This window comes from Mytilus trossulus, chromosome 4 (genome assembly GCF_036588685.1).
Source record: "Mytilus trossulus isolate FHL-02 chromosome 4, PNRI_Mtr1.1.1.hap1, whole genome shotgun sequence".
In the NCBI taxonomy this organism is placed as follows: domain Eukaryota; kingdom Metazoa; phylum Mollusca; class Bivalvia; order Mytilida; family Mytilidae; genus Mytilus; species Mytilus trossulus.
The window spans coordinates 63,739,977-63,812,065 of NC_086376.1; the positions used below are offsets into that span (position 1 = coordinate 63,739,977).

Below are 72,089 nucleotides of genomic sequence, written 5' to 3' on the forward strand. Positions count from 1 at the left end.
AATTAAAAATTGCTTGCCGGTCTCTCTCTCTGTCATTACCATTAGATAACGCTGGTTCATTTCCCTATCAATCATCAAGCAAAGATATTTAATTCGATTTACATTCATAGTATTTTTCAAAAATGATGAACGGTTCTTTATATTGGTATGTAATCGTTTTAAACGTTTCAAATTTATGAAATTATATTCGTACATAAATGTTTTTGATACACCAATAACAAAAACTGAAATATATTGAATTTATACACTTTGTAATTATTCAAAATCATATCAGAAACGTAAACTTAATTATAAAATAATGAACCTGTTAAGTGGAGAGAATACTCGCATAACTTTTTCGAATTGACACATAATACAACGAAATGTCACTCTTGCATACGAATGGCATATCAATAGAATATTTTAACTGCGCAATCGTCCGCCACCTTCAAATTCAATGATGATTCTAAATTATAAATATAACAAAAAGTTGTTAATCTATAGATAGTGAAGACAAATGAAAGCTAACCCACTGTAAAAAAAAATTTAAAACTTCCTCAGAAAAAAGCTCGAGCCACTTGACCTTCAAAGCTCAAAATTAACGATTTTACACAATATTTGAATAAATTAGTTAAAGATTATTCGCTTCTCAAAGTGTAAGACGCAATAAAAATCGTAGGCTTGCACCTTCCTACCGAAATTAAATTAAGTCCTGAACATTTCGACATTTCTTCGTATATTTATAACAAAACCGGTTTTAACCAAATCACAAGTACGTGTTAAGATCCGACTAAATACCTATTTCCCGATATGGTCAGGTAAAATTGCTACTTATGTTGTACTGTTGTACCACTGTCCCAGGTTAGGGGGAGGGTTTGGATCCCGCTAACATGTTTAACCCCGCCATGCCTATTTATGTGCATGTCCCAAGTCAGGAGCCTGTAATACAGTGGTTGTCGTTTGTTTATGTGTTACATATTTGTTTTTCGTTCATTTTTTTTTACTTAAATAAGGCCGTTAGTTTTCTCATTTGAATTGTTTTACATTGTCTTATCGGGGCCTTTTATAGCCGACAATGCGGTATGGGCTTTGCTCATTGTTGAAGGCCGTACGGTGACCTATAGTTGTTAATGTTTGTGTCATTTAGGTCTTTTGTGGATAGTTCTCTCATTGGCAATCATACCACATCTTCTTTTTTATATTATCCCAGAAAGTTTTTACCCTCACGTTGTGGTATTATTCAATAATTATTCGTTAGAACAGTTTTTAAAGTCCCTACCCATAACCCACTGCAGAGGCAATTGCAGACCACAATGCGTATTTTATCGAATTTTGGTTGATTTTCATGTTTCAGAGGACCTTTTCGACCTTGAAGAATGCTTACCGCAGACATTCTTTACCCTGCCGTTGTAATACTATCCAATAGATATTTGTTAGGACAGCATCTATAATACCTAGCTATTCGTTAGGACAGCTTCTACAATCCCTAGCTAGCAAGAATTTACAAGGCAATGGGTTGGAAAGTGGGTTGACCCCCCAATGCGTATTTTATCGAATTTTGGTTGATTTTCATGTTTCGGACGACATTTTCGACCTTGAAGAATGCTTACCGCAGACATTCTTTACCCTGCCGTTGTAATACTATCCAATAGATATTTGTTAGGACAGCATCTATAACACCTAGCTCTACGTTAGGACATCTTCTAAAATCCCTAGCTAGCAAGAACTTACAAGGCAATGGGTTGACCACCAATGCGTACTTTATCGAAATTTGGTTGATTTCCATGTTTCGGACGACAATTTTCGGCTTGAAGAATGCTTTCTTCAGAAATTCTTTTTCCTCCCGCTTGGTTACGAACTTAGTTTTCGGGCTTTAAGAATGCTTACCACATAAAATATTTACCCTCAAGTTGGGATACTATCTAATAGGTATTCGTATTGACAGTTTTTATAATCCCATAGTCACTAAGAACTGCCGAGGCAATGGGTTGGAAAGTGGGTGACCCCTATGCGTATTTTTTCGAAACAGGCTTAATTTACATGTATGGACGACATTTTCGGCCTTACAGAATGCTTTTCGTAGAATGTTTAACCCACAACTGTACAACTACCTAGTAGCTATTTATTTGAGCAGATTATGGAATATCTAGCCGTAGAGAACTGCCATGGCAATGTGTTGGAAAGTTGGTGATCCCAAAGCGTATTTTATCAATTTGACTTTTTGTCCATGTTACGGACGACATTTTCGCACTTTAAGAATGCTTACCACACAAAATTTTAACGTTTCGTACTATCCAATAGCTATTTGTTAGGTCAGCGTCTAAAATCTCTAGCTATCAAGAACTACCAAGACAATGGGTCGGAAAGTGTGCGTCACCAATGCGTATTTTATCGAATTTGGGTTGATTTCCGTGTTTTTGACGACATTTTGACCTTTAGGAATGCTTACCTAAGAACTTACTCCCGCTGAAGAACTATCCAATAGATATTCGTTTAGCAGCGTCTATAATCCATAGCCATAGGCTTGTGAAGATGGTGACACCAATACGTATTTTATCAAATTTCACTTTTTTCCATTTTTACGGATGGTGTTTTTTCTTAGCCTAACCCCAATTTTTTCCCCCTCCCGTTGTAGTAGTATCCAATATCTATTCGTTAGGGCAACTTCTATAATTCCTAGCCATACAGAACTACCAGGACAATATGTCGGAAAGTGAGTGTCCCCAGTGCGTATTTTATCGAATTTAGGTTGATTCCAATGTTTCGGACGACTTTTCGGCATTAAGAAATTGATGCTTACCCCAGAACTTCTTTAAGCTTTCGCTGTAGTACTATTCAATAGTTATTTATTGCCTAAATTGACTTTTTATGATTTTAAAAATATCGTGAATGTCAAGTTGAAATATCATTATCCCCCTGCAATTGACGTCTGTCTCCGGTTGTAGGGGCTGAAGTAATGCAGATAAAGCTCAATGTATGTTGATAATGATCCTACATATATTATAATAGTTTCATTTATTTACATTGTACACATCGTCACATGTACCTTAAAATCCCTTTTCGCTGCTATAAACTGAATCAATCAATTGAAATCACTTACTTGTCACAAAGCCTGGAAAAAGCAATAATAATTCAGAGGCGGATTTAGAGGGTTTTCCAATGGCCTCTACCCCCTCCCGCTTTTTGTGGGAAAATTTTAGTTGATTATTTAGGAACTCACTGGAGCATGGCTGCAGCACCCCCTTTTACACAGCCAACCCGGCCCCCCGTCCCTTAATCCGCCACTGTCATATTTGCCACTGAGTACAATCCACTGAACAGTAATCTAACAATGAATCTACACTTTAACCAAAAATTCCAATCGTGAAATATACTTAATAACCATTCTATGTACTTCTTGTGAAAGACAACTATCATTTACTATGTTGATATAAAATTTTATTGCTCACGATATGTATATATATATTTACCATAATAATAAAAAAAAATTGTATAAAAAAGAGTATTTCAGATCTCTTCAAACTTCTTGAGAACGAAATGGTATTATGTAGAATCAGTTATATTTGACTCATACAAGTATAAGTTTGTCGATTTCCATAAACTATACCATATGAATACAAATTATGTCAAAATTGTAAAATCATTTCTAAAAGAAATAAATAGCCATAATGGAGACAGCTAACACAATTAACATATTGATAACATAGACAACTAGTAAAATCATATCAGCTTTCTGTAAAATTGAATTCTCTTTCTTCTCTTGTGATTCTAAAAAAAATAAAATCAAATCAGTTAAAAAGTGGAAATGCATTTGTTTTTATTCATGATTTGTATTTTGTTTGAAAAAAAGTATGTTTCACAATTCTATTTAAGCCAATGGAAGGTCTGTTTATTTTCAGGATTGGATTATGTTTTGATTATGTTTTTATATTGGATAACTATGAAATGTTTAAAACTAGATATGGCAATGTTTGAAGCCTTCCTTTTGAACTACCGGAACCGATCACAAACACGATCTTAAAATTGTTTATCAACTCAATACCTTCCTTGCATCATAAAAAAGCCAGATAATTTTTTTTTACAATTTTATAAATTTAGGAATTTTGCGAAAAAAGATTTCAACGATAGCTAAATATTAACTAAATGTTATTCATCAGCATTACAAAACAATTTCAACAAGTACAATTTTCTTCAAAATCCATGAAAAAAAAAATCTTAAAAAAAAATTGTCCAGAATTATTGTGAATTACCTCTTCTTCGTCTTCTTAACTCATAAAACAGCTCCCATAGAACCTGACAAACCACCCATATACTTGCGATGACTACTCCAAAAGTACTCTGTGTCTTTGGTATCAACTTTATGGTAAAAGCCAGAAATATTGATACAGCTACAAAGGTATCAAAGACTCGTTATATAGAGAAATAAGATATAATTACGCTATCAATTTTTGTAGTTCGTGGTAGCGAAAAAACAAAGCATATAAGATTGACATAGAAGAGAAGAAATTTCAAAAGAGTACAAAGCTTAAATCGTGTTTAAGTGCGGTTCGTTTTGTGCAGTCGTCAATTTTCTATGTTTAATGTTGTGTTTTGTAAAAATCACTAGAATAAAGTAATCATCCTTTGTTTTGATGTTAAACCAAGTAAACCCCTTCCCCCCAAAAAACCCAACTGTAATAGAGTAATATTTAGTCTAAAAAAACTAGTGCTCTGTCATTATATATCTCAATTTCAGAATGCTTGGCCTATTAAAAGTTCAAAATTCGTTTATATATTATCATTTATTACAAAAGATATATATTCAATCTTTTCGAGCACCTTCCAAATTAGTGAGTTGATGCTGTTTATGCTATGTTCTGTTCTGTCTTTTTTTTTTAATTGTTTACAGGTGAGCATGTCTTTCTATATGAGTATACATGACCCTTTTTTTTAGTTGGTTGGCCACATGTTAGTAAAAATAGTCTTATTGATTCAAAACATCCGTTGAACTGCTTACAAACCTGCTAAAATGTGAGCAGTTTTCCCCATTAACCAATGACCCCAGTTAAATAGCGGTCGTATCTTTGAATCTGGCCCTGGTCTTAAAAGCCCACCAAAAACTTGGAGAGTAGTAACCGCCATCAAAACAATACCAACATAGGCATGAGCTTCTGCGACCTAAATGATAAAAATAACTTTTATTTTTTTTCATTTATAAACAAACAACATATAGATCTATGTATATGTATTGCACACAACAGCACGTATTAGTAATACCTTTAAAACAATCACTTTAAATGTTTCAGAAATCATTGAAACAAAAAGTATTTATAAATACCCTATCGAATATTCCGTGTATCTTTAAATTATAAAGTCAGATATAAATATAAAACTCGGTGACTATCCTTGGTTTAAAGTTATTCTTTGTTTCATGAGAAAATTAACAATCCAACCGTTTTATGAGTAGTTTTCATGGATTTCAGATCGGATCAGCAAAATTAAGTTTTGAAATGAATTTTGCAGAACTATGTTGCATTACATTTTTTGTTAAATTCATACTAAATTTTTAATTTTTCAATCTTACTAAAAGTGAACTTATCATATTTTGGTAATTAAATGTGAACATCATTCTGACGTTAGTAACTCAAAGGTGGATGTTATTTTAAAAATTGCAAATAATCATCTTTCTTGTTGGTTAAATAAGACAACATTCATGTCGAAGTTTCAAGATGAAGAACAAATTTCGTCACATTCATTCCCAGTCGCAAAATGTTGATAATAACTCAGATTGGAATTTAATCAATTATAATTAAAACATCATATTTACCTCTGTAAAGCCGTCAACTTTGACGAAAATAATAATAAACGAAATAGCTGTAATAATTGCCGCTATAACGGCTGCTGCTCTGTGCGTCTAGACAAAATATAAAGTAAATGATTACGATATAGTAATGAAATAAGTCATTTAGAATAGGTTAGAGTATTGACATTGCTAGCTGAATAGTTACAATTAATCTTATTTAAGACTATAAAATCTGTAAAATGTGGGGGAAAATGAAGAAGCAAAATAAAACTAGATATGTCAAAGCCACACGAATGGCCCCGTCCCAAAAAGTTGAAAAATCTGCAATTTCAATGTAAGCACATGTAGACACAAACATGATGGTAGTCTCACATATAAAAAAAAACCAACTCAAAATCTGAAGACGTATAGAAAAAAATCCGTATAACTGTGTCCAAAGCCCGTAATTTCAGCATAAATTAGCGGAGCAGAACGAAACTTAAACTTGATCTGTAACTCATCATGGTTAACTCACATAACAAAAATCAGCCCAATATCTGAAGGCGTTTATAAAAAAAAAGTCCGTATAACTGTGATTTTCAATAATTTATCAAAGTCCAAAGCCCGTAAGTTCAGCAAAAATTATCGGAGAGGAACGAAACTTAAACTTGATCTGTAACTCATCATGTTTAACTCACATACCAAAAATCAGCCAAATATCTGTCGCCGTTTATAAAAAAAAGTCTGTATAACTGTGATTTTCAACAATTTCTCAAAGTCCAAAGCCCGTAATATCGACAAAAATTAGTGAAGCGGAACGAAACTTAAAATTGACCTGTAACTCATCATTGTTAACTCACACACCAAAAAATCAGCCCAATATCTGAAGGCGTTTAGAAAAAAACTCCGTATAAAGGTTTGTTGCGGAATAACGGAATGACGGAATGACGGAATGGCGGAATGGCGGAATTATGGAATTACGGAATTTCGGAAGGACGGACAAGGGTAAAACTATACGGCACCGACAACTTTGTTGCGGGGCCATAAAACTTAAAGAAAATGCTATGTTATATTCATTATTTAAAACATGTTTTCTCCTTAAATATGTAAAATATTTCCTATCCCAAACATGTCTATCAAACGCAAGAATACACACAAACTCTCTCTATCCTTCTCCGGTGAGCTGTTTTTAATTTCTTACCTGGAACCATATTTTTGCTCCAAATGCCATCTTTTCGCCAAAGCTAGATTTGAAATATCTGGCTATAATAGTGGCCAATCCAGTAAATAATATCCAAGCTACTATCATCAGTAACGCTTAAAGAGAATACACAATAATCTTTATTTATCATCAGCAGGCGCCTGGAGCATGTACTAGTACCCCTTTGTTTTTTCTTGCCGTTTTTTTTTTATATATATTTGAATAATTTTCTTTGATATTTCAACGTAGTTCCCCTGATTTAATGTTTCCTTTCTTTTATTCGTACGATCTTACAATCACTAATTAGTAGTTATACTACTTCTATATAAAATCTAAAGTATGTTAACACTGAAGAAAAAGAAAAAAGGCAGTCCATTCCACAAACGCCTAAGAATTTATATAACTAAATGACTGGAGATAGATCAAAACATTTTGTTCTACGCGAATTTACTTTTAACTCTTACAAAAGTAAGCAGATGTTGATCAAATTGCGAGGAGACATTTGTTTTTATGCCCCATTTATGGACATTATGTTTTCTGGTCTGCGACCGTTCGTTCGGCTGTTCGTTGTACCGTTCGTTCGTCCGTCTGTGCGTCCGTTCGTCTGTTCTGCTTCAGGTTAAAGTTTTTGGTCGATGTAATTTTTGATGGAGTGGAAGTCTAATCAACTTGAAATTTAGTACACATGTTCCCTATGATATGATCTTTCTAATTTGAATGCCAAATTAGTGATTCCCCCCCCCAACCCCCCCCCCCCCCCCCCCCGTTTTCACGGTCCACTGAACACAGAAAATGATAGTGCGGATGGGAAATTCGGACACATTCTTGCCGGTGTTTATTACTACATTACTTTTTGAAACCTTTTGTTTGGTATATACGAAGTATTATAGTAAATAGTTCATGGTACATTTGAAAGAATATAGCCCTTTCTCGATTCTTTTTAAAGGAGTTTGTTTATAAACCTCACCGTGGAAAGTGTCGTTTTGTCTGTATATAATATTTGGTTGGATACATCTTTGCTATATAACCAAAGGTTACATTCCAGTCCACGATTAGAGGGACCTGAATCGTGACTCTTGGCTAACAAATATGGGTCTTTTTTTAAAAATCCTTCTGTATGATCTAATTGAACATCTGCACATGACTGTATGATTGATGTATTATGTTACTTTAGTTATAAATTTGATACATATATTGTCTACAGGTTTATTAAGTAAAAAAAATTGAAGCCCTAAATATTTGTAAAAACAACAAAACACTAATTCTAATTCAAATTTATCCAATTATATATGTGTTTAACATGTATGTTAGACTAAGCAAAGAACTCTCAAATGCATGCAAGTTATGAAGATATATTAACATATATACCATGAGTTTGGGTTAAACCTGGTAATGCAGATCCTCTGTAAATAATGGTGGATTTAAAGTTGACTTTAGATGCTGTTGTCACGGGTAATTCAACATGATGAGTAACAGCTGCTGATCCTTCAAACAGAACATATAGATCCCAATGACACATAAGAATAAATATGATAAACATCACCCAAAGTAGTACAACATCAAAGGCTAATGAAGGTTGACACCAAGAGGCAAACAAAATAAGTCCAACACTGTATGACAAGCTCTGTAAATCGCTTACAGTTTTAACAGTCTATAAATAAATTCAACAGAGCTTTCACAAAGTTTTTATGACAAACTCTGTAAATTGCTTACAGTTTAAACAGTCTATAAATAAATGCTACAAAGATGTCACAAAGTTTGACCCCGACAGCAAACTCTTAACGGATATAACACAAATATAGTTTCACAGGACTAAAAACATCGAAACAAAAATTAAATAAATACTCAATGGCTCTATCAAAGGTTCAAATGAAACAAACTCCCAATCGTAGGGATGTCAAAGATTGTTTATAGCTTATTTGCCTCTAAGTCCTATTTTGGTGTTTACTTCCGAATTATCTATAATTCTGCTTGAAAATCACTACCATTCAAGCGCCATTCCATGTCACGCTACTGCGATGGTGATAATTTCGATGTATGTATCCCTGTGAAAATCCACTAAAAAAGGCTTAAGTTATAGTTTGGCACTACATACATGTGCTTCGTTACAAGACACATCTGTTCAGATTCAGTGAAGCTCTCTTAATAAACAATGGCCGCGTGGATATCGTCGGGACGATTCATCAAAAGTAATCCCGATCTAAGTACCATCAATAGTTCCCGTCGAAGTTGCAATCAACTTAAGTTATTGATGAATTGAAAATGAGTAAACTAGTAAACTTGATCGTTTTGATCAAACGAAATCTAAAGCACAAGATGATAACAGTGGATACCCATGGGTACTGATAGTCAACCTTTGCTACAGCGATATACGAATTTCATTGTCGAGATTGTTCCTAGTTTGTCCAAAATATTGACAGCATTCACAGTAATATCAACGTACGTTGTTGTCCATTCGTTTGATGATCTTTGATGTGTTTAATCATTTGATTCGGGACTTTCCGTTTTGAATATTCTACGGAGTTCAGTTTTTTATATTTTTCTTTTTTTTTTAGATGATTATTTAGACGTGCATCAGCGGAGACAATGTCTACCGACATTCCAATATCAACGTTATCGATTCAATGTACTATCAAAGCAAAACTATAACGTCAGTGCGACAACTTTTTGTGCTAATATATACTGTACCTCTATGTAAATATTCCCAATGAGACAATTTTTTTGAGCTAATAGATACTATACCTCTATGCACATATCCCCAAGCTATCATGACATAGTAGTCGTTGTTGAGATCAAACCCTAGTCGTTCAGCTGGGTTCATCATATTCACCACACTCATATATTTCGGTCGTGTAAATTCACAATAAAGTTTCCCATCCTGAACGGACACTGTCATATCGTCAATTTCATCTTTCTGAAATATTTATGTATACATGTTCTAAACGACGAATTTGAAGGGGTAATAAAGAATCGTACTTTTAAATGATATATTCACATTATTATGTCGTCGAGATCATGACAAAAATCGATGCTCATATCGAAAATGTATGATCATGAAAAAATATTTAACATACAAATTATGTAAAATTTTCTAACAATATGTTAGTATGTTTTGTTTTGACAAGAAGGGAAATTCCACAAGAATTCATATCATTTACTCCCTTTTTCTATTTTGTTTGTCTCTATTAATATCAATAATATTATAAATAAGTTCCATACCTTATACTGCCTATAGTTGAAATATAATGGATTGTAGCCATGTTGTACAGTGTAGTGGTCATCCTTATATGTGCAGGATATCGTATGGTCATCTCCCTAAAAGGTCAACAAATACAATAGAATAAAAAGACATCACGTGTCAGTTTTGTATCTTCTTAGTTTTCTCAAATTTTATTATTGATGAAACTGTTCATTATTATTTTTTTGTAACATAGACGATTGTTCCTCATTTTTGTTCATATTTCCCTGAAGTTTTATCTTGGATGTAACAATATGACCATCGTTCTCTTTATCACGACATCGTCCTGAACAAGCTTGAAATATTTGCCACTAGAAGTTAAGCAAACATCAATGAATCTCAATTGGGATTATTATGCTTACCTTTCCGGAACACCTGAGATCACCCCTAGTTTTGGGTGGGGTTCGTGTTGTTTATTCTTTAGTTTTCTATGTTGTGTCATGTGTACTATTGTTTGTCTGTTTGTCTTTTTCACTTTTTAGCCATGGCGTTGTCAGTTTATTTTAGATTTATGAGTTTGACTCTCCCTTTGGTATCTTTCGTCCCTCTTTTATGGAGACTAGATGTTTATGTTGTTTCCAAAAAAAATCCTATTACTTATTTAGATTTGAATTATGTGTACTTTAGTCTTGAATCGGATATGCATGCACATTTTTTTAATTTTTTTTCAGGCAAGATATAAATTATCAATCAATGCAAATGCAATGTTTTGAGCCTGCTAAAGGTTGACATCTAGATGTTCAAATTCGGTTTCATCTCATCGTTTCATCTTTTTAACATTCATTAGATATTTCCTTTTACAATAACATAAAATCAAAAATATTATGTTTTACCATTAGTCGATCGTCCGAAAATCCTAATGATATATAGCCTTCATTAATTCCTACAAAGGTTTTGAACCTTGTACGGTTGCCTTCATCTTCAAATGTCGCGCCTGCGTAACAGTTATCTCCCGTGCAGTAGGAAGGATACAGAATACAACCTAAACTTTTACCACATTCTTCGAAGTCCACATTAATGTTCTCGAGTTTACTAATCTGAAATGAAAATGGGATAAAACAGATTGGAGGACAAGCATAAAAGGCTTTGAAATATTAAAAATAAATAATTTTTGAACTGTTCACAAGATATTCAGAATGGTGATTTTCCTTTAGAGAATTGAGCATGTATATGTATACATATACAATAGTACGCCTGAGCCAGTGACAACTATACAACAGATTAATCCATCGGATCACCAGCGGTGACACATGGCCTGTGTACAATGTGTATATACAACTCGTCTTAACATCAACCCGACAATATTAGATCTGTAAATTTGCTTTTGCAAATTTTTTGTTCTTCCCTCGCCGGGATTCGACCATGCTACTGAGATATCGTGACACCAAATCGCTTGCACTGTAGCCGTCCTGCTAGATCACACGACCACATGGGCTTCAAAATGAAGCTTTTGGTGGCCGGGTGTTACCTTTCCACGTCATTGTTACCACATGAACACAATTGAAAATTCTTTTCTAAAAGGTGCAACGTATAACAAACGTATTATAACCGAATAATGGACGAATAAGTAACAGGGTACTAACCGAGCGCTAGAACGGGTACATACGCGATAATAGGGTTTTTTCATCTCTTAGAACACATAGTTACCACCTTAGACACGAACATTTCTTTATAAAAAGTGCAACGTTTAACACACGAATAAGCGAATAAGTAACGAATAAGTAGCAGGGTATCAGTCGAGCGCTGAAACAGATACATACGCGCTAAAAGGGTTATTTCACCTCTAAGAACCCATAATTACCACTAGAGACAATGACAAAACTGAAAATCTGTTTTTAAAGGGTGCAACGTATAACAAACGTCTAATAAACGAATAAGTAACGAATAAGTAACAGGGTATCAATCGAGCGCTGAAGCGGGTACATGCAAGCTAATAGTGTTATTTCAGCTCTTAGAACAAAGCACTACAACCAGAGAGAAGAAAAAAACTTTGAAAATCTTTGTTTTTAAGTTGCAACGTATAACACGCGTATTATAAACGAATAAGGAACGGATAAGTAACAGGAGAACAGACGAGTGCTGAAAAAGGGTACACACGCGCTAATAAGGTTAGTTTACCTCTAAGAACCCATAGTTCCCACTAGAGACACGACAAAAATTGAAAATCTTTTTTTTAAAGTTACAAAGGATAACACACGTATTATAAGCGAATAAGGAACGAATTAAAAACAAGGTATTAATCTAGCTCCGAAACGGTGTACAAACGCTAATAGGGTTATTTTACCTCTTCGAACCAAGAATTAACTCCAGACATACGAATATAAAGCAGTTAACCCATTTCTTTTACGTCAGTCTATTGTTTTAACGGTGGATTATTTTTCAGGAATCCACTGACCATCATGTTAACTTAAGATAACTTATATTATAACTTTTAACTGACGATATATTTTATCCTCTTAAAAACGTGTGACTGATATAGGTTCGAACTCGCGCGTATTTTCGACAGTTAAGTCTGTATTCTATGCATGATACCACTAGACCACGAGTGCTGTTATTGTTATCTAAATATCACTCTTATAGAGTCAATATCTGTCAATGCATGTCAATAAACTGTATTTCTGTCTTTTTGTTATCTAATGAAATATATAAACACTATAAAATCAAGGAATTGTAGATATTACTTACTATTACAATTCCTTGATAAAATAAACATCCATGTACACATTACACTTATAACTTTTAAGGTACAAGGCCTTTTCCTTTTCGTCATCTTTTGGTTTTATGATTATAATGATATCATACTATGATCACTTAGTTAATCTTTGTTTGATTATAAATGGTCCATTACTACATTTAACCGACTCTGATGTGAATAAAGTGTAATTAATATCACAGTTTTTTTCTTTCGGTGCCAACGACTAAACAATCACGGCTATATACTGTAACAGCTGACATGACAAATTGCAAAATTGACATAATTATATATTGTACATTTGAAGCAAAAGCAATTCTGCTTGGGTTTTTGGATGCGTACCAAAAATAATACTAGTTCATTAACTGTTTGACGATGGATGACAAACGCAATAACCGTTATTATTGTATAGCATTATAATATTTCCCACAAAACGTAACCAAAAGTTAGCGTGAAACAAATTATAATATTGCACTAGTGCAATAAATGTTCGAAATTTATGACGTCATCAACGTTTAAATCTTAGTTTAAACCAATTTTTACTTTCAAATATTATTTTGCTATACAATAAAAAGGGTTATTGCATGAATATTGGGAAATATTGTCCCTCGTAGAACATATATTGTACTCGTAAGCTCGTGCAATATAAAATTCTACTCGGGACAATATTCCCCAATATTCATGCAATAACCCTATATTATAATCCTGGTACCTTTGATAACTATATAACGTTAAAAAATTCACAACAACACGAAAGGGAACCAGTTTAAACAAAATATATATATATTATTTCAATTATGACCAATCATAGTATCTATTTTATAGACAACTGGTGTCTAGTGAAGTGGTGTTATTGTGACTTTTACACTTCATTTAGTTTTTAAATTATTTATAGTAACTGTGAATGTGTTTTGTAATTTGACTCACACGGGCCATTTTTATATATATATGAAAGTGTAAAACGACTTTGACTGGCTTCTTACCTGCCGCACGGTCTGTTTGAGTATTTTATTGCTAAATACTATATATATGTAAATATCAAAGGTTTCTAAATGTTGGTAATTAATTAACTTTCCAAGAATTATTTTAAAAAAATCCATAAAAAATTATGTAAGTTAAATGTCTTTTTTAATGAATTATAAATACTAAAATCTAATCAATAGAAATTATTTTTAATGATTCAACATTAAATGAAATAATCATTTACAAATACAAAATCTGGTAAATAAAAAGGGAAGATAACTACACATTTGAGTTAAATTGAACATATATTGAGTTAAATATCAATGTGAACCGTGTGGATCTAGTCAGTTCCACCTATTAGACAATAAAAAAGACAAAATACGAAATTATTTACATAACATTTAGTTGATTCATTGTCAGATCATGAAACAGATTTACTAGTAATGGGTTAAGCTAGAGAATCGATAAAAAGTAGTGGATTCGAAAACGATAATCAACTTGCGACTAAAGTCGCTCGATGATTATCGTTTACGAATCCACTACTTCTTATCAATTCTCTACTACTTAAAAGGTAAAACGTTTTTGAATCGAATAAGGAACAAATAAGTATCGAATATAAAGTAACAGGTTCGGTTAATCATAAACACGGATACTTATGTGTTAAAAGCATAATTCTACCAAAACATATTAAGAACTATTAGCAGAGATAAGTATCAGTCTATGGAAGGTGCGATACGATAAAAACTTTTCTTATATCAATGAGCGATATTGTCTTATTGATATTTTAAAAGTATCGCATTGCTTTTTTATGTATATAAGAAAAACACAGCACTTTAAATTTTACACGGACATAAACTTTAGCTTCTACCTAATTTCTGAATGTATATTTAGACTCAATTGTTGTTTATATTTGAACAATAATTTTAAAAGTTAGTATTTTATTAATTTTTCGTTGCCAAAAACAACATTTTCCGCATGAAATGTCTGCATGTTTACAATTGATATTAGACCATATCGCTCATTGATATAAGAAAAGTTTTTATCGTATCGCACCTTCCATAGACTGAGTATATAAAGAATTAAAAAGCGAGAAAAATGTTACAAATCGAATAAATAACGAATAAGGAATAAGGAATAAGTAACGAATAGGTAACACATAAGAAATAGGGAAGAAGTAACGAATAGGTAACGAATAAGGAATAAGCAACAAATAAGGAATAAGTAACCAACTTGACGTCCATAGTTTTAATCTAGCGTCGTACTACAGTACATGATATACCCGGCCACCGAAAGCTTCAATTTGAAGCCCAGGTGGTCGTGTGCTCAAGCGAGACGGCTACAGTGTAGGCGATTTGGTGTCACGATATCTCAGTAGCATGGGTTCGAATCCCGGCGAGGGAAGAACAAAAAAATTGCGAAAGCAAAGTTACAGATCTAACATTGTTGGGTTGATGTTTAGACGAGTTGTATATATATATAATATAAATTAATATAGTTTTGTAGAAACTGATATTTTGCAAATTCGTTTACAACAGGAATGCAAACCAAATCTACAATGTCATTGAGTTCTCCTTTGTTTGTTGTCCTGAAAAATATAGATAAGAAAATTTCAACGACGTGTTATTTTAGCATGAATATATAAAGGTTTTCTCTTCCAGTAATACTTTTAAAAATGCTTACCTGCTTTACAGGAACAACAGGAATATCAACTTGTGATGGCAATGGTTTCAGGATATTTTGCCAGAAGTTGTCAAAATTCTCCACAATGGAAAAACTTAAATAATATGAAAAGAATGTATAGAATGGTACTATATGTATACGTTTTCTGATTTGACGTGAAATAAGAATAAGAATAAGCATTAGACTTGTCTTATATATTAATTATTTTATTCGCAACCACATACATTCGAAAGCCGTGTTTAAGCCTGTACCATGCGGGTACCATGAGTCAGGAGTTCTATGAAATATATCTACACATGCATGGGCCACCAAAAATGAATAACGTGGAAGTAGTACAACAAATATTGATAATGAGTTGCATGTAAAAACTGATATATTTGATGCTTTGAAGTTCAGATAAACTCATCATAGATACCAGGACTAAAATTTGTATATACGCCAGACGCACGTTTCGTCTACAAAAGACTAATCAATGACGCTCGAATCCCAAAAAGTGAAAAAGGCCAAAAAAAGTACGAAGTTGAAGAGCTTTGAGGACCAAAATTCCTAAAAGTGTTGCCAAATACAGCTAAGGTAATATATGCCTGAGGTAGAAAAGCCTTAGTATTTCAAAAAATTCTAAATTTTGTAAACAGTAAATTTATAACTATAACCATATCAATGACAATCAAGGAGACTACTGGATAAATTATTCATTTTTCCCCATTAAACATCTGTGAAAATTGTATCGTATCATTGAAGATATTTTTAAAACGGTTTTATGGCTAAAATCCGTTTAATTTAGAGTACTTAAGGTAGCACAGATATTTTTTTACTTCGAATCACTAACCTGTGAAATACTGTAACTTTCTTATGAATGCATAGAAAATAATAAAAGAGGTATATATAGATAGATAAAAGATTTATCTTTTAAATGAATGCAATATTTTTATTATTCAATCATTGTGTAATCAATTATTATGTAATTAGTGGCAAAATCTGGGTAAGTTCATTTGAATGAATTTAGCTCTATCATCTCTTTAACTATACAGAAAAATTTAACGAAATCTTAATCGAAACATCATGGGCTTCAAAAGGGTGTCTCAGATTGTCTCTATGGTATTCCTTTCTCTCATAAATCTATAATTAGTGTAAACATCCTAACCACATAAAACAAGATAATGTTTAATTAGGTGTAAAATTTGTTCTATACATTCTATCCGAAATCAGAGACAGACTTTTGTAGATAATTGCCATAGGAACAACATATAATAAAATCAACCCTCTAGGGATACCTATGCAGAAGCTAATTTCATTTAAAAGTGGAAATTTGGTGAAAAATCTTTTAGACACAGTTAACATTATAATTAGTTATATAATTGTTGCATAAAACTAACATTGCATTAATTTGAAAGAGTAATCTGTTAGTTATCCAAAACTACCACTTTTATAAATTTTCAAGCATTTTTAAGGAAGTTACAGCATTTTAAAACTTGGGAGTTGGAGTTATAAAATCTTTGTATTGTGTTACCTTAAAGTGCATATATAAGATTTAAACAAAAATGAATAACGTGAGAGTAGTACAAAAAATATTGATAATGAGTTGCATGTAAAAACTGATATATTTGATGCTTTGAAGTTCAGAAGGAGACTCTTTATACTGGATAAATTATTAATTTTTCCCCATTAAATAAAAAATTATTTATATAAAATCTGTGACAATTGTATCGTATCATTGACGATATTGTTGAACGGTTTTATGGCTAAAATCCGTTTAATTTTGAGTACTTAATGTGCATATATAAGATATAAAACACAAGTCGCACATTTTCTGCATTATACCTGTAACGTTCTACTCAACTTTAAATGAAAAATGCCCGTACATACGATTTGGCTTCACAAATTAGTTTAATTTAAAACAGGATGCAAATTACATACCGACTGAAATTTTTATACTGGCAATTACATGCGACACAAAATTTAACTTTAAAATTTGTTTCTCGGTGTTTTTGTATTGTATTGGTTTTTTTTTTATTCTTAGCGTGTATTTTTTATTAGTATGTTTTATCAAACTCTGAACGTGTAGGTTTTAATGCTTATTCTATGTGTTAAGTTTTTCAAACTCTTTCGCGTGTTATACAATTTTCGGAAGCAACTTTTCATACACTCTTCACTTACTGAATCGTTAGATTTCCCTGATTTACAGATGGCGCTTTCCATGTAATATTGGCTTCTTTAACAATCTCTTTGTTCTTATGACCAATCATGTTCTGAAAATTAGAAGAAATTCAGTATCAAAAATGGTGTCTGTGTGTGAACAGGGGGTCCACTGACTGACCTAAGGGGGTGGGCGGCCCGCTCCCGGCATGCTTCAGTAATTCTTTATATATATATATATATATATACAACTCGTCTAAACATCAACCCAACAATGTTAGATCTGTAAATTTGCTTTCTCAAATTTTTGGTTCTTCCCTCGCCGGGATTCGAACCCATGCTACTGTGATATCGTGACACCAAATCGCCTGCACTGCAGCCATCCCGCTAGACCACACGACCACCTGGGCTCTCAAAAAAGAGCTTTCGGTGGCCATATGTTACCTTTCCTCGTCAGTTTTAATCTAGCGGCGTACTACAGTACATGATATATAAGGCATGAAGATGTTATTGTTACAGATCAGCTAAATTATCTATAGTAAAGGATCCTACAAATTAATGTAAGATACAGTCACAGAAAATAATTATATTCATAAGTACGTCTGAGTCAGTGACAACCCTTCAACAGATGTATCCATCGGATCGCCATCAATGATGGTGATACATGGCTGTGTACATAATGTATATACAACTCGTCTAAACATCAACCCAACAATGTTAGATCTGTAAATTTGCTTTCGCAAATTTTTGGTTCTTCCCTCGCCGGGATTCGAACCCATGCTACTGTGATATCGTGACACCAAATCGCCTGCACTGCAGCCGTCCCGCTAGACCACACGACCACCTGGGCTCTCAAAAAAGAGCTTTCGGTGGCCATATGTTACCTTTCCTCGTCAGTTTTAATCTAGCGGCGTACTACAGTACATGATATATAAGGCATGAAGAAGTTATTGTTACAGATCAGCTGAATTATCTATAGTAAAGGATCCTACAAATTAATGTAAGATACAGTCACAGAAAATAGTTATATTCATAAGTACGTCTGAGTCAGTGACAACCCTACAACAGATGTATCCATCGGATCGCCATCAATGATGGTGATACATGGCTGTGTACATAATGTATATACAACTCGTCTAAACATCAACCCAACAATGTTAGATCTGTAAATTTGCTTTCGCAAATTTTTGGTTCTTCCCTCGCCGGGATTCGAACCCATGCTACTGTGATATCGTGACACCAAATCGCCTGCACTGCAGCCGTCCCGCTAGACCACACGACCACCTGGGCTCTCAAAAAAGAGCTTTCGGTGGCCACTATATATATATATATATCTAACATTGTTGGGTTGATGTTTAGACGAGTTGTATATACATTATGTACACAGCCATGTATCACCATCATTGATGGCGATCCGATGGATACATCTGTTGTAGGGTTGTCACTGACTCAGACGTACTTATGAATATAATTATTTTCTGTGACTGTATCTTACATTAATTTGTAGGATCCTTTACTATAGATAATTTAGCTGATCTGTAACAATAACATCTTCATGCCTTATATATCATGTACTGTAGTACGCCGCTAGATTAAAACTGACGTGGAAAGGTAACATATGGCCACCGAAAGCTCTTTTAATGAGAGCCCAGGTGGTCGTGTGGTCTAGCGGGACGGCTGCAGTGCAGGCGATTTGGTGTCACGATATCACAGAAGCATGGGTTCGAATCCCGGCGAGGGAAGAACCAAAAATTTGCGAAAGCAAATTTACAGATCTAACATTGTTGGGTTGATGTTTAGACGAGTTATATATATATATATATATATATATGTAATCAAGTTGAATTAACCAAGGGCGCAAGTTCCATATCAGAAAAGTCGCCTCCCAAAACATCAATTTAATAATAATAACCAAATGTTCCCCATCGAAGGAGAGATATTGATGCCCAAGGATCCGCCTATGGGAGTGAACGTTGAAAGTCTTGGTATATGTGTAGCTATATTAAATATGCATATAAAAAAACTAAGCTGGAGTAAAAGTAAAAATAGGAAAGTTCACTTTGATTGACAATGATATGTCTATACAGAGACCATACAGTGTAGACTTTATTAACTATAACTTGTATGTATTTACTATACAGCCTTCAACAATGAGCAAAACCCAAACCGTATATCAAAGTATTCCTCAATACAACCTTTCCGTGAGTGAGAAATCAGTCATCGCCGTTCCATATGAAAGTAACCAGAATACTATTATATCGGACTATTAGGTACTGGTTGTATATTACTCGACCAAGTAAGAGCAAGTGAAGGAAGTTTAATGCAATTTCGGGGGGGGGGGGGGATCAAATAACGATTATTTGCAGTAATCAAACTTTTTTTAAGAAATTTGATCATTATTCTGTATTAATAGATTTTATTATAAATTTTCAAATACCTTTTTGCCATCTATGCAGTTAATTGCTTTCAGTTTGTCTGATGGAAAACTGGTAAATTCTCCCATAAGTTCCTCCGTGTCTCCTTTGTCACGATGAACGGCTATTTGCAAACCCATAAACTTTCTTTCATGCTTCCCTCGAACGGATACTAAATAAAAAGTTAAAAGTACAAGTATTGGAATGCAAACTTTTAATGGAAATATAATAAACTCGTCATAGCTACCAAGGTTACAAAAACTCATTAGTGAAGCTCGAATCAAAAAAGTATAAAAGGTCAATAAAGTACTAAGTTGGAGAGCAAAGAAGACCCAAAATTCCAAATATGTTGGCGGGTTTTTTTTCAAATTCATGCAGCTATAACATTCTTTGAACAGGAAATCATAGCTATATCCTGCCAAAGCCAATATACAGAGAAGAGATTGACAAAGTCACATGTGATGTCCTTCAACATCAACCATTACCAAAATGACAGACAATTTCGCTCAAGCATTTGGCTGTTTTAAACTCTTTAGACGTATTGACTAAATTCACTGTTTTCATAACCTATGTACTTGAACCCTTCATCTTCATTTTTTCAGGAAAGTAAATTCCTTTGCCATATTTTTGCACAATCCTTCCTACTGCTATGTACCTATTTTTGTGTTTAAAAGATATCAATATATACAATGTATATATATATACGATTGGTCTGGAAGAAAACACCCACACTAACAAGATATCTATTTATAAAAAATAAATCTAGTTGCTGATAACAATATTTTCCCTTAGCGTGTCCAGATGATGTGAAGAATTTTTTTAGTCTCGTGTTATCTTGTTCAAAACTAAAGACGACCTGTAATTTCAATCATATTATAACATTAAACAATACTGTAAGAGTTTATCTTTGAGGTTTCACATGTTTCGTTTTATTCAGAAATGTTGCATTATCTTGTAAACACCTGTAATAGTTTAATGCTTCTCTCTGCAGTTTCATTCAGGATGGAGAAGCGTTCACATAGGCCTGTTGCAGTTTTGCAGCATGCGTTAATCACGATTTAAAAAATATTTTTTTCATTAAAACTATAACAAATGAAAGATTAACATCTTTAAATTGAATATAAGTGCTTAAACAAGAACATTACGAATAAATAAAACTCTTTGCTTGGTTTGGTTTTAATATTCCTACGCACTGTTGAAACTTTGTCATGTACTATATGCAGGCAAGAATCATGGTTGCGTTTTGTCAGCGAAAAACATGCAAGCGACTATTTCATATTTAAGTACTACCAAGGAGAAAAAAACGACAACCAATTTGATATAATAAATAAACTTCAAACCACCTCATTATTGTTTTCTGTCAATCAGAATGATGGAATCCTCACAAAACATCGGTGCAATGTAATAGTTTTAAATTGATGAATTACATGAATAAGTGGTAAGGTCTTATATACTTCAAAATGACACTAAAGCATGTTTTCTATTTTTTTGGTGATTGAAGATCCTGTTATAACTACTATATTTGTTATTTTAACATTTGACAGTTTACCTTGATAATTCATGCAAAACATTATGTGATAATTGACAATGGTAATTAAACAATTCGTCAACTATGTACATGATGTACGAATATTTACTTTGAACGCATATTTCAATACCAATGCTAAATTCACAATCTTTCTTAAATGCTGTAACAATCATATCCCACTTGCCCAAATGCGAATGTTTTATTGGTTTATATTCCAAATTACACCACGATTGCTACCTACATGGACATCTTCCTGCATGGTAAGTTTGGTTGTGTCTATTTTTCCAGGAAAAACAAGTGTAAACCGGTATACTTACTGTGAATATCTTGTCCAGGAATGTATTCAGTTTCCTGTATATGTATTGTATATGGCGGTTCTGTTGTTTGTGCTTCTAGTCCGGTATACTTACTGTGAATATCTTGTCCAGGAATGTATTCAGTTTCCTGTATATGTATTGTATATGGTGGTTCTGTTGTTTGTGCTTCTAGTCCGTTATGTTTTGGGAAGAGGGTCAGACATGTTGAAAATGGTGGTCCTGCTGCAAACCCTGAAACTGTCAAACCAAATAATTGTTTTAAAAGAAAAAAAAAATGACAGTGATTACAATATAATGACAAAACCCGCAACAGTATAGAGGTAGTCAATGGTCAATGTTGGGGTCAGAACACTTAAAGCTGTGTAATGAAAATCAATACATTGTAGAACCTTATCTGATTCAAAATTGACAGCTTTAGGTTTCCAAAAGATTGCAATACTTAACATAGAAATTGGTGATAACACTTTGAAACTCACATTGAAAAGCTTGAAAATTTTATATAATTAAAAAAAAAGAATACGCACATTAGATATTGAATGAATGAATGAATGAATGAATGAATGAATGAATGAATATATGTTGTTGCAGAAGCAAACATAATCATACAGCAAAATAACATAATATACAATTACAATAATGACAGTAAACAAACAGAGAACAACACAATATGGTCATAATAAGCACAGAACCACAACTGTTATGCAATGATTATTTTTTATATTAACTTCCATGCCGCATTAAGAAATTTACACAATTGTTTAGTTAGACTCTTTGAGATAGCCTGTAAGAGAAACACCAGCTTTCTATTAGTAGGCCATGAACTATTATATTTTGGTAAAAACTGTAGTCTCAATGATCTAAAGGCAGGACATACAAGAACAAAATGGTACTCGTTTTCAATGCAATTCATATGACAGCATATACATATACGATTTTCTCTTACAATATTGTCAAACGACCAACTTCAATATTTAGTTTTAATGTTCCACTACGCAGTCTAGTCAGTATATTACTATTAAAATCATATTTTAAGTAATCTTCTAAACAAAACTCATTTTTCAATTTTCAATATTAACACAATTTTTCACAACCGTTCAAAGTAGCAAACATGAGTTCTGGTAGTATTGATCATTTATACGACATTATATATACTAGTCAACAAAAGAAACGATACACGACTTTGAAATAAAATTGATCAAAAACGGTATTTAATGTTAAACAAAATGAGATACACTATTTTAAAGCGCTTTCATTTACAATGTATGCACATGTGATTATGAAAATCAAAACTTGTCGGAAAGTATCTAAATTCCGTGTAAATGATCAAAGGGTGCAAATTAGTTTTGCGGAAAGTTGAAAAAAAATCGACACATAATTTTCTAAGCACTAAATTAAATTTCAAATTTGTTTAAAAATATTCAATATGATAATCAAGTTATGTTGATGATGTAACTAGTGGGTTAGAATATATATTGATTTTTCAAATTTTTGGGAAAAAAGTGCTTTTTGAAATCTCAAAAAATGCAAATGTTTTTTTTTTTAATTTCGTCTCAAATCAATGCTTAAGATATGAAAACAACACACAGTAAATTTGGAATCTTTCGGATTAGTTTTAAGATTGCTACCGCTTTTTGAATATCACTTTACACATACTGTCTTTGGTAAATCAGTTGATAAATTATGTATACATTTTAACGATTTCTCGTGGGATAGAACTTTTCTTAACATTTAAACGAAGAAACTGTATGATTGTTAAAACAAATTGATGGCAAACACTGTCTTTACCTATAAATAAGAGGTTGGCATCATAAGTTGGAACTTCTGTTCTTAAAATTGTCGTTTTATGTAAATTTTGTAAAAAAAATAAAAAATCGCGAAAAAACGTTACAAAAGCAAAAAAAAAAAATTTTTTTTCAACGGATTTATATTTTCGTAATGATTTAGTATTACTACCTTATATATTGGTCCAATGAACGGAAAACTTTATCTTTAATTTGAAAAATGTATTGTTTCGTTTCTTTTGTTGACTAGTATTATATATTCAAATGCAAAACTAGTGTTATCTTGATCATTCCATACACAATTCATACCTAGACTAAATAATAAATCACGAACATGTGAAACACAGTTTCTCTTCCCATTTGAGGCGTCAATGCTTAGGAGGTTGTAAATATCATTAACCATATTAGGTTTATCATATATTATATGCAACCAAAACTTTATAATTCTATGTTTACTTAAAATGAACATAGGTAGATGACGAAGTTCACCACACAAAAAGGCGATTGGTACATTTTTATCAAGCTAGATTATGAACGAGTTCAATTTCATTGGATCGATAAAATCCCCAAATTTCAGACGCATAGTTAAGTATAGAGGACACCATACTGGTACAAAAATCAACCCAAAAATTGATTCGGCCCCAGATGACTTTTAAAATGTTTATATCATCGGAAAAGCTCCAAATTATTTCCCTTTGGTGCAAAAATGCCATTTTTGGCATTAAATTTGAAATATCTTTTTTTAACTCATCGGTGACCTATATTTTTATTATTGTTATCAAATAAGCTGTACATGAACTTAATAATTGTAAAATTTAAGCGATGTCTGTAATTAGGTTATTTTTTATTTCGATATTACCTCTTTTTCTCCTATTAGTTCAACAGAAAGTCTTTAAGAAAGGACATTAACAAAAATGTATGCCTCTTCCAGAGGCATTTGTGAGCTGAAATGAACCGTGACCCAATTTTTTTTTCATTTTTCTTTTAAGTATATAATAAGGTTCATTTATATAAAAAAAAATAAAGCGAAATCCTATATTAGAAAAAAAAAAGATTTATACCCAGGAGCTCGACAACATTTCGGTGATAATAGAATCATTCCCAGCAGACTTAAGATTTCAGTTTATTTATAGCACGCTTAATGTCATCTTCCAAGATTTCGTTATCTAAAGAGTCTATTGTAATAGTGTCCAAAAACGAGCTATTTTCAATTAGACCAATAACTTCTTCACATATATCTGGAGGGTCTTCCCCCAGCAATTGGTCAAAGTAACGCAACAAAAATCACTATCAGCTAAACATTTTGTCATGATTTTTTTCGCGGCTTTACTGTTGACCAAAATTTCCGTGGGTTTGTTTTGGCTATTTTGCAAAGTTCAAGTTCTTAGGCACGTTTGAAACTGGCTCAAGCTACATGTTTAGTCTTATTGTAACTATTCCTGGCTAAGATATATAAATGTCGATTTGTGTCTGTAGAATGACGTTGGTTCAAATTACGAGATGAATAAAATTTTCGACGTTCAAGGACACAGTTTGCATTAAATCATTCATTATTATGTCTGTTCGCATTTGTCGAAATGTTTACGAATATGGTTTTCCCAAATACTTTAAATGCATTGTCATACAAAACACAACTTATCTGCCTTACAGCATCGTTCACATCGTCTTCGCTGTAAAAGTTATTTACGAGCGTCAAAAGTGATTCACTGTGTTCTAAAAGAATTAAGTTGATCATATTCGTTACTCGTGTCCCACTTTATAATGGTATGTATATTTGGAAAATTACTTGTTTACAAACGGGGGGGATAGACGAAGATCATAAGAAATCGGTGAATGGTCGGAAAATGCATTAAATTGCAAAACGTTGAAGTCCGCTATACTATTGTTATTTTCTGGAAACACTAGAACATAGTCATAAACACTTTGACCTTTAGACAAAAATAACGTAAATTTGCCGTCGCAATCGTCACCTAGTCGACCATTCGCAATCGTGAAGCCCGTATTGTAACACATCTGTAGCAATGACATGAACGGTACCAATTTTCCTGCACCAGATGCGCATTCCGACAATACGGTTTATTCCTTGAATGCCAACATCCTTTGATCTACTGACAATTTACCTGTAAAATTATGTTGGCGTTCATGGAATAGGTGCAAGTAGTTATTACAAATAAATAAAATAATATTGTCTACAACAAAAGTGAATACTTATCAAAACAATCATACTAATTAAACAGATAGGTAAATACAGGTAGCTTAAACAAGTTCATGTTTTTCAAGTTTTTGAAAATCATTTGTTGCTGTTACTGCATTTGTACTTAAATAAATATGGATTTGTTATCTTAAAATGAAACAAAGTCAACATGTGCATATTGTCATGAAATCCAGTTTGCTCAAATTCTCTTTGTTCTTCAAAGTTTAGTTTTCAACATTATAGTTGCCAGTGTGTGTGCTGTAATATTCTCCTATATTACTTGATGGAATTTCTTGAAATTTTGTATCTCATGTTAGTTTACTATGTTTTATTTTCTTTAGTTTTTTTCAGATATTTTTCTTGTTTTTGATATTTCTTCCTTTTTGCCGAGCCTCCAACTTTTGTAAAAAAAAAAAAAGCGATACATAGCCATCCTACATTCCGTCGTAGTTGGCAGCGGCCTCCACAAATATTCATTCTGTGGTAAAAGGTTTTAAAATGATAATAATTTTCTCAAACTGTCATTGATTTCTGCCAAACTTGGATAGAACCTTGTTTATGATCACAAGCTAGTATCTAGTTCCGTAGAAACTTTTAGAATTTTCTATAGTAGGGTTTCATAGAATAACATTGTGAAGGTGATTTGTTATGGTCACAAATCATCAGAATTCTTGTTACCCTATTTTATGGATTTTGTTTAAACCTTGTAACGTTTCCAGCTTGGAAGTTATCAAATTAACTTATAGATTTTAAAAATAGTTCTGATGATTTTTAAAGTTAACCAAATTGTTCAATTGAAATCTTCGTATAGTTTATATTAACTAATGGATTTGAATAAATCTTTAATATTCTTCTTTTTTTTTTTTTTTTTTAAATATCTGCATTCAACTAAAATTTCTTTGATATATCTAATTAGTCTTATGTAAATAAACACTTCCATTCCCAAATTATCTTTTTTTAATAGAAAGCAAGGAATTCATTTATTAAAAAAATCATAATATATGTAATAATTTTAACCTTTAAATCTACCATTTTTCTTACCAAAAAGTAATAAAATGTTGCAATTTTATCAAGTTCATTAAATATTTTATACTTTTAAAAACATTTGGATAGTTCTCAAAACACCTATTGTTATTATATAAACATCCATTGAAATATTTTTGTTGGCATTAAAGGAATAGGTCACATATAAAATGTTGGCATTCAAGGAAGAAACCGACAATACATGTCTCTTCAGTGATGCTCGTGGCCAAAATATTTGAAATCCAAAGTTTATATAAAAGATGAGAAACATCTTCGCTAGCCAAGGGTTACAATCCGCTCTAGCGGGAGTGGATCGTAATCCTTGGCTAGCGAAGATGTTATCTAAAAGGTCCGAAAAGTATAGCCAAATCTGTAAAAGGAATCAGAGCTTTGCATGAGGGAGATAAATTTCTTAATTTATAATAATTTCTAACATTTTGTAACAACAATTTTTAATAACAAAAAATCCGTATTTTCATGCCAGTACCGGAGTACTGTCTACTGGGCTGGTGATCAATACCATCGGGGACTAATAGTCCACCAGCAGAGGCATCGACCTAGTGGTAGTAATAAAATTAACGGTATATCAATTTTTCTGCATCAGATGCGCATTTCGTATTTAGCAACTTTCGTCCAAAATAAAAAAAAGAAGAAGAAGCTGTGGTATGAGTGCCAAATGGCCAATGAGACAACTATCCATAAAAGACCAAAATGACACAAACATTAACAACTATAGGTCACCGTACGGCCTTCAACAATGACCAAAGCCCATACCGCATAGTCAGCTATTAAAGGCCCCGATAAGACAATTTAAAACAATCCAAACGAGAAAACTTACGGCCTTATTTATGTAAAAAAAATGAAATACATTTGTAACTTTGTCTATAGAGCGCCATTTAGAAATATACTTGGGATATCATCTGACTCAACGACATATATTATTAACCGGTCTAAATCATCAGTTTCTAATATATCATATAATTCGCTTGTACGTCTATTAAGATCACCACATAAAATAACTGAACCTTTACTTTTACATTCAAGAACAATATTTTCAATAATTTCATGGAAATCATGTTAACAAATTTGGTAAAAAAAAAATGATTTCTCATGTGGAATATAAGCGAAACAATTAAAAGTATCATCAAATGAATTGAAACATAATTTATCAAGTTTAATAATAACTAAACCATATTCAAACTTTTTTTCTACAAATATACCATTAGCTTATATATAATTTTTACCAAAAAAACGATATACTTCCTTATATAATTATATAATTTACAAACACTGTAATTTGTTAACGTATGTTTTTTATTACGACTGCATTTATTTTCACTTACATTTGTGCACTCAAAAGGGTTGCAGTTAAAAAATGCAAACATGCATTGATTTCTTACCAGTATTCAAAACTTAGATATGTATATAGGTATTTATCAACTAATATGAAGGTGGAATTTGCGGGATTTAATTCGGCTAAACCTAGTATATATAGTTTTTTTTGTCATTCTAGAGGAGTTTCTGTGAATTATCTATTTCTTTAAAGGAAACGAAATATATCTTATTTATTACAAATAATGCAATTTTCAATTTTATGATTTTTAACAATATAGAATCATATTCAAAACAGTGTGGTCCTGGCCATTGATTGACGACCTAAATTATCCCATTGACTAGGACAGATTAGGTGAACGTTTGTCGGTAACAATCACTGCTCACTATGTACTTGTTAAAGACACTGAATATGTGGGGTCACCAAAGGTTCTCAACACCTAAATAAAGCAATTCGAAAAACGAATCCGGAATAATACGATGTGTTGATTTATATTAATAATATAAATCAAAACATAAAGGTTATTCCTGAATAATTTTTCGAATTATTTTATTATTAAAGGCGTTAAGAACCTTTGGTGACCCCACTGTTTAAATTCTATAATAAGTAAGAAGTGAACAGTGGTCGTTACAGACAAACGTTCACCTAATCTGTCCCAGTCAATGTGATAATTTAGGTCGTCAATCAATGGCTAGGACCACACTGTTTTGAATATGATTCTATGACAGTTAAAATTCAAATTTTAAAACTGAGCCTGTAAAGCTTTTGCTTTAATGGAGTGGAACAATTCCTGATACTTCGCTGTTACTGAAATAATTCTCAATAACAGAGGCTTACAATGATTTCAGTACATGCACAAGCTACCTAATGCATATATTTTTCCTTCAAAAGAACAAATTCATCAAATCCTGAAGAAAGTATGACGTTTCAAGACCACTTTTGTCATCCGTTCTCATACATGGGTAAACCTACTGTCGTATTTGTTTGTTATATGACGCCATGTCTTTTTTTGCTAGCTTTCAGAACATGTAGTTTGAATGATGATGCACTCGTTTGTCGGCGTGACAAGATGGCAATCTTTTTGGTTGGAAGTCTGATATGTAGCTTGTTCTTGATTAGACTTGTACATACTTATTTTTGGTTTCGGACACTTTAGAGTTTTCTTGCAGCACCGATCTGTAGACGTGTCAATATTAATTTTGTTTAATTTGTGATTCTATTAGTGATTTCCAAAGCGTTAAAAGAGTGTTTTCTTAGGAACAAAGATAGATGATGAGCTGTAGGGACATGCATGGAAAAGCATGAACTGCTGGTAAAGGAACATATATTTGATAAAAAAAAATATACATGCACAATAAACAACCATAATTCCCACTGGTTATATAACTCTAACAGCACACAGTTGTTCCATGTCTAGAATACAACGGAGTGTCAGACCATCTTTGACTCTCTGACATTAGTCCTCTTCAATTGTTAATCCGTATTTAGAACAAGAAGCCTGAATATATCATATTATAAGCCCAGTACCTTTGATTAGTATGCTTAAAAGGACACTATGATCTTTGTATACGAGAGACTAAAGCTTTGAGGTAAACAACTATAGTTTATCGTATGGACTTAAAGCAATAGCCAACACTGTATAATAAGCCATAAAGGTTCTAAAACAATTTTAATTAGATACCCAAAAGCTTGATTCATGGTTTAAACTAAAAACAAAAGCAAAAATCATAAAAAGCAACTAACGACAACCATAATATAACAAATCAATTCGAAAGATATCAGGCTTATGATCGATTATTTACGTTAGACACGCGTTTCGTCTACATAAGACTCGTCGGTGTCGCTCGAACCAAGTAAATTTTCGAAGAATATTTAAAAACACGTAATCCTATTTAAAATACGACTTAGGTAAGATATACGCATGAGGTAAATAGTTATCAAAGGTACCAGGATTAAAATTTAGTACGCCAGACGCGCGTTTCGTCTTCATAAAACAACATTTATTGCATTTCAAATACATGTATCTACGAAGATTTCAAAATTTATCAACTGAATGAATAGATATCCCTATATATTTTAAGTATTTTTAGCATCTCAACACACAAGCTCTTGACGTGGTCCTAGCACATACACCATGCTTCCTCTAAAATACTGACAAAATTGGCATCATCAATAAGTCTACCGCAGTATGCGATGGTTAAAACGATAGGAAATTTAAAAGGTGGCCATATCTCACGTTCAAGTTCATGGGAGAAAATATCAGATTTGACACATTTTTGTGTACTTTTAGTTGCAAAAACTAAAATGTGCATTGATCCAATTAAGAAATAAGTATTTATCAATACTTATTCATAATCTCTGCCTTTTGTTACTAATAGTGCAAATTGACCAAGAATAATAAGATATTGGTTTTTTACCAAGACTAAAAAAACGTTGAAATCTCAGCTTCTATGGTCCCCTGATTTTTTTTTAATACTTTGCGTAATATTGGTACCAAAAAAATGCCTGAAGTCAAGGTTATTCATACACTTTTTCGAAGCGTTTAGGTCCGTTAACTTGAGGGAAATTAACAGAGAAAGCGATTTCGGAAATTTGATTGAAAAGTGGGAGTGTGTAAAAGTGTATAAATCCAGAATTATACAGTGATAACTATATGTATATAACGAGTAAGAACTTTTGAATAATATGAACATCATTAATTTGGGTTGCAAGCCGCAAATTTCTAAGAAATGAAGAAAAATATGAAAATTGGCACTATTTTTATAAAAAAAAATCCAAAAATGTTACAAAAATCTTTTTTTTTTCTCGCAAAAATTACTTCTTTCATTTTTGAAAAGTATTTTTTAATACATTGACATGTTGCACGTACATAATTTTTGCATTGTGACAACAGTAAATAAAGGTACACGTTGATTTTTCACGCCTCAACACTGTAGGTCATTTTTCAATTTGGAATTATTTCTCGATTTTAACTTAATTTTTACAAAAATTGCACCGTACGATTTTTTTACGACCGACCAAAAATGGAAGTCCAGATATTATACTATAACATATTAAAAAAAATCAGCTGTGTGTTAGGTGGGTGCATTAAAGTCACTAACTAAGCGTCTTTTCTGAAAATGTCACTCGCCTATATGGCAAACCTATCAATTTCTATTAAGTTATTGTATTTTTACAGACTTTCAAAAAGAAAAAGAATATCATATTCTATACAAACAATATCTAAAAATCCATTGTCATCATAACATGACTCTTAATATTATTACATAATAACTAATTACATAATAAGTATGACGCGATGATTTGCATTAAATTTTAGACTAGACAAACTCGTTAATTCTTGATTTGCCTCCTTCACGGGAAATAAAACCCCTGAAAGCACTTAAGCATATTTATAAATATAAAAACGAAAACAAAATATATATGTAAAACATCGAAGTGGATCTATGATTTAAAGTATATATATATACGAAAGAGATTTACATGAAGCTTGTATTAAATATAGCAGCGAATCTTATAAAAATAAAAAACGAGAATTTCGTAAGCGAAAACGAATCGCTGAAAAACTTTGGCAAGCGGAAAAATTCGAGGATATAAAACTTGCTGCTGAAATGGATATTGGCGAATTTTATCAACGAGTACGCCGTATGCGAAAAAGCGGTCCATCAACTACAAAGTTGTCATACAATGGTACTGAAGCTACAAACGATAGTAGTATATGTGAATTATGGGGTGAATATTTTCGCGATCTATACTCTGAGCAACCAACTGAATGTTTTAATGAAACTTTTTTCCATGAAATTACGTCAAAAGTGCAAACATACTTTGAAAATAGTGATAAAGCATCTATTCCAGAACTTGAAAAAGAAATTACCTTAGAAGAAATTCGGGAACAAATAAATACTTTAAAGTGTGGGAAAGCACCGGGCCCGGATCGTATTACTAACGAACATATACTATATGGCGGTGATCAAGTGATTAAATGTTTGTGTACACTTTTCAATATGATCTTGAAAACTGAATATCTACCTGTTTGTTTTAGACATGGCATTATTATTCCGCTGTATAAAGGGAGTAATAAAGATAAAACTAATCCCAACAGTTACAGAGCTGTGACATTAACATCCGTTTTAGGAAAACTTTTAGAAAAGATATTTTTGTGTCGTATTCAAAATGTGTTGGAAAATATAAACAATGTCGTACCTCATGGCTTACAATTTGGTTTCGTAAAGGAACATGGATCAATTCCTGCTATTTATACATTAAAAGAATCAATAAGGTACTATATCGAACGTTGCTCTTATGTTTTTTCAATATTCTTAGATAACGAAAAGGCCTTTGATCGTATTTGGCAAGACGGACTTTTGTTTAAATTATGGAATGCTGGAATTACCGGCAAAATTTGGAAAATAATACATATGTCATTTAAGACAGCAACTGCACATGTACAATATAACCGTTTAAATAGTCAGGTGTTTCCTATAAAACAAGGTGTAGGACAAGGTCGAGTTATGTCAGCGTGGCTATTTGCTTTATTCATCAACGATTTAATCACTCAACTATTGGAAACAAACTGTGGGTTGATGATTGGACATATACATATACCTACAATTTTACTAGCGGACGACACCACTTTACTAAGTGGCACGAAATCTGGTTTACAACAAATGTTGAATGTTGTTAATAAATATGCATATACATGGCGGTTGAAATACAACGCAACTAAGAGCACTCACCTTCTATTCAAACCAGCAAAAACTACTATAAAACATAATGAGTCCAAGTATGAGTTTTGTCTGGGTGAAACAAAGGTCCCTATGAAGCAAAGTATTATTTATGCTGGAACTTTGATTGATAGTAATATGAAATCATACGATCGTACTGATAAGGCGTGTAAAAAGATGAAAATGAATCTTCATTCTCTATACAGTATTGGACTTAATCGGAGTGGCATGAACTCAATTACAAATACCACTATTTGGAAACGTATTGTGTTACCAACTGCACTTTACTCGTGTGAGCTTTGGGGAACGTTAACATTTGCTGAAACCAAAATGTTAGAGCAAACACAACGATACTTCGTACGATTTGTATTGGGTCTAGATAAACGATCGCCTACTGATTCTTGTACAAGTACTGTAGGACTATGGTCTATACAAGGACTCATCGATAAATTCAAACTATTGTTCCTCGGACGGTTGCTCAGAGCTAAATCCAATACAACTCATAAACAATTATTTATTCTACGTCTTAGTCAACTTTTGCTTGGTGAATCCGATAAATGTTCTATAACATACGACTTAATAAAAACTCTAACAAAATATGACATGCATTCCTTTCTTGAGAGTTACATGGATGACTTGTATATCCCGGATAAAAAACTATGGTCCAAAATTGTGAATCAATCAATTGAAATCCGTGAAGAAAATATTTGGAAAGCATCTATACAGTGTCGACCAGAACTTTGTCGTTACTACAAAATTCAAAACAAATTAACTATTCACAGACTTTTACGTCTTGCCGTTGTCTATCCGCATTTGAATTATAAACTATTAGTCATAGTAAAACTTGGCTCAATAGCAATAAAGGATGGCCAGTGCTCTTTGTGCGGTTGTTATTCTACAGATGTCGTTCAACACTTAATGTTATATTGTGAAAAACTTTTGGATGCAAGAAATAGCATGTTTTACGGAATAGTTGATGTTTTACCAGTCCAGGAATCTGTACGCTTTTTTCAGCAAACTGATAGCGATATAATCGTAACCTTACTTGGTGGTATTACAGATTTTATGCAATCTGTGAACTCTGACAACTGGGGAAACATGATGTGTTGCTTGGCAGATCATATATTTCATCTGTACGGTAAATTTAAAGTCGAATTATCTGAGCATAGGTTTAATTTTGGACACTGAAATATCTTAACTAAACAAATGTAGCATATAGATATACATATATATTAGTAACATTGTTTTTTTTTTGTGTTTGTTTGTGTGTGCTTCAATTGTAGTCTGTAATTATATGTTGTTCATTACTTGTAATTAGTATATTTGTGTTATAAAATGTAAATCTTCAGTATAATGGAGGAAATAAAGAGAATCAATCAATCAATCAATCAATTAATAAAATACGCATTTTATGTTATATGAACTTTTTTAACTGACATAATTTAGAAAGAAAAAAATCAACAAAGCTTATGTTAAATTCAATTTTGAATAATAAAACTGGAGGCTCTCAAGAGCCTGTATCGCTAACCGGACTTTATTTGGGTTTTTAAAATCATATAAAAAAGTTAAAATTTGGCTACAAAGTAACAACACTTGGCCAGCACCTCAAAAGAAACATTCATGCTATGTTTGGTTCCATTCAATTCATTGGTTCTCAAAAAGAAATCATTTGTATGCATTTCCCTAAGGGGCCTATATTAAACTAAGTCCCCCACTGGCGGCCATCTTGGTTGATGTATTGGCTACAAAGTAACAACACTTTGTCAGCGCCTCAAAAAGAACATTCATGCTATGTTTGGTTTCATTCCATTCAGTGTTTCTCTAAAAGAAGCCATGTGTATGCATTTCCCATAGGGTCCTATGTTTAATTAAGTCCCCCGTTGCAGCCATCTTAGATGACGGATCGAAGTAACAACACTCGATCAGCCCCTCATAAGGAAAATTTATTCTATGTTGGGTTTCATTCCATTCAGTGGTTCTCTAAAAGGAGTCATTTGTATGCGTTTCCCATATGGTCCTTTGTTAAAATTAGCCCCCCGATGACGGACATTTTGGATGATGGATCGGCTACAAAGTAACAACACTTTGTCAGCACCTCATAAGGAACATTCATGCTAAGTTTGGTTTCATTCCATTCAGTCGTTCTCTAAAATAGATCATTTAGATGCATTTCCAATAGGGTCATATGTTAAACTAAGTCTCCGGATAGCGGCCATTTTGGATGATGGATCGGCTACAAAGTAACAACACTTGGTCAACATCTCATAAGGAACATTCATGCTATGTTTGGTTTTATTCCATTCAGTGGTTCTCTAGAAGAAGTTCAAAATGTTAAAAGTTAACGACGACGGACGACGACAGACCGAATAATCAACCAATCACACAGACATTCGTCTCAACTCGGCCGATTCCATACCCTCATCTAACATAGACGGAGAGTAGCGGATACTACCGAGGGTTACCGAATGTCACACAGACTGCTGTAAATGGCTACGTTTAAACATTTTATGTTTAGTTTTGGTTGACGATCATTGACTTATTTGAACATAAAGATATTTATAAACCCCCAAAAAAGTTTGTATTTAGTCATTCGTCTGGACAGAAATAAGCTTGTGCAAAAACATGAAACCGTTCTACACTATACATGTTTACGCACATGCGCTTGGGTACATATGATACAGTTAGTTTTTTTGGTTGAATAAACGATTACATTTTCTATATATAATTATATAATACATATCTATAACTTCTGTGCATGTCTCACCTAGTTTCAAGTGATTTAATTGACTTAGAGAAAATACAAAATTTTACTATCCATATTAAGAAACAAATCATGTCTCGCCTAGTTTTGAAACTAAGTGAAACAACTACAGAAGTGATAGATATTTATTTTAAATATAGAAAATTGAATATTTTGATCAACAACAACAAAAAATAAATAAAATATCTGTATTATATACCCAAGCGTTGTGGTTCTACTAATACATTGATTCAAGTTATAAAAAATAAAAGCAGTCTAAAGCGTTCTTCAAATTCAACCTTGCGTCTGGTAAACAGCCTTTTTTGTCAAACTTGCTCGATTTTTAGTCTACAGGGTTATAATTGTTAGCACGAACAAATTGTTTACCCATGAATCAAGTTTAGTATAGAATGAATATGTGCGAGACTCCCATTTGGCAAATGTGTTCATGCAAATCTGAGGAGTCCGGCGAACATTTGGTTCTCGAATGTTCTGAATATTCTCCTACACGAAATAAGTATTTTGCCAATACAAATGAGTACCAAAGTAGTAACTTCCCCGCGACGACGTTTGCTTCACAGAGTTACCGTCCTACGAAAAAATAAACATACTGCTAGGTGAATATTTTTATAAGGTTGATCCAAATGTTTGTAAACATGTTGACACTTTTAGTAAAAAGATGTTGAGTGAAATGTACACTTACAGGTCTTCAATTTTAGAAAATTAAGATAAATGTGATTTACATGTGCAACTTAATTGATGTGATCTCTAAATATTGATATTTTATATTAATATATAATGTTGTTATGTTTTACATGAATGATGACTTGTTTTTAAAAAGAATTAATTTTTATACGACCGTAAAAAAATTCCGGCCGTATAATGGTATCACGTGGTGGTCGTCGTCGTCAGCGTCGTCCGAAGCAATCTCCCATACAGACAGAGTTATCGTCCTTTCCTCCTCAATCTGAGGCAATCTCCCATCGTCAATTGAGGAGGAAAGGACGATAACTCTGTCTGTATGGGAGATTGATGGGAGATTGCGTCCGAAGACGGATGGTTTCCGGATAATAAATTAAGTATAAGTAAACAGAAATAGATAAAATTTTAACACAATGTTTATAACCACAAAAGGAAGCTTGGGATTGATTTTAGGGGTTATGGTCCCTTATGTGTAATACCATACGTAAAAGGCTGAGATATATTTTAGGGGTTTTGGGTCAAACAGTGTAGGAATAAGAGGCCAAAAAGGGGTCAAAAACAAGCATTTTTGTAGTTTCAAGTCAATAAATTGAAGTTATTTTTCTTTGTCCAGAATGGTTGTTGAATCACCTAAAACCAAGGCTGTATATTTTCTTCTTTGACTTAAATCAAATACATTATACAATGCAATATTCACTTTACTGCCAACTGATAAATTAAAGCAGTTTTTACCATTCAATATACAAGCACTATGATTACCATTCTAGGGTTATGCCCCTTTACAAGTGGAAACATTGAAGACTTTTTTTAGTGCCTGTTTGTCTAAAACTAAATTTAATGAAATGTGTATTTAATGCGTATTGCCTCTAAACTCAATTTAAGTTCAATTTTTGATAGCTTGACTTATAGAGTTCTTGAGTTATGTCCCATTATAGCGTTATATGCTAACAGGGCATCATCTGTGTCCTAATGGACACATTCCCCATTTATTTTTTTAGAAGTAACTATGGATCAATATTAATTTAACCATGACTGTATGACATTTTATATTTTAATATTTTATGATGTTTATAAATGAGTAGTTATTGTTGCAAACTCCATCATGGCCATGAGAAATTTTCATTGAGATCATTTTTGGAATAAGGGAAAGAGGGACGTGAAAACAAAATTGGGGTGGGGTCAATTTTATTTTCTCATTTCAGATTTCAGAATTCAAAAAGAAAATTTCTTCAAATATTTTTTCTTTGAGAGGATTAATATTCAACAGCATAGTAAATTGACCAAAAGCCAAAAAAATTATTTAAGTTCATTAGACCACATTCATTCTGTGTCAGAAACCTATGCTGTGTCAACTATTTAATCACAATCCAAATTCAGAGCTGTATCCAGCTCAGTTGAATGTTGTGTCCATACTTGCCCCAACCGTTCAGGGTTCGACCTCTGCGGTCGTATAAAGCTGCGCCATGCGAATCATCTGGTTTAACTTTGATATGGTCATATGTGTATGTTATTTCATAGTACATTATTCATTGTATATGCTCTCAGGCGCATTTGTGGGTACCTGCCTGCAAGTGCCCCCGCTGTAAAGGGGGTAGTTTCTTAATAAATATATATATATTGTGTACATACAACTCGTATAAACATCAACCCAACAATGTTAGATCTGTAAATTTTCTTTCGCCTTAACATCAACCCAACAATGTTAGATCAGTAAATTTGCTTTCGCATTTTTTTTGTTCTTCCCTTTATACTATAATTATAATAATATATATATTGCAGTTATCATGGTTATTATAAACAATGAAGGATATTATTTTCCTTTCCACTTGTTTACTAATACGTTACATGTTTAACCAATACAATTATGTGTGTGGCGTCAGTTATATCAGTTATAAAATATATACTATAAATAAAAATCATACAAATATGTAATTTGTAACGGAATTCATTTACACAATATAGCCACTAAAAGAATTAAATGTGTAGTATTAATCAGGCTTTATTAAAAAAAATGCAAAATTTATGATAGACACATCGCTCTTTTTGATAATCCATCTACATAATTTAGATATTACAGTTTAAATAAAATTTAGAATTATTTAGTTTACATTGAATATTTAATATGAGAGATAATACATAATAATACTTTGAAGATATTTGACCTCGTAGCCGTTATCTCTTCCACCAATGATTGATCATGATTAGGAACCACAGAGTAGTAAGATATGACGTTTTGAAGCATTGAAACGGTCTATACCAGTGAAAATAAATTTTAAGCAGGGAATTTGGGGGCTGTTCCCTCATAAAACCTGAACGACTATAGAAAAATTCTTAGCGTTTTTTTCTTAAATATGTGTAAGCTTACAACCTCGCTTACAACATTAAAATACCATTGTTTTAATTATAATACACTAAACTTGTTTTCTGCATGAAATTTATACTAGGATTAATATATATATATAAAACAATCAGATGTGTGTTAACGACTTGAAAAGGGTACCGAAAGTTCATTTATATATTGATTTGTGGACATTTATAGACAGGTCCTGCATGGAATTTCTGCGAGGATCGTTGGCGAAATATACAAATATGAATATATAAAAATAACAAATTCGTTAATACATTGTTTTACAAGTAGCCTAAGGGCAATCATAAACAATATCAAAATATGCATAATACTGAAGTCGTTCTTAACACTATTTTCGCTTTCTGAATTCTGCACTTGCTAAACAGTATAACCTAATCTTCTTACCTAATTGACAACAGCAAATAATTCCATATACTTTCAATATCCATCCTTTGTGTGACATGTTAGCAACTGATGTATGCGAGTATGTATGTGTAGTGATGAGGGCCGGCTGAGGGATATATACACACATATACCTTATCGTATTACATTTCAGATAACATCATTGGATGAGAAGAAATAGGAAAAGAAATAGAACGGTTAACTAATGATAACAAGGAAGCTATATTTGTTTTGTTTTCGGAAAAGAAATTAAGAAAATGATGTTGTTTTAAATATTTATAAACGCAAGTTTGTTTTCCGCCTCTTGTTGTGAAGTTTGACCGTCACAGTTTTGTGTTAGTTTTTGTTGTTCATTGCAGTTTTACAATGTTTTACTTTGCATGCTAATTTTTAAGTATTTTTATTATTTTCATTATATAAATGAAAAGGTTTTCATTCAAAAAGATGGAATAAGGCTTTCTTCATTTCCCATTTCCATTCTCAATTTTTACTTTATATAAAGAGCTAATAATGCAAGTGTGTGTACATTTTAAAATATAATAATCTATACCATGCTTGTATAACATAAAATTACGAATTTCTAAAATTATATATTAACTTCATGCATGGTTGTTTTATTTAAAAGTCATCCAAACCCACCTAGGCAGAAAGTATTGATTTATCTTCTATATTAATATGCTCATATGCACTATAAGTTTAAAAGTACTTGTTTGGCTCATTAGCACTGAAAATGTTTTTTGAAATGATCATAGATTATTTTTCTAAGATTTTCGTGAGATATAATAATGCTTTGACCTTCAATTCTAATCAAATAACAGCTCTTTAAAGTACACCCTGAATAAAATATGTTACAATCCAGGTTATACCTTACTGCGCATTCCCTTAGGTAACATCGTGTACCTCAGGATACAATTGATTGACTTTCAATTTAGCTCTTTTTGAGTAAAGACGTTTTTTTTTCAAATTATTTAAAGGTTTGTTGGTTTATTATTTTAGTTAGCATGGCTAACGCCTAACTCAATGACATTCCGTTAGGGATGGCTACACCGTATCGAGAGAGCGGTGCACTTGATACGGAAGACCATAAGGTCATTGAAGAAAATGTAAGTTTTACCGCAGTGGCGGTAGAAACTGATAAGGTAGTTGAGACTTTTGGCTCTTCTTACAAGGCGAGGAGAAATATCTCTTCTCGTCAATGTAGTGTTTGCTATGTATGCTTTAGTATATGAGTATAGAAAGAGAGATAACTCTGTTATATGTTGAAACAATGTATGTGAACTGCTTGTCTCCCTTTGTAAAGATATATATACAATATGCTGAGTTTCCGGTTACGTAATAAATGATGTACCTTCAATGGTGTTTGTTTGTAAGCCAGTATCAGGTTCAATCCGAATGTGCTAGCAACAAACAGTATATTTAAATTGGCGACGAGGATGGGATCAAAGATTGTATTACAAAATGGGATCAGTTTTACTACCAGATGTCAGCGGTATTCAGAACTTTGACATTTCTGACTCGACAGGTTTGTCTGCACGTTGGAAACGATGGCTTCGGGCGTTTCAACTATTTGCCGCAGGAAAAGAGGCTACATTGCACACAGCCGGAATGAATGTTCAAGACATTTTCTTCACATTGCCGGAAGGTGCATATGAGAAGGCGGTGAGCGCGCTAGATGCTTATTTCACACCACTTTCAAATGCCCCTTATGAACGATCAATTTTTCGATCTATGATTCAGTCTTCTTCAGAGACAATTGGACAATATATAACGCGTCTTCGACAGAGAGCTGATACATGTGAATTTGGCAATCAAAATGCAATTGATGAAAGAATACGAGATCAAATTATTGATAAATGTTTAAGTCACCATCTCAGACGTAAATTACTTGAGAAAGGTAGGACACTTACTTTAGCAAATGTTAGAAGTATTGCAAAAGCTATGGAAGACTCAGAACGACAAGCTGAATCAATTGAAGGTCAAGGTCAAGTCAACATGATACAGTCAAAAGGTAAACAGTATGGAAAGAACAGTTTTAATTCTGGTAACATAAGTTTTAATTCGGGTAACAAGTCGACATGTACAGCAACTTGCTACAGTTGTGGACGTGAAGGTCACATTAGGACTGACCCAAGCTGTCCGGCTCAGGGGAAGAAATGCAGGAAGTGTAAAATTGTTGGTCATTTTGATAAAGTTTATAAAACTAAGGATAAGTCAAAACACGGAAAGATTCGTCAAGTTGTTGAACAACCACAGAATAACACGGATGATGAGGAATATGTATTTAGCATGATCGGTGTAAATCAGATAAATTTTGTATGTGAAAATATTGTTGTCAATATAGGGAATGTGAATTTGAAAATGATAATTTGAAAATGATAATTGATTCTGGAGCATCATGTAACATCATGGGAATAAATTTATGGAATTATTTAAAAGATAATCATGTGAAATGTGTTTCGTCCAAGTCTACGAAGAGCTTATCCGCATATGGCAGTGAGGAACCATTGAACATCGCTGGAATATTTACAGCTACTATACAATGTAACAACAGAACTTTAAATGATATTGAATTTGTTGTTATTGAAGGCAAAGGTCAGGCTTTGTTAAGTCGTAATACAGCAGAACAGTTACGTGTGCTGCAGCTTGTTCACAGTGTTAGTGAACCTGGAACAATTAAGGACAAGTATCCAGAATGTTTTACAGGAGTTGGTAAATTGAAATCATTTCAGTTACAGATACCTATCGACCCAGATATCGAACCTATTATTCAGCCTATGAGGAGGGTACCGTTTAATCTGCGCGATAAACTTGGCAAGAAGTTAGATGGACTTTTAGATTTAGATATAATTGAACATGTCAATGAACCTAGTCAATGGGTTTCTCCAGTAGTAGTCGTGCCAAAACGTTCAGGTGATGACATCAGACTATGTGTTGACATGCGACAAGCTAATACAGCTGTGAAACGAGTACGACATCCGATTCCAACAATAGATGAACTATTGCAAGATATGAACTCTAGTAAAGTGTTTAGTAAGCTTGATGTAACTTGGGCCTATCACCAAATTGAGTTAAAACCAGAGTCTAGGGAAATAAATACTTTTGTAACTCATAAAGTGTTGTTTAGGTATAAGCGCCTTATGTTTGGTATTAGTTGTGCCGCTGAATTATATCAAAATATCATGCAACAAGTCCTTCAGGGCTGTGAGGGTGTTCATAACATTATGGATGATATTATTGTACATGCTAGTAACCAGGTTGAACATGATAAATGTCTTGAAAATGTTGTTAGGGTACTGCGAGACAAAGGTATTACTTTAAACAATGATAAATGCGAATTTAATATGTCCAAAGTAGTGTTCATGGGTCATGTTTTGTCTGTTCGGGGTATTGGGCCAGCAGATGTTAAAGTCAAAGCTGTCGTTGAAGCACGTGAGTCAAGAACTTCAGCAGAAGTTCGTAGTTTCTTAGGTCTTGTTATTTATAGTGCTAGATTTATTTCTGACTTAGCTACTATTTCAGCTCCGCTGCGTGCACTTACTCGTAAAGATGCAACGTTCACATGGGGTAAAGATGAACAAAGGTCGTTCGATGAGCTAAAACGTCGTCTTGCCAATGCGGAAACTTTAGGTTATTATGACAAGTCGGCACTGACTAAGGTAATCGCAGATGCTAGTCCAGTTGGACTCGTAGCCGTGCTCATACAAGAACAAAACGGTGAGATGCGCATTATTTCTTACGCGAGTAGGAGTTTAAGCGATACGGAACGCAGATATTCGCAGACCGAAAAGGAGGCTCTAGCCTTGGTATGGGCGTGTGAAAGGTTTCATGTTTATATCTACGGAAGCCAGTTCGAGCTCTTAACGGATCATAAACCGCTTGAGTGTATTTACTCTACAAAGTCGAAAGTATGTGCTCGAATTGAGCGCTGGGTTCTTCGTATGCAACCATATACATATACTGTACGGTATATTCCCGGACCGAAAAATATAGCTGACTCGCTATCATGTTTGATCAAAGAAGGGAAAACACGTGACAATCGGGAAAATGTAACTGCGGAATACGTTAAATTTGTAGCTCAAGAATCAACACCGGTTGCGATGACAACACGCGAAATAGAAATGAGCTTCCGAGAATGATCCTGAATTAAAGGCTGTCCGAAAATGTCTTGTTCACAGTCAGTGGCACCGCATCGAGTTCAAAGAATATCTTCCTATTCGAAGTGAACTATGCGCTATTGGTCAATTAGTACTTCGGGGTACTCGTATCGTAATACCTATTAGTTTACGGGAACAAGTACTTCAGCTTGCTCATGAAGGTCACCCTGGCATTGTTGTCATGAAAACGCGTTTACGAAGTAAAGTCTGGTGGCCAGGGATAGACAAAAGTATTGAGAAGTTTTGTCGAAGCTGTTACGGTTGTCAATTGGTTAGTCAACCTAGTAAACCCGAACCGTTAAAGAGTTGCCCTCTGCCCCGTGGCAACACTTAGCTGCTGATCTACTAGGACCGTTACCTAGTAGTGTCAAAATTGCGCAAGCCGAAGGTCGCGACTGGAAATTAGAATTGAATAAATTTCTAATTATGTACCGTAGTACTGCTCATTCTACAACCGGAGTAAGTCCGTCCGAATTACTTTTTGGTCGAAAAATCAGAACAAAGTTGCCTGAACTGATTGATTATAATATTAATGATTTTGAAGTACGCGACCGAGACGCCGAACAAAAGGAAAAAGGAAAAATATACCTGTAATATAGCTGTAAACCAACTTATTTTCGCGAGCGTTTTATTTTCGCGACTTTCGCGAGTAGAAAAATAACGCGAATATAAATCGTCGCGAACATGTCAATCTTTGATCTTTCCTTAATAAACGTCATCAAGTAAATCAGATAATCGCGAAATTAAAAAGCCGCGAAGTGGTCAAGAAAGGATAAAACGCGAAATAAAGTATCCGCGAAAATAAGTTGGTTTACAGTATGCGGATAAGCGTCGTGGTGCGTGCGAGAGTGATATTCGTGTCTCCGATCAAGTTCTAGTCCGGCAAGACCGTGGAAATAAAATGTCTACACCTTTTGTTCCATCCCCTTTTAAAGTGGTTGAGAAAATTGGTAATAGTGTATTGGTTGAATCTGACCAAGGTGTTCAATACAGGAGAAATGTGACACATTTAAAGAAATTTATTGAGAGAGAAAATAATGATTTATCTTGCTCACAATTTGATGCAAACAAAAATGTAGTTAATACAGAGTCTGAAATTATTTCAAGTCACAAAGATGATTTTCAGAATTTAAATGAATCTAGTAATTTTGATGAAAATAAGTGTTTAAGTTCTAGTCAAGATGAAACTTGTAGTATGTAAGATAGACCAGTCAGAGTGAAAAGGTTACCGTCAAAGTTTGACGATTTTGTTTTGAAATAATATGTGTACCATTATGAACAATTACAAGTTATATGATTTATGTTAAAAAAGGTATTAATAACAAATGTTTTTGTTGTTGTTGACATATTATTGACAATGTGGTTTATTTGAATTTTTATGTTTAAACAAAATTGACATAGGGTAGTTCAATTTTTATTTGTAAAACAAAAATGTCACGATGTTTTCAAATCTAAAAAGAAGGAAGAGATGTAGTGTTTGCTATGTATGCTTTAGTATATGAGTATAGAAAGAGAGATAACTCTGTTATATGTTGAAACAATGTATGTGAACTGCTTGTCTCCCTTTGTAAAGATATATATACAATATGCTGAGTTTCCGGTTACGTAATAAATGATGTACCTTCAATGGTGTTTGTTTGTAAGCCAGTATCAGGTTCAATCCGAATGTGCTAGCAACAAACAGTATAGTCAAGATGATGAAATGTCGTTTGTCGACGGGACAGAAGAAGATGTCAGACAGAGCTGGTCTGACCTAGATACCAAAAATCCTAAACGGAAACGGGACGATTCCATACCTAGCAGAAAAGTTAAGATTAAACACAGGAACGTTGTTAATCATTCTAGCAGTTCCTCTGATAATACTTGTAGCAGTGAATTATCTTCTAGTAACTCTGAATCAGAGAGTTCAGAAGACAATGAAACGTTTGACCTAAAACTTTCTTTGTCTAAAGATAAAAAAGAAAAAGTACCAACTCATGTTACCTAATATATAGAGAAGTATGCTCTAAAGGGTAAAAAGACGAGACAAGATATGTCTTTGAACTGGCCTATTCCTTCGTCTAACTGATTAAAGGCTCTTGAAACGGATAGATTTTTTAAGAAAACTTATTTTCAAGGTTGAAAGTGGAATGCTAGACTAGAAAGAAGTAAAATTTACACACAACTACGCATTCTAGATCTTATGGGTCCTCTGTCCCGTTTATGGTCTGAAGCACATAGGATTAAGAAACATAATCAAGGTATGGACCCTTTCTTATGTAATTCAGTTAAAACAGAGAGCTATTGTGCTAGCAGGTAATGCTCACTATATTTATAACACTAACAGGAGAATAGCAATGGTAGTATAGATTTTTTTAAATGAGAAGAAAGGGAAGAAAGCTTTGGCAAAATCTAAGGGTCAACTTTTTGGTAATAAAGTTCTAAAATCTTAGGCTAAAGAAAACAAGGATAACAAAGAACTTAAAGAAATGTTGTTGTTTTCTAACAAGAAAATACATGCTGGTAAACCTCATTTTAATAGAAAAACTAATCAGTTTTTTTCAGCAGTAGCCCACAAATAACCTGCAGTCTGTAGGCGGCAGACAAGCTCTCCATCCACAAGTGTCAGTGAAGAGACCTTGGCAGGGAAACCAGTCACAAAACAGACAGGAGAACAGTTATGGTCAGCGCCAGAACTAGACCCAGAACCAAAACCAGACCCAACCTCAGAACAACCAAGGGTTCAAGAAACCTGCAAACCTATAGAACTGGTAGGTCAAGAGAAAACTTAAAGTCAAAACTATTTCCAATTACCAATGAATTGCATTATCAATCAAAATTTTATTCCTGTAGGGGAAAGGGTAAGTCTTTTCCTATAGAATTGGAACTCAATAACAAAAGATCCTTGGGTTCTCCAGTGTGTAAAAGGAATAAAATTAGATTTCGTAGCAACACCTTACCAAGATCAAATACAAAATCAAGCCTTTTTCAATCAAGAGAATCAGGAATTGATAAACAAAGAAATAACAGGACTTTTGAACAAGAAGGCCATAACATAGTCTTTCCTGACAAAGGATTCGTTCATAAGTAACAATTTTCTGGTACCAAAGAAGGGAGGGGGTCAAAGACCTGTTATAAATCTAAAACGCCTAAATGAGTTTTTTACGTTACGAACATTTAAAAATGGAGGGAATTCATTTGTTGAAAGATCTTCTTTTGAAGAACGATTGGATGGCAAAAATAGACCTAACCGATGCATATTTGACATTGCAAATAGCAAAAGACCACAGAAAATACCTCAGATTTTTTTTGGCAGGGAAAAATAATGGAATTCCGGTCCCTCTCGTTTGGGATTGCAGTAGCCCCAAGAATATTCACAAAACTGATCAAGGTTCCCATGACTGTTTTGAGACGTTTAGGTGTACGTCTGATAGTTTACCTAGACGAAATTTAATAATGAATCAGTCAAATCAAAACAAATTGTCAGATCTCTCAACAGTTTTGTCAATATTAAGGGGCTTAGGTTTTCTGATCAATACAAAAAAGTAGTAAATGTCAACACTCGGCGATCTTATACAAATACGAAATCTAAGTCCGTAATGGAACGGAGTTTCTGGGTTAAACAGTAAACTCAAAGTTGTGGACTTTGTCTCTCCCGAATGAGAATGCAGAGAAAATAAAGAACAATTCAAAATTAATGTTAGTACACAAGAAAGTGTCAGCAAGAGATTTAGCTCAGTTGATAGGTCAGTTAACAGCAACCAATCAAGCTGTCCTTCCAGGTCCTCTGCATGATCGTAGTTTGCAAATGTTGAAAACAAAAGCCCTACATTTTTGGGGCCATTACGATAACCAAATCCAGTTAAACGAGGAAGTTTAGAACGAGTTGCATTGGTGGGTAACTAAGCTGGGGTCCTGGAACGGGAAAGCGTTACTAAGACCAGAACCCCATTTAACCATTCAGTCAGATGCAAGTCTGTCGGGATGGGGAGCAATATGTCAACAGCTAAGTATAGGTGGGTTCGGTTAGACGAGGAAAAATCCCTCCCTATAAATCAGCTCGAGCTTAACGCAGCTGTGTTCGCAGTACAATCTTATGCCAAAAATCTACAAAACAAGCATATTCTTATACAAATGGACAACACGACAACAATTGTATATGTAAACAAAAAGACTAAATACCCTTTCAAATCAGTTTTGGGATTGGTGTCTTCAAAGGCAATTAACAATCACTGCGGACTATATCCATGGAAAAATCAATGTTATAGCAGACTGGGAAAGCAGGCATTATGCGGATTTCAGCAATTGGCGGTTAAGTCCGATACTTTTCAAAAGTGACATGAAACGCATAGGCCCATGCAATGTAGATCTGTTTGCAGGCAGGTCTTATACTCACCTGAACCAATATTTCAGCTGGAAGCTAGATCCCCAAGCGAAAGCGGTAGATGCCCTTCTGCAATCCTGGAGAGAGATAAAGGGTTATGCTTTTCACCCGTTCTGTCTAATAAGTACGTGTCTGGCGAAAGTTCAGGACGAGAACAGTCAGATAATTCTGATAATTCCAGTTTGGCAACCCCAGACTTTGTACCCTCTGTTACTTCAAATGTCAATAGATTACCAAGTGTTACTTCCCATGAGTCACACTACTTTATTGTCTCCCATGAAAGAGCCACACCCACTGATTCTGAACAAAACATTAAAATTAGCAGAGTGGACGGTCTCCGGAGATCATTTAACTCAATTGGAATTTCAGAGGTAACTAAATATATACTCCTTGGGTCTTGGAAATCGGGAACAAGATCTTTTGACGACAGTGCCTTGAATACGTGGTCTAGCTGGTGTAACTCACGGGATATTGACCCCTTCTCAGCACCTTTGGCCGCTATCATAGATTTTTTTTACTTGGATGTATAAGGAGGGGTATCAATGCAGAACTTTAAATCTTCACCGTTCGGCCATATTTTCAGTCCTGCCATATATCGATGGCGTCCCAATTTGTCAATTACCTATAGTAAAACAATCAATGAAAGGTGTTCTACAAAACAACCCACCTTTAACAAAATACCAATTTTCATGGGATTTGGATATTGTTTTCAAATATTTATCTGCTTTACCAATAAACAAAAAACTTTATTTTTCAGTTTTAGGTAAAAAGTTAATAATTTTATTGGCTTTGGCAGCGCCTAAAAGGATATCTGAAATTGCAAGGTTAGACAGAAGATTCATGTCCAGAAACAAAACTAGTATTATTTTTCATTTACCGGGTCTGTCTAAAAACACAAAAAGATTCCAATAACAGATCAGTGAAATACTGCAAATTTTCAAAGAAAAAATTATGTGTTATTTCTTGTATACATGAATATGAATTGAGCACTAAGCATTTAAGGCCTGTTTTAAAGTAAACATGAACCTGATCCTTTATTAAGGTCAACTAAGAAACCTTTTAAAGGTCTATCTTCACAGACAGTTGGAAATTGGATTAAATGGGTTATGAAGGAGGCAGGAATCGACATCTCATTGTTTCAAGCACATTCTTGTCGCATGGTCTCAACTAGCAAGGCAGCTACGAGTGGCATCAGTATGGATGATATTTTGTCCATGGCAGATTGGTCCAACACTAGAACATTATATAAATTTTATTTTAGGACTAATGAAAAAGCGGATAAAGTTTTAGAAATGGTAAGCTTGCTTTAAACGTGCATTATTATATTTCACGAAAATCTTTGAAATATAATTTCAGATTTTATGAGGGCGCAAAGCGCTCGAAATGAAATATTGATTATATGAAAAGATTAGAGTGAGATATAATAATGCATTTAAAATGTATTATTATATGATAGACGACTCTTGATCTAAGTATTTCTAAACAGTATTTAATAAAATATGAAATGTTACACAGAATGTTTATTCTAGAATGCAAACTTGAAATATACATCTATATCATTATATTTTTCAGAAAGGATAGAGTTGGATGGACAAGTATATGACTGGTATTCCAAACAATAATTGCAGTATTGTAGCAGTGTTGCGGAATATGATAAAGAACATTTATATGCACTTTTTTTTCCTGGACTATAAAGAAATTACTGAATTTACCGTGTATACTATTGTGAAATATTTTGATGTATATTTCATAATACAAATGATTATTTTCTGTAGTTATCTTAAGTAAGTAACTGCCTTATATCTATTCAATCCAAACAGTTCAGATGTTTGGTCAGACTTCACTGGTCGTAAAACTTGGTCTTGGACACCAGGAAATAAGACTTTAGATGTTGGATTTGCTTTTTGCCTAGTGAACTGATAATTGGTATTTTGACTGCATTTTGTTTATTCATTATCCAGATGTTTAGAAATATGTCAGTGGTAGAAACTATATCTATTGTTTACTGAATCGGTTCCCAAACCAAAAAACTTGAGGAACAAATCATGGTAACAAATGATAAACAAATCGTATGATTTCTTTGTGTTTTCATTGTGATAAAATTTCACATGCAAATGAGCTAACAAATCACAATAACAAATCACGAACAAATTGCTTACAATTCACAAGCAAATCATAAACAAGTTGTGAAGAAATTGTTTTGAAATCATTAACAAATCAGAAGTAATTGCTTTCCTACTTCAAGCAAATCACAAACAAATTGTTTTCAAATCGTAAAGAAATTGAAAAGAAATTGTTATCAAATTTTCAACAAATCAGAAGCAAATCATATTCCTACCTCAAACAAATCAAAAACAAAGTGTTATAATTTTTTTAACAAATCAGAAGTGAATCACATATTCCTACCCCTAGCAAATCACAAGCAAATCGTAAATGATATAAAAAAAGAAGATGTGGTATGATTGCCAATGAGACAACTATCCACAAAAGACCAAAATGACACAAACATTAACAATTATAGGTGACCGTACGGCCTTAAACAATTAGCACATCCCATACCGCATATAATAAATTGGCATTAATCATCAATTCACAGATTTATTTATTAAATCATTTACATCCAGATAAAAAAAATATGTTCTGCCCCTGAAACCCCAAAACTTTGCAGCGCAAATGTCTTCCTTTAATAGATACTCCCCTTATTGTAAAAAGGAATACTATCTTTGGTAGCGATGAGGGACAAATTGTTCCCTCTGTGTATGTTTCCCCTACTTTCCTTCCGAGTTTGCCCAGGATTGCTTTTTTTGGCTTCTTCAATCAAGTTGTCTGTCCACTGCTTTTTGTCATTTGTCATACTTTTCTTTACCTCCTTGTTTTTGTTACTTTACTTGGCATTTAAACTGTTCTTAACTCGTTCTGAATTATTGTTGTTACTTTTTTCCTTCAGTTGTCTTCTTTCGTCTACACATGTACATGACTCATTGTAGATTCAGGGCTTATGCTCTCGCTCTTTGAAACCTAAGGTTTTAGTTGCTGTTTCTTTATAGAATTTTGTTATTCCTTCCCAGAATGTTTCTATGTTCTCTAGTTCGTCTAAGAGTTGGAACTTGTTTTTTAGCTCGATTGAAAATGCTTTTCATACTTCTGGACGTTGCAGTTTGGTGGTATCAAATATCTTCCATGAAGTATCCGTTACAATTGTTGTGTTTTTTTATTTTTATTTGTAATTTTCATTTGAGGAGTTCATGGTCGCTGCCAATGTATGCCCCTCTCATTGCTCTTGTATTGATGTTCTGTGTTGTCTAGTAACCAGGTTATGGTCTATTTGATTCTCATTTTTATTGTTTGGTGATGTCCATGTTAACTTGTGTTTGTCTTTAAGTAAAAAGATTGTGCCAGTAATTACTAAGTTGTTCCTTTGACAAATATCAAAGAGGTTTTCTCCATTTATATTTCTTCTTCCTACTCGATGCCTTCCCATGATGTTCTAATGACCTTCATTGTTTATCCCAACATTATAAAAAGGATGTCATGCTTAGGTATCCTGTTATCGCTCTATCTAGCTGTTATATGAAGCCTTCTTTTGTTTCATATGTAGCATTGGTAGGTGCATATACAGAGATAATGATAGCTTTAATGATTGTGTGAAATCTGGCAAACATTAATTTCTCAGTGATTGGCTGTCATTCAATCAGTGTCTTTTTTGCTCGGTTTGATAACATAATTCTTCTCCCTGGTGTAATCCATCATTTCTGTCGGAGTATAATAAGACTTTACCATTTTGAAGTGTAAGCTTTCCACTGTCTAGCCATCTGACCTCGTTTAAGGCCAATATTTTTATGTTGTATCTGTCCATTTCCCTCTCCGCCTCTGCAGTTTTACATTTAGCATACATAGTTCTTACATTCCAACTGCCTAGAAGTATATTTTTATTTTGCCATACACAAGGGTGTCAGCTTGTGGACTTCCCGTGGGCTTTCATCCACCAGTGTCATGTCCCGCAAACCAATTGTGCCCCTTTTCTTTCCGATTTGTTGCTTTATTACATGTAATGTGATTAAGATCTTTATAAATGATAAATACAATTAATTAATCATGAACAGTTTTAAAGTAAGAGTCAGATAAATGATCAATAAATTGAATAATAGATTATGATGGATTAAAACATGCGACTCTACACTAGAGGTGATGTGAATCTTGCCATTCAGCCACAGGAGTTCAATATTTTAATCCTTTAGGGTTTTGTTTAAAATACATATATAAGTAAGTTATGAATGTGGTTCTAAAATTTGATAGATTTTTTTTTAATTGTGTTTCTATGTTAAAATTTGTTTGTTTTTATTCAAATTGAGATTGTGACACGGTGATGACTGCTGTATCTCTATTTTGACAATATTACCTATTATGTCTGTTTTGTTCACACATTGTTGTAAATATAATGAAATTTGATGCGACAGTCATACAAATGAAAATTAATTGCTATAAAACCAGGTTCAACTCACCATTTTATACATTTGAAAATGCCTGTACATAGTCAAGTATATAACTGTTGTTGTCAGTTCGTTTGACGTGTTTTATCATTTGTGTTTGCCATTTGGTTGGGGACTTTCCGTTTGTGTTCAAACATTTCGAATTTAAATGTTAAATAAATAGTAAAATAACAAAAATAGTGAGCTTTGAGGAAAATTCAAAACGGAAAGTCTGTAATCAAATGACAAAATAAAAAACTCAAACACATCAAACAAATGGACAACAACTGTCTTATGCCTGAATTTAAAAAGCCATTTTTTTAATGTAAATTGGGGATTTAACCTAGTGTTATAGCTAGCTGAACGCCTTACTTTAAAGACAGTCATATTCATTTTTAGCATCTAAAGAAAACAGATTTGTGACCTTAAAATTGCCACTTGAGGTAAGCAAAAAGTTGTATTTTGTAGTTTTATAATTTTGTTAGTAATTTTGCCTATTTCACTAGCTATGCTTTGCTTAGCTGCTGTATTTAGATATTTTAATGCTTAACAGTTTTGCTTCATTTAAAAATCTAATTAATCTATGAAGAGTATATTTCTTTTTACATGGTAACAGAACATTTTTTATTGCAGTTAAATTTTAGAGATATAAACTAATAGGGTACAAATTTCATATGATTCTTTGAGACAGAAAATATACATGTAAAAGACAATGACAATATTATTTTACTATAATTGTTATACAGTGCAATGTACTTGTTCATAGACATGTCGCAGTTATCTTTCTTTGAACTAGTATTTATAGCATTTTATGATTGTGTTTGACGGGCTATGTTATTTTGTTGAAATTACATAAGACTTTTAATATAGAATGCACACATAATTACAACCGAGTGCTTCCTATACTCATGCTCATTTCCACCCGGTTTCAAACAGACAACTTTTAAAACAAGTCAAACTTGAAATAACAGATATTTTTTGTAATGTTTTTGTATTTTAACACAAACAAAATACCTTTAAATGACCTAAGTGTTATTTATTTGATGTGAAGTGTTTCATAATGGTTCGTGAAATTTGCAGTTACTGGAAATGTCATCGGCGCCATTTATTTAATATTCCGTTTGTATCCTGTACAATATATAATTATGTTCCTGGTTAACTAAAGAAATAAACACCTATATATACATGATTTATATATAACCACTTCATTCATCCAAAAATAAACTTTTCTTCAAGTGCATTTTAATTTGCAATTAACAAAACCTTTTGTTGCAACAAGGTACCGGTTGAGTGATCTTTAAACTTTTTTCAAGGCTACGATATATGTGAGATGCATAAAAAAAAGTAATGATATAATACGTTTAAACTTATTTATCACGCATGTCATTCATTTAATCTGGGATGTCCGATACCACCCATTTTACGATATGTTTTAATCCGTAGAGAACACTTAAAGTTATGAAATTTAGGAAAAAAATACTGTTGAAAATTTCGTTTGTAATATTTTTAATGATTTTAATTAACAGTTATTCAGGAATTGAAGGAGGACTAGAAAGGAATATTACATCAAATATACAAAATATCAAAAACCAATTTGGTAAAAGATTAAAAATACAGAGGAAATTATTAATCAGAAGCAAGGAGGTCATAACATACAACGGACGAAATATTTCAACGGATTTTGAACTTTTTTATATGAACGTATCAACAATAAAGCTGATGGACCCTCTAATAAACAAACATCGATATACTTTGTTACTTAATACGGGAACGACGTGTACTAAAAAACATGTATTTTTGTTAGTTCTTGTTTATTCAGCAACATACAAGTTCGACGAACGTCATGTTATAAGGAAAACATTTGGATCTGTTTCCAAATTTGACAATAGACATATTGAATATGTCTTCGTACTTGGGCAAACCATGAATGATACTCAACAAAAGGAAATTGAACAGGAAAGTGTCAAATATAGAGACATTATACAAGGAAATTTTATAGACAGCTACAGAAATTTAACATATAAAAGAGTTTTTAGCTTGTTCTGGGTGAAAAGATTCTGTAACAATGTGACGTATATCATCAAAATTGACGATGATATTACTATTAACATTCCGGTTCTTATTCTTTATCTTAGCAATAAACAAAACAAAACAAAGGTTTTAGAATGTTTTCATCTGATCAATGCTAGACCTCGGCGTGGTAAACGTAATAAATGGTATACATCACCGTCGGACTACCCATTTTCAACGTTTCCTCCTTATTGTGCCGGACCTTCTTCAATAATGTCCGCTGACGTTATACAAGAAATGTTTATAGCGACAACAATCATGCCTTTCTTTTGGCTAGAAGATGTTTATGGCGGTGGATTTTTACCTTGGATTTCTGGTGTAACAATAGTCCGACCGAAACTTTATATAAAAGCTTTGCGAGCAAGCTTGAAAGACAAGCCTTGCCATTTATTTTACATAAATAATTCGAAGAATACGAATCATTCATACGTTATGTGGGAAAATATACAAAAAACTTCTACAAATGTCAGTCAGTGTTGATAGTTGATCTACGGTTAAATTTTTTTTGGGGGGAAAAGTCGAAAGGAAATTTTAACCGATAAAACAATTTAAATATTTGAATTTATATTTCTATCTTAATGTCAATTGTTTCTTTCTTCCATTTTTAGTCACTAATCTGATCTAAATACTTCCACAAGAATAATTAAAAAAATATTATAATAGTTATGGCTGCTGCCAAGAATGTTTTTAACCATTAATCTGTTTTTTTTGTTTATTTCAAACAAATAAATCATAAACGGGACATACATACAATATAAAACATGTTATATGATATAAACTATAATAATTATAAATTCATTTAAGTTTGAAATATAAGACATTTTCTAAAGAACCGATGATGAGAAAAAGGTTTAAAATGATTATAGATAAAAGAAAAATAGAAAAACAGTAAAAAAGGAAGGAGGAATTATTAATTTACATCTATCTATAATTTTAGATTAAAATATATATTTGACTTAAACAGACATTTTCTATGTTAGTCAGTAAGTATTCAAGTTTAATTATCTTAAACTATCATTTTGTCCAGGTGAATTAAGTCCATTTTTTAACAATTAGAAAAATTAGAAAAAAAGGTAAAATACAAGGCAAAGTAAACAATAAACTCATTATAGATACCAGGCTTAAACTGAGAAATAGCAACATATCATCAACTCAAATAGTTCTATTTGTATTTACTTATTGAAGTTCCAATAACCATGGTATCAGTATTTTTTTAAAGAGTTAATTGATCAGTAACGTGTTTTCATGAGAATCAGATAAAAGTATGGTATTATTCCTTCCGACAAAGTGATTGACATTTGTAAAAGATCTGAATAAATCTGGTTAAAAAAAAAGTTACAGTTGATACATGGATATCATAGATCAAACAACCATACCTATGGGAAAAAACGCTTACAGACAACACCATAATCAAAAGAAGGAGGGGAGGTTGTTAAATGCCTTCATATTCGCCTAATATGCAAAACACATGTTAGAAAGGAACACAATCATATCAATGTCTTTACTTATTAATAAAACTCATTTACGCCTGAACGGATTTAATGTTTTCATTCAAGCAACAACATGCGCCAAGTGCAATTGATCTTTATTGAATGATATTCCGATAAAACAATCCTTACTGTAGATATTTAACCAATGCTGCCGTCGTCACCGCTGGAATAATTATCTATGCATATATATTGGCAAATTCATTGAAACGGCTTCCTTAGATTAAACCACAACAAACTATGTTTTACCGTACAGTTATAAAATCTTCTGATCCGACATCATTTCAATACATATACGCTGCATTGTGTACGTTCGTGTTTTTCTCAGACAGTTTATGACGTGTTTACACTAAATACTTTTGATATGAACAGATTGGTGTTTTATACTCAGAAAACATGATGTAATTCATATAAGTTAAACTGGCCTTAAGTTACGAATTAGAATAACAAACCTCATAAAAAACTTGACAAAGATACCAGGCTGATAAATGACTAAGGATTCATCCGATGAGAAAGAATCAAAACTATTGGAAGGCTAGATCAAATACGCGTGAAAAGCAAACAATTAGCTATGCATAGTCTTATCATATTCTTGGACATTTATTTTTACATTAAATCCTGTAAAAAGCGCTCAGTGACGGCTTAAAAGAATTAATTTATTTCGAAACGTTCTGATGCATAAAACCTTCTCTGAATTAGTTGTTCATAGTTTGATCTTATGATATGCTATATCAAGGTAATAGTATAATATATATGTCTCTTCAATAATCATAATTCGATAAAGTAATGACAAATCTGAGTAACAAACTAAACCCGAGGGAACCACGTCAACTATCAGAGATATACAAGAAGCAACAGAAACACTGATTTAGAACAAAAGCAAACGAAAATATATATTTATAGAAATACACTGTAAAAACAACTGACATATTCCTGACTTGGAATAGAATATTTAGGATAAAATGGTTGGATGAACATGGATTTATTACTAGCAATATAAGCGGTAAGTTTGGCTAGCAATACAACCAGGTGAAACCCACAATTTTTCGTCGACTTTATTTTACAATATCTCTAAATTTTGTACTTTGTACTAGGTTTATTAAAATCTACGTTTCCATAGTATAAGCTGCAATGTCATATTATCCTGAGATGTTTCGAAGTGTCTTCTTCTACATTTTCTGTTTCTTGAGACTGATGATTGGTTTGATCTTTTACGTCATTATCTATTGCTACTATTCATATAGACACAACACATTAAAAAAAATTTGGAAGGTGCTGCAATTTTATTTAACATGCAGACACAAAAGAAGAAAAAATCATAAAAGAGGGACGAAAGATATCAAACAAACAGTCAAATGATAACAATGACCACTGCCCTTTCCTCGATCTTGATATCTATATCATAAACGGGAAGCTTAATACAAAAACTTATGATTAAAGAGATGATTTTTCATTTCCTATTGATAATTATCCATTTTTAGATGGTGACGTTCCCTTGTCACCATCTTATGGTGTTTATATATCTCAACTTGTACGATTCGCTCGTGTTTGTAACAACGTATTAGATTTTAGCGAGAGAAATTTATGTATTACTGAAAAATTATTACACCAGGGTTTTCGATATCACAAACTGGTCAAAACATTTACTAAAATTTTATCACCGGTATAAGGAAATAATTCGTAAATATAACTCTACATGCAGACATCTTACACGTTCAGGTATTTCACATCCAATTTTTTATGGAAATATTCTTTATAAAGCACAAAAATGTCAGTATTCTCCTTAGAAACTAACAAAACCTTTAAATAGACTTATTAAAAGGGGATACAGTTACGATACTGTTGTCAGGTCATTAAAGATTGCATATTTTAGCTTTAACATCGATTCACTGATAGGGTCTTTGCATCGGAACTAAACACATTTATTTCTTAAAAAACAGTTGTTGGCATGACACGGGTTATGTTCCTCTCATATATTTTATGATAGTATGATACTAAACCCCTAACGGGAGGGATTGTACCTGATATTCATATGATGAAGACATAATCTTTCAATCAGTTTAATTGAGGTCTGGAGCTGGCATGTCAGTTATAAATAAAATCAACGGTACCAATTTTGTTGCACCAGATGCGAATTTCGACAAAACATGTCTCTAACTGCTAGTAGTCTGTTGTTATTTATGTATTATTGTCATTTTATTTATTTTCTTTTGTTACATCTTTTGACATAGGACTCGGACTTCTCTTGAACTGAATTTTAATGTGCGTATTGTTATTCTTTTACTTTTATACATTGGCTAGAGGTATAGGGGGAGGGTTGAGATCTCATAAACATGTTTAACCCCGCCGCAATTTTGCGCCTGTCCCAAGTCAGGAGCCTCTGGCCTTTGTTAGTCTTGTATGATTTTAAATTTTAGTTTCTTGTGTATAATTCGGAGTTTAGTATGACGTCCATTATCACTGTACTATTATGCATATTTTTAGGGGCCAGCTAAAGGACACCTACGGGTGCGGGAATTCTCGCTACATTGAAGACCCATTTGTTGCCTTCGGCTGTTGTCTGCTCTATGGTCGGGTGGTTGTCGCTTTGACATATTCACCATTTCCTTTCTCAGTTTTAAACTCATAAGTTGCGTATGATTGCGAATAAGAAATCTAATCACAAACAAACTGACTAAAGAACTGAGACTTGACAATTACAGGCATGTTGCCTTTAACAATTCTTATGATCGTTCCGATTGAAAAAAAAAAATAACACCTCACAAGAAAATGCATCAAAAAGTTAATAAACAAAAATACCGAACTTCAAGGAAAATCCAAAACGGAAAGTTCCTTATCAAATGGCAATATCAGAAGCTCAATAATATCAAACGAATGGAAAACAACTGGCATATTCTTGACGGGATATTTCCTTATGTAGAAGCCTGTTTTTATAGTTAACTTAATATCTCACTTGTATTGCCAGTCAGATAGAAAAAAATAGACATAATAGGCATAAAATGTCCAAAAGGTCAAAAAAAGGTTCAACATTGTGCTGTAATACTCACAAAACGAACAAAGAAGCCAACATAAAAAACAAAATGGCATACAGACAAAGCACATAAGCAAAATAAAAGACATGAATACAATAATTTACTATAGTACAATAACACAATGGCGGGATGTTTGAGTTCCGACAATCTCCAACAAAAGATAAAGTTATATAAATAATATACTTCAAAACCATTATATATTAATTGTAAAGTTAAGTAAATTAGGACAAATCATCTGTCTGAAAAGTGTTTCGACGAGCTTAGTGATAATCTACAAAAAAATTGTACAAACCAGAAAAAATCAATAATTTTCTCAGAAAATTCTTTTGTGAATTAATATGTGACCATCTCCAATATAAGCATGTTGCAACACTTAATATTTCGGTATGTTTATGGTTAGTAAAAAACATCCTCTTCCAGACCACAGTTTACCTATAGCTGCTGTTGATTAATACTTTCGATCTAAAACCGAGTCATTCCAAAATCCTTTATTGTTCGGATCGTTTGTTCAATATAAAAAATAAATAACGACTACATAAATTGGAACAGACCAAATTTTATTGAGATTGTTGATACAAATTACACGTGCTACAACAACTGTTTTCAAAGAACTTCAGTGTACTGTCCACCTGTCCCCGCTCCATGAAAAATATGTGTTCACTGCAGACGAATCCCTTTTAATAGCATAGTATCACATCAAACACTGGTCATTGCAAAAGGGTATTAAGATGTCTTTAATCGGATTGGACAGCAATTATGTTCATTGTTGAAGACCGTATGATTACCTACAGTTGTTAATTTCTGTGTGATTTGGTCACTTGTGAGAAGTTGACTCATTGGCAATCATACCACATCTTCTAAGCTATTAAACCAAGAGTTCCAAATGGTGAAGTTGAAATCATCCCTTCGTAAATTTTACGGACGCCATCACGAGTTGGTTGACTCTTATGGAATAACCGTTTCACAAATGATATCGGATATGTTCCTTACGTCGTAACTACAATCCCCTTCCCTTTCATGAATGTGACCTACCAAATTAGACTATTTACCGGATTTGTAATCACATAAGCAACACGACAGGTACCACATGTGGAGTAGGAACTGCTTACCCTTCCGGAGCACCTGAGATCACCCCTAGTGTTTGGTGGGGTTCGTGTTGTTTATTCTTTGGTTGTTTTTTTGTTGTGTCATGTGTACCATTGTTTTTCTGTTTTTCTGTTTGTCTTTTTCATTTTTAGCCTTTGCGTTGTCAGTTTGTTTTAGATTTATGAGTTTGACTGTCCCTTTGGTATCTTTCGTCCCTCTTTTATATGTACACCAATAATAGTCAATAACGTTAAATAGATTGAAGCTCATCGGCTGTCAAACTATTTATGTCATTACTCTTGTTTTCCATAAATTGAACCGAAAATGAAAAACTAGATGTTCTTCTTCAAACTGGATATTTTAATAAGATATAGAATTCTTTCTTTTTTATTCTTTTTGAAAGAATAAACGAGGGAAAAGTTTCATCTGACATATAAAAAATCCAATACAAATGATTTCTGTTATGTACTAACAATAAGTCTGATGCACTTAATCTTTTTCTTTGTCCAATTGCATACATAAACCAACAGGAAAGACCATTACGTAAATATTGAATTCATACTTCTTCCCTATTCCGAGGTCCGTACACAAAACGTGTCATTTGTTCCATTATACGTTATACATTTAATACTTTTAAAGAAAATATGATAGCCATAATGAGTATGTTGTTAAACTATTTATGTAAAAAAAAGTATGAATAAAGCATTTTTTTCCATTAGTAAACTTAACCTATGTTTTGTCCAATTTTTGTTGAGAAGTATAATGATTAGGAAATCTGATATCTTATAACCTAGATATATGAATCCAAAGCTTAATGACCAGTCTCTAATTGTTCATAGTACTTTATGTCTCGCCTATTGATAACCAGATCCAATTGATCGTACAAAAGAATGGAAGAAGTTACACAACGACAAACAACACAAATGACAAATAAGTGCGCTAGAAAAATATATTTAGAAAACGTAATATATCAAATTTCAGAGACCTCAACTAAACCAAATGCTAATTGTTAAATACAAAAGCAGGTCATAATTGCCACGAACACTTTATTCTTTTGATATAGGGTGCAAGTGTGAATGCATTACTCTCTATATTTAGATACAAACTGCGTAATAACTAAATTTCAAAAAACAAATACAAAGAAGACTTTTTTTATCATTTGAACATACACTCACGAAGGCCGTTATTTAAAAATATCCTTTCCAATTTAACCCAACACTAACAAATAAACCTTAAAAATGGTATGGTAACATTCAGTTGACTTATTGTTCAATATTATATGAACTTACAAGCAAGGAAACTGAGGAATCTTATTTAAAAAAAACATCAGCATCGTATACAACGTAATCAATGAATGAAATGTCAGGGATAGGGTTTATTCCTGTATTTTGTGGGATTCGTGTTGCCAAGTCTTTAAGTTTTCTATGTTGTGTTTTGCGTAGTACTGATATTGGTTTATTTGTGTTTTTATTTTTTAGCCATTGTGTTTATCATTATATTTTAAACTCCAGAGTCTGAATGATCCTTTATTATATTTTGCCTCCCTTTTATTGGCGATGTTTTGTGCTTATGGGAATGGTAAATAAACTTTCTCGTTTTGTTTATATAGATTAGACCGTTGGTTTTCCCGTTTGAATGGTTTTACACTAGTAATTTTGGGGCCCTTTATAGCTTGTTGTTCGGTGTGAGCCAAGGCTCCGTGTTGAAGGCCGTACTTTAACCTATAATGGTTTAATTTTTAAATTGTTATTTGGATGGAGAGTTGTCTCATTGGCACTCACACCACATCTTCCTATATCTAATCATTATAGATACCAGGACTAAATTTAGTATACGCTAGACGCACATTTCGTCTTCAAAAGACTCATCAGTGACACTCGAATCCAAAAATGTTAAAAAGGTCAAATAAGGTATGAAGTTGAATAGCATTAAGGACCAAAATTCCTAAAAGTTTTGCCAAATACAGCTAAGGTAATCTATGGTAAGATAAGGTAAATAATACAACAACAAAGGGACATAAACAGGATACAGAGACACCTTACAAGAAAATTTTAATAGGGACAATGAAGATTGTTTTGATAGAACTATTTTTGAAAGATGGAAATGATATTATTCAAATCTGAAATGATATCACGTATGATTCTATTTCAAATTCATTTTTCAAGAAATACCTTTAAAAAACACGGATCGTAGGTTTAAGAATGATTCTATCTTGCATATAGATATAACAATTTACGAAAAAGTCCAAATTTTACTGACAACAATGTAACATAAACATCAACCAAAGTCATTACTTTATATATTTATTGAATACTAGTAATTAATGTAAAAAAAAATCAAATGAGTTTAAACTTATAATAGTTTTACATAACTATATGTAATGGCAATGTAAAACTATGATAAGTTTACTCTCATGTGATTTTTTTCTCTGGTCAAGTGAGACTGTTAAAATACATGGGTCCCTAAGTATGCGACCTAGGCTACTTAGGTGTTTATATGTCAGGAAATAATAAGATGAAAAGATTTGTTATCGTTATAAAAAAAATGTAAACAAGCAAATGACCGTCATTAGAGTGACACGCAAATGTACTCAAAACCACATCAAACATATAAGCAAACAATACATTACATTAGTCAAGGATTTGCAATTTGCAAATTGGCAATCGAAGCCACACTTAATATTGTATAATGTGACATAAGTTTTGACCTTAACCTTAAACGTTAGGTGTTTTTTTTATTATAAAAGGTTTTAGAAATAGAGTTTCAGTAGCAAATATGCGATAGGAATACCTCAGGATGGTTTTTTAATAAAAAAAAATTCTTAAGAAGTGGAGCGAACAAAATTTCATGAATTCATTAAAATACTTGGACATTTTAAAATCAATCAAAATAAACAGAGTCATTGAATAATCTCTAATTTTTGTAACAAGAAAAAAAGGTGTCTAAGACATCAAATTCTTTTTTGCACACAAGATTGATTTAAACTAAATTTGTTCCTTTCATGTTCTTTAAAAGCATACTAGTTAGCTTTTCTATGTTTTGTGGCTAAAAAATTATGTTTGTCCCATGATAATACTCCATCTCCTTCAATATAAACTACAAGGAAGATGAGTGATTATTGCCGTAGATAATCGACAATTGGTTGACAAGACGACTAACTTTGGAACACCAGAATTATTTTGCATTTCAGATATAACTAATATATCATTCTTCAAGCGAACACCCTAATGATAAAAATTTGAATTTCTATCAAATAAATTGCTAATGAATTATTAAGCTGTATGTTTTCAACTGCTCACGTAAGGCATTCGTTTGAAATTTTTAACAGTTATAAGGAAGTTTAAATCCAAATACACCGACCTTGAATGTAACATTAGTTCGAAATTAAGATTTAGTCTATGTAAACAATCAAGCATACGTTATGTGTTATAATTTCGTGCAGATGTCAGTAATTGTATGCATGAAACTTGAGAACTTTACTTAACTAAGCAACTCTTTAGTGGATGATATCTCAGTGTAAGGAACACTGACGTTAAGGTGATTTATGAATATGTATTTTGTGAAATTTAAACAAATAAATTCAAAGTAAAGTTAACAATTAAATAAGTTGGAACAAATAGTGTTCATCTCTGTATAGAAAGAGTGTCGATAAAACTTCTTTTAAAAAAGACAAACAACATTCCATCATGTAATTATATTATGCAATTGTACTTTAACTAGTGGCGTGAATGTATATATAAAATCTTTAATGCCAGATTTCGCTGAATTGACATAAAATGCCGAATCGATTTATGCTGTGCAAAGAATGATAAATAATAAATTATTTTTGTTTATATCTTATGAACGCTATAAATACTTGAAATTTCAATATGAGTCCTGTGAAATCATTGTGGTCCGAATCATTTTGAGGTTTTAAGTTTGTTTTATTTCTTTTTCTCTAAAAGAGAGGCGAAAGGTACCAAAGGTAAACCCCAACTCATAAGACAAACATAAACTGTTAAAAAGGACAAAGAAGAAAAGGAAAAGTGAACAAACAAAAAATACAAAACTGATGACTGAGCAGCACAAACCAAACCGACAATAAGGGGTGATATTATGTGTTCTGTAATGGCAAGCAAGTCCTGATTTACATATACAATACGTGTATGAAACGATTTAAAGTCCTTAAGTTTCAGCAAATTGAATATCTACAGGATCGCTGAAAGTATGTTATGTGCTGCTTCTGATTTGAATGGATAACATCCTTATGTTATCAAAACTAAAAAGAAAAATATACATAACAGCAACAATTGAATTCAGTCTTTTATTTTGCGGAAAAGAAATTAAAGGAAATATTTGAAATTGATATGAGACTAAAAGGAGGACATTAATATTGGTCATAGTTAGATTCAAGTATTAGTTTCGTAAATACTTAATAGTATATAGTATGTACACACTTCTGTTTATACAAACATTATTACAAACCATACAATACCGGGTTTTTTTCTTTTCAAGATCTTTTATATTTTTCTTTCCATAAACAAAAATGCTCATTGTTTTTTTTTTATATGAAATTCGAAAATCGTGTCTTGATAAGACTTTCAGACTTTGAATCAACTTTGTAGGATATCTAAAAAAACTGATGATTGGAATACGATGAGCAGTTTACCCGCCATTATTTCAACATTTACAAGACATAGATATGTTATGGGATTTTATTGTTTCCCAAATGGTTATAGAATTATTCACACTCTTTAAATTATTTAGATAGAAAAGATAACATGGCTGAGCTTTAAGATTGCGTTTCACAGGACTTATGTAACAATTTGGCATTGAAATTCTCAATTGTGAGAGCAAAGATAAAAATCCACTACCATAAACATCCTCCAACCATAGAAACGGGACTTTCTTTGAGGCGTTGTACATTTTCCGTACGATATCCATTGACATAATTGAACTGTGTCCGGCACAGTATGGAAGGAATTTCGAAAATGGATATTCTTCCAATGATATATACCACTTGTGTCGGCGACGACGTTGAGGCTTATTACGTGTAATCATTTTACATTCCAAAATATTTGATGCAGAGTTGTTGTCAGTTTTCTTTAAGAGATAAGGAATTAAACGGGGAACATTTATTGAAATATCTTCATCCATTTTTATGACAAATTTTGCGTTGTTACAGAAATTATTTACCCAAAACAAACTAAAGACAAGTTTGTATGTTAGGTTTCTGTATGAATCTATAAAATTACCTTGAACAATGTCTTTGTAATGTTCACTTTCACGTTTAATAGCCCGTTGGAGTGTTTCATTTTTCGTCTGTCCAAGCACGAAAACGTATTCGATGAGTTTGTTCTCATAATTAGAAATGGATCCAAAGGTAGAACGAATCAAATGACGTCCTTCAAAGTTCGAAGTTTTTATATGAACAAAAACTAAAAGAAATACATCTTTCTCATAACATTTCAAAACATTGTTGAGCAAAGGAATATATCGATGTTGATGAATTAGGGGGTCGTTTAATTGATCCGCCGATGCATTTACATAGAAACTTCTGAAATTATCGGTGATCACTTTACCTATAATTGTTTTCTCTTTTTGTGTAATATTAGACAATGATATATCAGCTTTAGTCCGATCCTTCTGTATATAAGTAACCTGTTGAACATGTTGAACAGTAACAGTTGATGACAACGGTATAATTTTGTTATCAATTTGAATATCTGTATATCTTTCATCTATTTGTTTCTGGTCTGTTGGATGAGATGTTGAACAAACACACACAATGTTTTGGCTGTAGTAATTGGTAATTATGATCCATGAGACAATGGTAAACACATATATCACAAGTAGTTTTTTTAACAGCTTCATAGTTTCTTACATTCATCAATTAACGGAAATATAATATGAAGGAAGATGTTCGTTCCAGTCATATAATCAGATTAGTTAACAAAAAACGAATATATTATTACCATTTAGATAAAACGATAAACACTTCTAATTGTTTATTTAATCCATTTAAATTTCGAATAAGTTTTTATGTTAAAACATTTTTTTATTCTACACTTCAACGTTACTGTAGAGAAAATATCCACAAAATTAATATTACATAAATGTTATCTTCACTTCAGTATACATCTTGACCTCTAACGCTGAAGAACACATTAGCGCTACAAGTTCCTTCTGTGCATCCTAAAAAGGTTTGAGATAACTATTTGTGGAAAAAAGAAATGAAATCTTAATGGAACGAATATACAAGATTGACAAGCATTTTTCATATCTTCTCTGTCAATCAAATATTTTTTATTTGAATATCATGACCGCTGCAAATACTTGTTATTTTATGACCTAAAAATCATTAAATTCGTTGTTTAAACGCTTTTGTTGTTTCTAAACAAGTATTCAAAAGTTAATGTAAAATCTTATAAATTAAATAAATTTGGACATTTGAGATTTTCTGCCTTTTAAAATTTTCAATTGGTTTTTATTATATTGAGTCGTGATTTTTATTTTGAAATTTACACAATTAAAACAACATGAGGTTAATATACTTTGAAACACGCGATTTTCGTACTTTGTCAACATTTTAAAACTGTTATTATCGATTAAAGACCTCGTCACCATTTTGTTTCTATTTATTTAACAGATAATAGCAGAGGTGTTTTTTCAAGAAATTGAAAGCTTTTGTGTAAAACAATTAAAATTGTGTTAACTGATTATATGTCTTATTATGATGGTCTCGTTATAAAATGCACTAATCAAAATAACCACATCAAATCCTCAGACTGGAAGATATTCTGCTTTTGTAACAGGTAACATGGATATTGTAGAAAATAAACTCATCTTAGATACCAGGATTGAAATTTTATTTTTGCGCCAGACGCGTGTTTCATCTACAAAAGACTCATCAGTGGTGCTCGAATAAAAAAAAATGATGAAAAGGCCAAATAAAGTACGAAGTTTAAGAGCATTGAGGACCAAAAATTCCGTATACGCAGAATCAGTATTATAAATGAGACATTTTAAATATTTGTTAGTATAAATAAGACAATATTTCAAAAAATATTTAATGGTAAAAAAGTCAAAAGAGTTAATCAAAACATCTTAGTTTTTTTTCAATTTCATAATATTAACTTAATCCTCTTCAAGTCCTAAATCATCGAAAAAATAGTGAGAAATAAGGATGGGTCGGATATTAAGATGTTTAAAAATGAACTTCACTCTTACGTTCTACGGACAAAATTTAATCTCCAAAGGCTTTCAGAAATCAGAACAAATTTTGGCTAGGTTAACAGTCAGTTGCACAATTCCAAATGTCAGACGATTTTGGCAGCAATATTTTGGCTTATTTGATTTTATGCTTTCATAATTTAACAAATCATATCATTATTAAGCCTTTCTACTTTAAAATAGAAAGATTTATTATTTTGCATCTGATTATTATTTTAATTCTTTTCTACTACTTTTTTTTTACGTGCAGATTTTATTTCGCAATATGTGGCTCGGCTATATTTTTTATACGATATTGAGCACTTTTCAAAATGACACTATTACCGAAAACTTTTCTTGTTATCTCCCTAATCACTATTTTTGTGATCGGTACTCCTTCGGAATCGAAAAGGAAACTGACAAATCATGTTTCCCCTCAAACTTCTTATGTAAACGTTATGTATTGGATATAATTGAAATTAAATTGTAGCCGGCAAACAATAAATGATAGTCACTTAGGGCCCTTTGATTTGAAGTCCAAGTCCATCAGACTGAAAATGAGGCTAAAGTAAAGGTTCTAAATTTAGATTTTGGCTTATTTTTGGTTTCCACAGAAACCGTATAAGATAGCGACATTTTTTTAAAAACTAAATCTGTAGCTACGGCATGTTGTAACACATACATATGGTTATAAAGGTGCATCGCCATTTAATATGGGTTTCCTCCCCATTTATGTATAAAATAAACAAAGGAATTATGATCATCATTACTTTGATCTTGGAATTACGGTCAAATCAAAGATAATTTTGACATTTTAGATCTTGAATAAAGGCAACAGAAGTATAACGTTGTTCGAACACATCAAAATAAGAGGAGAACTACGACACAAAAGCAACACAACACTAAAATGTAACAAACACAGAAACGAACATTGCCATTTTCCAGACTTGGTACAGGACATTTTTAGAATCTGGTGTTGTGATTTTACTATAAATACACATGTTTACGTGATACAGCTATTTGTATTAGGTTAGTAGACATAAGACATTGAAAACTTTAGCGAATCGTGTAACGAATTTATCGCAAGCGGGACTTTTCCTACCGCTAGTTGTAGAACAATAAACAATGAATTACAAACAACATCAATGTAGGACATCGACATTAAAAGTAGACGTTGCTACAAAAGTGACGTCATGAATCCCCAATATTTTAATGTTATCTATTAATACCATTCTGATCCATATGCGGTCACGGCGTAAAGGGCATACGCAGTTTGACGTCGCGAAAATATCATTGTACGATAGAGCAAAACGATTTGTTTTCCACATATATGGTCTGCGTTTGGTCTCCAGTGTAAATGATGGGGATAGACTTGACAAACTTTACGTAAAAGGTAAGATTGGATTCTTGTTATGAGTTACCGTCATTGTCTCATAGTGCAAATCTAATTTTCTTTAAATGTGAGGAAATTAATCTCTCTTACAGTATTAATATCAGTTATCATTAGCAATATTTTATATGATATTTGGTTATATCATGTATGACCTGATGTCTTATTGAAGCAGATCAGTACTAAGATGACTACAAAACTATTCACGGCTATCATTTAAAAATTATGTTCAATTACCCATCGACTTTAAAACTAATTCTTGAGCTATATCAACAATAATACATTACATTACACGCCTGTGCATGTTTACAATATTCGGACGTCATAAACAGGGGTTTGTTATTGTACAAAACTGCTGCAATAGAGGAATGAACAAGAATGACTAAAATCGAATCTTTATAAATTTTATCATCATCATCACGCATTGGTGTATTGAAATAAAATTAACGGTACCAATTTTCTTGCACCAGATGCGCATTTCGACAATACATGTATCTTCAGTGATGCTCGTGGCCAAAATATTTGAAATCCAAAGCTTATATAAAAGATGAAGAGCTATAATCCAAAAGGTCCAAAAAGTATAGGCAAATCCGTGAAAGGAATCAGCGCTTTGCATGAGGGAGATACATCCCTTAATTTAAAATAATTTCTATCATTTTGTAACAGCAAATTTTAATAACACAAAATATCCGTACTTTTCATGCCAGTACCGAAGTACTGAAACGACGTGTCGGTGTGTCATCTCACTACTTTCATGCAGCTGGTCTATCCAACGGTAACAGATCCTTGTCTATTGTCCAATATCGCTCCTTTTGTAGTTTATGCAAACCCTTAGTGTTTGTTTTTGCCTTGAGTTGTCGTTTTATTATCTATTTACGCGATTTGAAAAGCGCGGGAAACTGCTTCCACCTCAGTTCAACGGTAACAGATCCTTGTCTATTGTCCAATCTCGCTCCTTTTGTAATCCATGCGAACCCTTAGTGTTTGTTTTTTTGCCTTGAGTTGTCGTTTTATTATCTAAATACGCGATTTGAATATCGCGGAAAACCGCATCCGCCTTAATTTAGGTTCATACAATTGACGTTTTATTTTCATAACATATTTTTAAAGCAACGTTTAAGAAGGAAGACTTACGTAAAAAGTGATGTTTATACCGTTAAGTTTACAAAACCTTTTTTACATCCTGTAATTTAGACATGTTCCGTATTTGAAATAGTTCTTGTTCATGAAGATGAAAAAAACCTGATAATTTCATAGCTTGATAATATTACAATCTTATTATTTAACAGATTATATAGTGGAATGACCAGGGCAACAAATTTTCAACTTTAATGGACCGCCCAAATGCAAGATAAATTTAGATGTTTCGTTTAGAGAAACGTTTGCACTTTAATTTTGGTCTGCTCGAAGGGTAAAAAAATAATAGGTGAGTTCAAATTTCGGTACCTGAGATTTTCATAAGTGATTAAAAATATTTCAAGAAGGGTCATAAAAAGTCAGAAAATAAGGTGTTAATTGTGAAAAGGCAAGATAGTACTCCTATATTGAAAGTATAAACAATAACAGTATGCGTCGAGGTAAATTTTTAAAAATGTAATCACCAAATGCCCAATGTTAAGGAAATTCAGGTGGACAAGGAGAAATGACAAAAACAAAACAGATCATGGGTTTCTATTGATATTTTGTACATAACATGTAAGTTAAAGTAATTTTTCTAGTTCTATGCAGGTTTTAACGAAAGAATCGAAATGTATGTTGTTTATTTGTTTGATTATATTCCGCTCGCAAGAGGCAAATATTTCACTAAATAGTTAAATTAAGTACTACATGAAAAACATACATTTTTTTCTGTTGTGAACATTGAGAATTTTGAAATAGTAGCCTACTATAAACTCCTCCGAAAGGGTTGCTACAAGGGTACTTTAAATGCAAACTGCACAACATTTTCAGAAAACTAGGATCCTCATTATTCTTCACAGTGTTTAAACATAAAACATAGTCAAAGATGTAACCACTATCACTGCTATGTATATATAAGCAACAGTTTTACCAATATTCCTGAGGTCTTCCTCGAAAATTGATTCGTGAGTTATAAGATGATTCCTAAAAAAATTCTTTTTAGTTATATGACAGCGGAAACAAAAAGAAAATCGACATATAAATAAATTTAAACAGGTAAAATAAATGAATACCGAACTCTTATGTTTATTCAAATTGGAAAGTCCCTCTTAAGATGCAAACTCAAAAGGCACAAACACACCAAAAGAATAGATAACAGCTGTCATAGTCCTGATGACTTGGTACAGTCATTTCCTTGTGTAGGAAACTGGTGGATTAAACTTGGTTTGTTAGCTAGCTAAACCTGTCTTTCGTGATGTGCGAAAAAAAACCCAACAGACATCAAGTTAAAAATGTCAAAACTAGGTATACAGTAGTCAAATTTGCGTAATCATCTTAATCAGAATATAAAAAAATACGTAACAAAGACGCACAAAGAGGCATATAGATAAAGCATGTAAGCAAGAACTAAAGACATTAATTAGCACAATTACACAATGACGGGATGTAGAAGTTCAGAGTCCCGCCAAATGGATATCACAAAAATACAGTAAAAAACAGTATTCATAAAGACAAATTTAATAATTCTATTACACGTTATTGAGATGCTCAACCCACGTTACCTTCAAATTTAGTTCAACACATCATCATTGGTACTAGCTTCAAAAATCGTTGGGCAGTTTTCTTATTATTAGGTGGGAACATAGAACCATCGACCTCAATAATACAAAGGTACTCACTATTTGTTTAAATCCAAATTGCATAACTGGTCTGAGAACAGCTTGACCTTTAGCAACACCAAACTCTTAGTGAATTACCTATATTATTACGTATTGGTGGAATTTCATGTGGCCATAACTTCATCACAAAAGATAAATGTCTCATTACAATACCCTTGTGTGTGTTTTCGTGGTAAATTTTGCTTTGGTTAAGATATATCTTTTATGTAAACAAAATCAAAAAAAGATAAAATACCAACATTGGGCGATTTGAAAGGGTTTGTCTTAAATGCATGAAGCGTAAACTGTCAGCAAGGGCAACAGTAATATTACATGATTTGTATTCAATACAATATAAAAAGATCATGATGTTTATTGGATAAACTTTTTATTAAACATTTCGATATGCCAATGCTTTTACAACTGCATACCAAATTTAATTGACCTACCAGGATACCATTTGTGGTTCCCCATTAACTAACCTAATCACAAACTGATACATGTATTAAAAAAAGGGAAAATTACAAAGTCAATAGACCATGACTAGGGGGCGGAGCCAAATTATCTCCATGGAAATATGATATGCCAATGCTTATACAACTGCATACCAAATATCATTGACCTACCACTTGTGGTTCCCCATACACTGACATAATCACAAACTTATACATGTAAAATAAGAAAAAAATTTAAAGTCAATATACCATGACTAAGAAGGCGGAGACAAATTATCTTCAAAGAAATGAGATATGCCAATGCTTATACAAATGAATACTGAATATCATTGACTTACCACTTGTGGTTACCCATAAACAGTCCTATAAATCACGAACTATTACATATAGAATAATCAAAAGTTTCTAAGGCAATAGACCATGACTGAGATGTGCAAATACTTATGCAACTTCATACCAA

General features: G+C 32.7%; 3 protein-coding genes across 3 annotated transcripts; 1 reads left to right on the top strand and 2 right to left on the bottom strand.

Moving 5' to 3' along the window:
- Positions 1-3,415: 3,415 nt before the first annotated feature.
- On the bottom strand, positions 3,416-39,290 carry LOC134715746 (putative ferric-chelate reductase 1). The gene is made up of 14 exons (XM_063578145.1): positions 39,159-39,290; positions 22,003-22,146; positions 20,088-20,236; positions 17,672-17,763; positions 15,515-15,608; positions 11,013-11,216; positions 10,161-10,256; positions 9,684-9,855; positions 8,310-8,426; positions 6,942-7,057; positions 5,786-5,872; positions 4,980-5,136; positions 4,230-4,367; positions 3,416-3,747 (listed from the first exon to the last, which is right to left on the bottom strand). The coding sequence occupies exons 1-14, from the start codon at positions 39,283-39,285 to the stop codon at positions 3,626-3,628; spliced, it is 1,815 nt and encodes a 604-aa protein (XP_063434215.1). The 5' UTR covers positions 39,286-39,290; the 3' UTR covers positions 3,416-3,625.
- A 14,263-nt stretch (positions 39,291-53,553) lies between these two features.
- On the top strand, positions 53,554-56,541 carry LOC134715740 (beta-1,3-galactosyltransferase 5-like). Its single transcript, XM_063578138.1, has one exon. The coding sequence runs from the start codon at positions 53,600-53,602 to the stop codon at positions 54,689-54,691; it is 1,092 nt and encodes a 363-aa protein (XP_063434208.1). The 5' UTR covers positions 53,554-53,599; the 3' UTR covers positions 54,692-56,541.
- Positions 56,542-64,405: 7,864 nt separating this feature from the next.
- Positions 64,406-65,680, bottom strand: LOC134714098 (beta-1,3-galactosyltransferase 1-like). Its single transcript, XM_063575344.1, has one exon. The coding sequence runs from the start codon at positions 65,667-65,669 to the stop codon at positions 64,476-64,478; it is 1,194 nt and encodes a 397-aa protein (XP_063431414.1). The 5' UTR covers positions 65,670-65,680; the 3' UTR covers positions 64,406-64,475.
- Between the last annotated feature and the right edge of the window lie 6,409 nt (positions 65,681-72,089).

Coding starts and splice junctions, on each gene's coding strand:
- LOC134715746 (XM_063578145.1), bottom strand. CDS start 39,285: ATGTGTGTATATATCCCTCAGCCGGCCCTCATCACTACACATACATAC. Junction 5,873..6,941: donor GAGCAAAAATATGGTTCCAG/GTAAGAAATTAA, acceptor TATTTTGTCTAG/ACGCACAGAGCAGCAGCCGT. Junction 4,368..4,979: donor AACTGCTCACATTTTAGCAG/GTTTGTAAGCAG, acceptor ATACCTTTGTAG/CTGTATCAATATTTCTGGCT.
- LOC134715740 (XM_063578138.1), top strand. CDS start 53,600: ATGAAATTTAGGAAAAAAATACTGTTGAAAATTTCGTTTGTAATATTT.
- LOC134714098 (XM_063575344.1), bottom strand. CDS start 65,669: ATGAAGCTGTTAAAAAAACTACTTGTGATATATGTGTTTACCATTGTC.